Here is a 72,089-nt window from a genome sequence, read left to right on the forward strand (position 1 = left end):
TTTCCACTTGAGGGCCCTATTGCTCGACATTTCTGCAAACTTGACATACTTGACAGAACAAAGGCTTCAAAAAAATTAATAAAAATATAAACATAAAGTAAAGTTTTACCAAGTAACGGGTTGAAGAAACTGATTAGAATCCAAATTCCTTATCAACAAAAATACTTTATGAGATGAATTGCATTCCAAGCCCTTGGAAGCATGTCACCTTCCATATTCAATAAACGATATGCCCCCTTTCTAGCCACAATCTCCTTCATGGAAATCCTTTAAAACTTCCTGGATCTCGGGTTCTTCGATGCATCTTAAGTATGGACCTGCAAGGGATTTCTTGTATAGCATATCATGTATGATAGTATATTTAGATACCTTGGCTTTGAAAGCTTTGGGGTTTTCACCTTTTGGGATTTCTCCACCTTGGATGTATTGTTGACAGCTGTAATATTTTTTGGTGACAACCCTAGCGTGATCCTAACGATTATCCTGATAGCTCGGATTCCCAGCTAGCTGCAGGATCCTGAACTAACCGATTATACATGTTTTATTTATGTTATGCTTGTAGGTTACTCAAAAGTATAACGACCTACAATGGCTAGATGATTCATTCCACCTGAAAGATCGGAGGACCAGTTGAAATGCGCATGGGATTGAAGAATAAGTCTTCAAACAATCATGGCAGCTAGGGTTCCCGGAATTATAAGACTTCTAGTTATTTTTCATTTCTATATAATGAGGCCGTTGAGAGCATTTTAGGAACGCATTCGTTGCACTCACAAAACACCTGCAATTGTACTTAGCTTTCGTTCTCATTCAGTTCTCGAGCTGTAACATATTTTTTATATTAATAAATCAAGGCAGTGGATAGTTTTCCCCTCCCGAGGTTTTTTCCGAAGATCCCCACCATGATCCTAGGCTTTTCCTCGCTATATCGCTGTGTCAACCCTTTACTTTTACTGCAATTAGTTAGCACATTGTTGAAGAACACTCTACCTCACTTGACGAATTTGTTCAATTATTGCTTTGATGATTTTTGACCAAAACAAGTATACCTTAGGTTACTGAAGTAAAAGAACTTTTGTTATTCAATGAAGAGTTTAGTGTTCCTTTTTATTTATAAATAACTGTGTACTTGTTATGTTATGAAATGAAATAAATATGATTATTGTCACTTTAATAGTGTTCCGAGCTTATTAGTAACATGTACGTTGCATTCGAGCGTATTCCGCTTAAAGCCGGGGTGTTACAATGAATACGCTCCAACTTTTACAACTCTTTAAACGGGTCATTTACAAAAGTTTGCATGGAACTAGGTATCCCTAAAACTATATAAACAAAGACTTCCTCTATGCAAACAACTTTGATATATATAAAAAACTGATATCAAGTATTAGTCACAAGGACTATGAAACGGGGTGAGACAATAATTATAGTGGTTAGAGTTAACTCTTTGTTGTCCATGTGGTCTAATTATTTTAACTAGTTCAATTTAAAACTAAAACTTTCAACCCTTTGACCTTTGAGTCAGGTATGTAGTTTCACCTTTTTAACCTTTTTCTTCCCGATGCTTTTTTTTTGAAAGGTAAATTTCATACAACCACAAAAACGGCACTTGCTAGTCCTCAAAGCAAGGACCGCAAAGGAAACCAAGTTACATCAAACCAATAGGACACGTACGCCAATCATTCCAATCTAAATGTTTATGTCTCGACCTATTTGTAATCCAAAAATAAGAATCCGATTTGATCTTGGTCACCACCTCGATAGCTTTGATAGTTTTCCTTTGAAAGATCCGCTCGTTTCTAGCAATCCATATGCACCAAAGGGTCGTTAAAATGATACCAGTCATCACCCGTTTCTCATACTTCCCCATTTTAAAGCCTTTAACAAGCATAAGAAGATCACGGATGTCGAAAGTGAATAGGATTCAACCAACACCAACCCGAAATCCTAGACCAAACCTCTGCTGCGAAAATACATCCAGTAAAGATGTGGCTCGAAGATTCTAGGTTCGACTCGCAAAATGGGCAAGAGTCATTCAAAAAAACCATCCCTCTTTTACTAAGAGCATCTTTCGTAGGAATCCAATCTTGCTCTGCGCGCCACGCCAAAATACCACACTCAAGAATGGGGAAGTTTTCTTCATTTAACCAAACAAACGTATACAAGCATACATGAACAAATGCCATCATCATTCATTTATGTTAGTTTGCTCATTTACGCTTGTTCATTTACATATTTATTAGAATTATAATTGGCTTATAATGCATTAACCCATTACCCAAATCAACGTTTAGAACCAAGCCTTGGACAATCGACTAACAAGTTACAAGAACGAAAAGAAGATGTTCATTTTCCTTTTTCACACATATTCACTAACGAGTTACAAACATAAATTAACATAAACACGAACACATTTATTTTCTTAGCAAATGAACACGAACAAGAAAGTTTGTTCATTCAAATGTTCTCATTGCTTAATTATTCAGTTTAAATTAACATGATCCTCTTAATTTGGGAAACAAATCGTCATTTGCAATCACACGAGAATTGAAATTATGAGAGAAGATAGAAAACTTAAACTCAAACTTGCAAATCTCGAACCTCCATTCTCAACATTCTCTACAATCACAAATACTTTTGTGATTCAGTTATTATATGCTCCTTTCCAGTATAGAGATATTGATACGGTTTATTCGATTTAACCGTAAATCTCCCAAGAATACAAGATAAAAAAGACCGATGACCAAATAATTTTTCTCCTCTTATTGTAAAAAGTTCAATGGTATTAGAGGAAACAAGAATTCAAGATAAACTAGGAAACATAATTAAACTAAGAAGCATATTTGTAATTTAATAACTTGTAGATAAAGATATAAAATTATTGATATATTTCAAAAGGATCCAACCATATCTTTTTATCTCTAAAATCTTGGCATCGAGTTGGCTTATGAGTCTCTTTTAGATCGGGCCCTTGTGGTATTTTGATCGTATCAACTCCCGACCCCTTGAAAACGTCCTTGTTCTCAAGGACAGAATGTCGTTGCCATTGCGGTCGCCACTTGAGTGGTATAACGGGCGGTCTCAACGTAGCACCACAGTGACCATAATTCGAGTCTTGTCGCCCGATATTTGCAGTAGGGTACAGTTATAAAACATGAAAAATTTATTTATTCCAAACTGAAAGCTTGATACACAAGATTAAAAGATAAGAAGAACAACTCATATGGGTTTGAAACCCTAGACAAGACAATAGATAATCTGTTGAAGAAAGAAGACTCTTGCTATTCTGTTGTGTCTCTATGATGAAGAGGAGCACTCCATTTATATGAAGGCAGTAAAGTATTCGTCCATAATTAGAGACGGAGATTGTGGAAGTCTATTGCAGGGAACGCTCCTTTCCAAACTAGAGAGATGCCTCTTGTAATATTGGCAGTGAAGATACAGCAAGGAAGCCCAAAAACATAAGTTGGAAGTCAACCCATATGCAAAATAAATAAGAGAAAAGCCCATTAATTAAATGAGGATTATAAATTGAAAAAATAAATACTTAGATTTTAACACCGCCCCTCAATTTGATAATCCGAACATGTCATACATAAATAATTTATTAGTCAAAAAATCATGTTGAGTTGCCAACAAACCTTTGGTGAGCACGTCTGCCACTTGTTCATTGGAGTCGATAGGCATAGCCTTGAGAAGCCCAGTGGAGATTTTTTGACGGAGAAAGAACAAATCTATCTCAAAGTGTTTAGTTCTATCATGAAAAACTGGATTTACAGCTATGGAGATGGAAGCATTGTTGTCATAGAATAGCGAAATGGGAGGAGTAACTTGAATATGGAGCTCCTTCAAGACATTAGTCAGCCACACAATTTCACCTGCGGCAGCGCACATGGACCAGTATTCAGCCTCAGCCGAGGACCTGGATACGATCTCTTGCTTCTTACTTTTCCAAGAAACGAGTGACTGACCTAAAAAAATGCAATAACCAGTAACCGACCTTCTACTTTCAAGACATTTACCCCAGTCAGAATCAGCATAGGCTCGTATATTTAGACCAAAGCCTTTGCTAAGTAGAATACCTTTTCCCGGGGCCTTTTTTAAATATCGAAGTAAGCGAAGGGCAATTTGTAAGTGAGAATTGGTGGGTTTGTGCATTAATTGACTAAGGAATTGCACAACATAACATATATCTGGTCGTGTGTGAGATAAATAGATTAGTTTTCCGACCAATTTTTGAAAACTTGTAATGTTCGTTAAGATGGTTTCATCTTGTTTACAAAAATTCATAACAGAATGATGTTGTTCAATGGGTGTATTGACAGGTTTACACCCACTAAGACCAAATTCAGCAAGAAGATCAATACAATACTTTCTTTGAGACAAACAGATACCTTTTTCAGACCTTAGAACTTCTATTCCAAGAAAATATTTTAGTAATCCAAGATCATTGATTAAAAAGGTTGAGTTTAGCATTTGCTTTACTTTGTTTATTTCAGTTGGGTCATTACCAGTTATTACAATGTCGTCCATGTACACAAGTAAAATCACAATTGAGGATTTATCACTTTTAACAAAGAGCGAGTAATCACACATGCTTTGGACAAAACCCCATTTGGTTAAAGTGCCAACAAGTTTCTCATTCCACATTCTAGGAGCCTGCTTTAGACCATATAGAGATTTGTTTAATTTACAGACTTTGGTTTCATGTGGAGAGAAATAACCTTCTAGCAACCGCATATAGACTTCCTCATTTAAATTTCCATATAGAAAAGCATTGTTAATGTCAAGTTGAAAGAGAGGCCAATTTTTTTCAACAGCAAGGCTAAGCACACACCTAACGGCAACCATTTTAACAACAGGAGAGAATGTTTCATCAAAATCTACTCCTTCTTTTTAACTATATCCTTTGGCAACAAGTCTAGCCTTAAATCTTTCAATTTCACCTGTAGACTTATATTTGATTTTGTAGACCCATTTACAGCCTATTGGTTTTCTACCTTCAGGTAGATCAACAAGAGTCCATGTGTTATTTCTATGTAAAGCCTCCATCTCTTCATTCATGGCATTCACCCACTCAACATCATTTTTGGCTTGAAAACAATGTTTTGGTTCAACCGATTTGTTTAGGCAAGAAGCAAAGCATTTACTTTCAAAGGATAAGTTTGAGTAATTTACTACTTTTTCCATTCCATATTTTACTTTTCCTTCTATGATAAAATCATCTAGTTTTCTTGGTATAGAAGAATTTCTAGTAGATCTTCTAACCGAAACACTAGGAATATTAGATCCCTCAGGAGAGTCTGTGTTATCATCAGTAGTTCTAGAACCGCTAGCCTCACTCATACCTTCAGTCAACCCATGAGGCTGCTGTGGATGAGCCTCGCCATCAGGGTTTTGAGACTGGGCACAAGGCTGCTGGTCAGTACTAACTACTTCACTAGGATCCCTCTCCTCATCATCGGGTATTTCACTCTTAGAGTTGTTTGGCTGATCGGAATCAAATAAATCAAAAAAGTTTAAGGAATTTACCAAAGGGTCAACATTTGTAGAGTCATCATTTAAAAGTTTATTATCTTTAAAAGGAAATATAGTTTCATAGAATTTTACATCTCTCGAAAAAATTATTTTCTTTTGATCAAGACTCCAAAGTTTGTATCCCTTTTTAAAAGGAGAATACCCTAAGAAAACACATTTCTCTGCATGATTCCCAAATTTATCGGTGTTATTTAAAATGGTGCTAAAACAAAGGCAGCCAAACGTTCTAAGGTGATTTAGAGAGGGTTGAAAACCAAACATGAGTTCATACGGTGATTTGCCATTAAGAATTGAAGAGGGAGTCCTATTAATTAAATAAGCAGCGGTAAGCACACATTCAGACCAGAAACGAAGAGGGATACCCCCTTGATATAAAAGAGTTCTTGCAATGTTTAACAAACGCCTATGTTTTCTTTCAACAATTCCATTCTGTTGTGGAGTATGTGTGCATGTGGTTTGATGAATAATACCATTATTTCTTATAAAATTAGGCATGTGGCTGTTAACAAATTCCGAGCCATTATCGCTTCTAAAAATTTTTATAGTGGTATTAAATTGATTTTTTATAAGATTAAAAAAGCTTTGAATGTTGTAAAAGACCTCGTCTTTATTTTTTAACAGGTAAATCCACACACACCTTGAAAAATCATCCACAACAGTCAGAAAAAACAGATATCCATCATTACTTTTCACTTTATTGGACCCCAGACATCTAAGTGAACCAGCTCCCCCACATTTGATGATTTATGATCACTTAGAGGGAAGGGTTCTCTGTGTTGTTTGGCCTTGTGACAAATATCACAAGAAGGATTTCGTCTAATGTTTTGATTTTTAATTCATTTTTTAAAACATTTAGAACATGATGAGAAGGGTGTCCTAACCTAGAGTGCCACAAATTTAAGACATCATGACTATTAAAGCACACCTTAACAGGTTTAGAAGCATCACCACAGAAATATAACCTATCAAATTGACTACCAGTCACTAGAATTTTCATTGTGCGTAAATCCTGAAGATAACAAGTATGTTCATCAAATGAGACACGCAATTTATTCTCACTAGCAAGCCTATAGACAGACATTAAATTCACATAGTATTCAGGAATAACAAAAACATCTGATAAAATGACCTTTTTAGTTAATTTTAAACGTCCAATTTTAGTAACTTTAGCACTTGTACCATTTGGATGTTTAACAGGGATATTAAAATCAGATACATCAATAAGATCTATTAGACCTTTCTCATAATTAACCATGTGTTGGTTTGCCCTAGAATCAACAACCCACCCAGAGGAAATATTACACGGGCAACACGCAAATCCAAAAACATATTTATTGAAAACATTAGAATTAAAAAAACCAATGAGTTACCTCCAAAGTTTGTATGTTGAGGACCTTCGTTATTCTTATCCTTTAGCAGCCCCAAAAGTTGAGTTATCTGTTTGGATGTGAGATCAGGGGTAGAGGAAGAACTAGCAGACATATCAGGTAAGGATTTATTTGACATAGAGTGATTAACACGATTACCTTGATTATTTCCTTGCCCAGACTTAGGTTTATACCCCTGAGGATACCCGACAAGTTCATAACACCTATCTACAGTGTGGCCCAGTTTGTGACAATGGGTGCATTTAAGGTTTGGATTAGGCCCTTTGTTAAACTTCTTTTTATTATCGGTAAAATTATTAAATTTTGACACAGAACCAACATTTACCCCTTTGGTGGGGTTATTGCATGTTCTATGGATTCTTCCCTAGAAGTGATTGAAAAGACAGTTTTGATCGTGGGAAGCGGATCACGCGTTAAAAGACCAGTTCTAACGGGTTGATAAATGTCATCAAGACCCATTAAAAATTGCATTAATTTTATTAATTGAGTAAAGTCATTAAATTCTTTTGAGGCCTTACACGTACATGATGGTAATTGCACCATAGCATCAAACTGCTTCCACATTGTATTTAGTTTGGAAACAGAAGTACCATTTTGAGCCATAGAATTAATTTTTTCATATAAGCTAAACACCACAGACCCGTCAACTTTATCATACGTTTCCTTTAAATCATCCCAAACTTCAGAAGCAAGTTTGGAATATATTTGACCCACAGATAATTCTTCACACACAGAATTGAGAATCCAAGTCAAGACAACCGAATTACACATTTCCCATTGTGAGGCCAAAATTTCATTTTCAATGGGTTTTTTACAAGACCTGTCAATAAAACCGATTTTGTTTTTTGCTTTCAAAGCTAATGAAAAAGAGTTTGCCCAAACAGTGTAATTTTCAGTGCCTTTTAACTTTATATTCACAACAGTCAAACAACTTGAGTCACTAGCATGGAGAAACAAAGGACCACTAACATCAAGTTTGCTAATTAGAGTTTCGGAAGTTCCCATGAAGAATAATTATAGCAAGAAAGAAAAAAAAAAAAAAAAATAATAATAATAATAATAATAATAATAATAAAATGGCAAGCTCAAGTTATGCACGAATATGAAACAAAAAAAACACACAACTAATATGTCTAATGCCTAGCAACAATAATTTATGAGACAAGAAAATAAAGTAGAGATAGAACGATCTAACCCGGGGGCGCCCAAGTTAGGGTATTCAAACAAGGTGTGAGTGTTAGTAGCCTTCACTTAGAGTTACCCAACAAGTCACAAGCAAGAAAAAAAGGTCAAAGTATTCCGGTCTTCAACAATACAACCTGTCACTTTAATCTTAAAGACAAGCACATATGAGGCTGAACAACAGTTGCATAAAATTATTGACCTATTTCAAACAAATTGCTCACTAGATTTTAAAAAAAAGTGATCTGTGTTATTACTATTTTCAATCACTAATACTATTTAATTGCAACAATTGATTTGATTTAAGAAATCAATCAGTAACTATTTTTTCTTTTTAATTATTTTTTTTATAGAAATTAACAACCGGATAAATAGTAGCAGAGACCAAAATCAATCAGTAGCTTTCTAAAAGTGGTTCCTTAACTATTTTTTCTTTTTAATCTTTTTATTTTATAGAAATTAACAACCGGCCGATCAATAGTAGCATAAACCAAATTCAATACAATAGCCAATATTTAATTGTATGGTTACCTAGATGTAATCTGGTAAAAAAATCAGTAAAATTGATAACGAGATAAACAGCTCTAACAGATACAGATACGAATAAGAAGATAAAAGTAATAAAACCCGGTTACGAGAACGATAGAAACGGTAATGAACAACTTACAGATATGAATCTGAATAACGATTACCAGGTTTCGGCAGCGGAAGACGCATAAAGCAAGTCCAGAATTTGATTTTTGCCAAAATTCGACTAGGGCAGAAAACGAACAGAACTTAAGCCAAATACCGATTAGGCGGCTCTGATACCAAGTTATAAAACATGAAAATTTTGATTTATTCCAAACTGAAAGCTTGATACACAAGATTAAAAGATAAGAAGAACAACTCTTATGGGTTTGAAACCCTAGACAAGACAATAGATAATCTGTTGAAGAAAGAAGACTCTTGCTATTCTGTTGTGTCTCTATGATGAAGAGGAGCACTCCATTTATATGAAGGCAGTAAAGTATTCGTCCATAATTAGAGCCGGAGATTGTGGAAGTCTATTGCAGGGAACGCTCCTTTCCAAACTAGAGAGATGCCTCTTGTAATATAGGCAGTGAAGATAAAGCAAGGAAGCCCAAAAACATAAGTTGGAAGTCAGCCCATATGCAAAATAAATAAGAGAAAAGCCCATTAATTAAATGAGGATTATAAATTGAAAAAATAAATACTTAGATATTAACAGGTACGGCTTCGCGGAAGCATTATGTGTTGGGTTCCTTCTCATCGGAAGTTTGCAACAAATTTTGGCTTATGGGACAAAAGTTGGAGTTGATGATGTGATTTCCTTTTGATGATAATCAAATTGACATCCTTTAATAATTTCTTTATAGTCTTCAGTCCACCGGCTGGGGTGGGAACATAGGTTTTTGGGCACCGATTTGGTTGTATGAATTGATGAAAGTGGTTGAGTTGGAGTTGATGATGTGCTTTCCTTTTGATGATAATCAAATTGACATCCTTTAATAATTTCTTTATAGTCTTCAGTCCACCGGCAGGGATGGGAACATAGGTTTTTGGCACCGATTTGGTTGTATGAGTTGATGAAAGTGGTTGAGGTGGAATTGGGGGTGGCGGGGCCGGTGGCGGTGTGGTTGAAGACGTTGTAATATTACTAAGTTCAATCAAATAAGGGTTATGTAGGGCACCAATAGGAAATTGATTAAGCATTGCACTGGTAAAAATATCCCATGTGATGATGTTTGAATTCCGATGTCAACCATTGAACCACCAGAATGGTTTATCAGCGAAGGATTCAATAGCATAGGGAAATCGCTCGTCGCCATAGATCGTGTAAAAGAGAAAATACCGTTCGGCTTGAGAGATCAATAGGGCAAGATTAGATCCAGTAAAACGAGGTACTTGTGAATGTTCCCACAAGAGTTCTTCCAAAGCCATCTAGACTAAGGCTCAACGAAAGCACCAATTGATACGGTTTATTCGAGACAACCACAAATATCCCAAGAATACAAGATAAAGAAGACAAATGACCAAATAAATTTTCTCTTCTTATTATTAAAAAGTTCAAGGGCATTTAAAGGAAACATGAATTCAAGATAAACTAGAAAACATAATTAAACTAAGAAACATATTTGTAATTTAAATAGCTTGTAGATAAAAATATAAGGTTATTGATATCTTTCAATAATATCCAACCATATCTTTTAATCTTTGAAATATTGGCATCAAGCCGGCTTAGGGTCCCTCTTCTAGATAGGGCCCTTGTTGTATTTGGATCGTATCAGATATGTAATAATATTGACAACATTGATCTCAATTACCATTAAAATATGAGAGCACCTAGTTTCAGTTATACTAGCAATGAACTGAGCATTAGAAAACTGAATTGAGCAGAATGCTTCAAGGAATTAGTTTCAATTAATAAGTTGAAGGATAATATTGTATAACTTTATAATAAGAATTGCACTCTGATCAAACTAGGTAGTTTACATAGAATAAAAAATGCTGAAATATGTGATTTACAATATGTTTTGAGTTAAACCGTCACTGAGATGCTTTTCATTGACAATCTATCTCCATCTCCTTACCACAGCTGGTTCACTCTTACTGCTTTGCCATTCAGTCACAGAGAGTGGCGAAGGTGAAAAATCTTTCAAGAAAACCACTGAATCATTGATTTCAGACGGAGGTGGAGGATTCACGGTTTCCAAATATTCATTACTGTAACCGGAATCTAATCTTCTCTCAGCTTGAATTTCCTTTAACACATCCAGCACCTCGTTCATTGTAGGCCTCATCTCTGAATGACCGAAAAGCCAACTCTGCTACTGATGTGATCATGTCCTTAATTTTAGGATTCGAAGTGGATCCCAACACCGGGTCAACTAATTGATCAATTGCACGTGTTTGGATCCTTTTTAAAGCAAGGGTAGCCAAACTAGTCTCGTCTTGGGATCTACTTAAATCAACAGCTGGCATTGATGATATTAGTTCAATCAAGACTACTCCAAAGCTATAGACATCACTCTTATCTGTTAACTGATAGCGTTCATGATATCGAGGATCCAAGTATCCTGGGGTCCCTTGAGGAGTGGTTGACGTGTGAGTGACATTATTAGGTATGAGTCTGGAGAGACCAAAATCTGCTACTTTGACACTGAAATTGTGATCAAGAAGAATGTTGTTTGTCTTTACATCTCGGTGTATGATTTCAGAAGCATGGAGGTACACTAGTGCACTGGCGGTTTCAATGGCAATTTTCATACGGATTGGCCATGTTAGCAGGCCTTGATTTGCTTGTTCCCCGTGGAGGTGATCAGCAACAGTGCCATTGGGAATGTACTCATAAACAATGAGAAGCTCTCGGCTTTGTCTTGAGGTGCAACCGTAAAGCAAGACTAAGTGTGAATGCCGTAACTTGGTCAATATTTCAACCGCGTTCATGAAATGTTCGACTCTCTTGTAGTTGTGGTCATAAAGTCTCTTCACCGCAACTTCTCGTCCATCTTGGAGTTTACCTTGTTTATAAGATAAGTCGTGAGCATTTGAAGTAGAAATGACCAATTGTTTGCAAGTTGAGCATTTATAGTTATTAGTGATAATTGAGTTCTCACCATAATAAACAGCTCCAAATCCACCATCTCCTAGTTCATGAGAAGGGTCAAAATTTTTGGTGGCGTTTTCGAGCTCTGTGATGGAGAAAACCGAAACACCAAAAAAGAGGCTTCCATCTTCAGGGTTTGAAGATTTATCCTTTGATAAAAAGTATGAAAAAGGATTGTTCTTGTAGCGACGGTAGATTATGAAAATGGCAGTAAAGAGGATGAGGATGAAAGCAGATCCAGTGATAGCTAGAGTAAAAAAAATGCAACAACTTTAGGTATAGATTCTTTCATGCATCATGCATGTGTGCAATAAAATGATTGTAGAAGAGGTAAGTTACCTAGGATGACTTTCAGTTCTTCATCTTGTTTTCCTGCAGTAATTATACAACGAAAGATAAGTCATACTCATACATAGGAATAAGGAGACACAAAGAGGAAAAGGGAAGACGATACCGTAAATACTATTCATGGCATCTGAACACTCAAATTCATGTGAATGACAGTTGCCTTTTTGAGACACTTATTACAGGAAGGTGACCAAAAGGAAATAGGAAACTCAAAAGTGAGAAGAGAAAATATATCTGTGCAATTAGGTCTTGGGCCAATTAGTCTCTTTGGCAGCCGTATTAATTACTTGACAACTAGGTGGGAGATCACCTGGAACTGATGTATTGCTGACGGGATAATTGTAGTAGATATTGTGATGTTTGCATAAGCTGTAGTTTTTATAATTCAGCTGCTCAAAATAAACATGAGTTCTTGCATCATAAACAGGATCTTTTGGGCATTTGAATAGAGTCATGAAGTGTTCGACTGAAACGGAAAACAAATCAGGAGTTGGAGAGGTGAAATTATGCATTAGAGCCTTGCAGCTTTTATTTTCTATAAATTCTTGAAATGTGTTGTTTCGGATGATGACCCAAGCGCCAGGTGAATCTTTGCCAGTAATCAGATATGACTGTCCTCCAAATTGAATTCTCTCGTTACCCAGAGTACAGTTGACCTTGATCAAACCACATCGTGTATCAGTAGTGTTGTAAAAAGGGAACTTGAATGGACCAAAATCTGGGAACTGAAACTTTCCGGGCAGATAGGCTTAGAAGTATTGGCATATGTAGCTGAGTGTAGAAGAGATGGGCACGATAGGAAAACGATGACAAAAGTGATGATGATATTGAGAATCATTTCAAAAGCCCAATACAAGAGGTTTGACAGCTTATAACGTGTGTTAAGACGGGAGTGTATACAATATACACTATATATCAACCTATTTGTTTTTGGAAGGATTGGCTAAAAGAGGGAGCCTGTGAATACCATTACAAAAGTTGTTTAATTATTTAGGCCAAAGAAATTAATATCCTATCACTTACATAATATTTTCCATGATTCATGACTTTGACTCACTCCTCTCCATTCATTCCACATTCACTAATTAACACGCTCAAGACTTTGACTCCCTACCATCATATCTTTTGCCTCTTTTCAAACGCCAAAAAGTTTTATTTATTTATTTACTTATTTATTTCTCCTCGTTGGATAAAACTAGAAGGCTTTCATCATTTGAAGGTATAAACTTTAAAGAAGCTTTGGCAATTGTTTCACCAAGTAATTAGTTGTCGCAAAAAGCAATTTCAACTTGGTATAAACTTTAATAAGTTTTGGAAATACGTCTAGAATACAAACAGACGAACATAAAATAATATGAACACGAACACATTTAGTTTCTTAACAAACTGATTGTCAAGAAAATTTGTTCATTTAAATGTTTTTGTTTGGTTTAAATTAAACGAACTAAGATGAATAAGTTACGTTTGTGTTCGTTTTTAGGCCTAGAAAATACAACATTACCCTCTAAATTTTGGAAACAAATCGTAATTTGTTATCAGGTGAGAATTAAATTATGAGAAAAGGTAGAAAAACTAAACTCTGAAGTCCAAACTTGCAACTTTCACTTTGCTTCCGTCATTCAACGACTTTTATGAGAAAACCTGATTTGCATTAATTTATCAAATATCTTTAATATTTATATTCTAAACCAATTTTTTATTTCCCAAACTCAACTTTGATTTGATACTTTGTGTTTTAATTGTGATTTGCTCCCATTGTTTAGATTCGTAAAACATTTTGACAATTAAAGGTCAAGTTTACATTATTTTGACTGTGATTAATCTGAATTATTGTTAACATATGAGAACTATATGTTTTATCAAGTTTGATTTGTTGGTATCTGTAGTGTGAGAACACTTAGTTTCAGTTTTACTAGTTATAAATGGAGCATTTGAATATTTAATTGAGCAGAATGCTTATACTTCTTCATAATGCTTCAATTAATTAGTTAGAATTGGTAAACTGATGGATGTGTATATAACTTTGTAATAAGATATTGGCATGAATTGCACTCTGGAGCCAACTTGTTTGTTAACATACAAAAAAAATTGAAATACATTATATTTAAAGTGATGCACTGTTACTGCTTTGCCAATCACCAGTGACAGAGACTGGCGAAGACGGGAAATCTTTCAACAAAATCACCGAATCACTGATATTGTCACCAGCATCTATTCTTTTCTCGGCTTGAATTTCCTTCAATGTGTCCAGCACCTCGTTCATTGTTGGCCTCATCTCTGAATGATATTGTAAACACCGAAAAGCCAACTCTGCTACTGATGTGATCATGTTCTTGATTTCAGGATTCGATTCAGATCCCAACACTGGGTCGATTAATTGATCAATTGCACGTGTTTGGATCCTGTTTAAAGCGAGGGTAGCCAAACTAATCTCGTCTTGGGGTCTACTTAAATCAACAGCTGGCATTGATGATATTAGTTCAATCAAAACTACTCCAAAGCTGTAAACATCACTTTTGTCTGTTAACTGATAACGCTGGTGATATTGAGGATCTAAGTATCCCGGGGTCCCCTGAGGAGCCGTTGACACATGAGTGGCATTATTAGGTATGAGTCTCGAGAGACCAAAATCTGCTACTTTGACACTGAAATTGTGATCAAGAAGAATGTTGTTTGTCTTCACATCTCGGTGTATGATTTCAGAGGCATGAAGGTACACTAATGCACTGGCGGTTTCAATAGCGATTTTCATACGAATTGGCCACGTTAGCAGGCCTGGATTTGCTTGTTCCCCGTGGAGGTGATCAGCAACCGTGCCATTGGGGATGTACTCGTAAACAAGGAGAAGCTCCCGGCTTTGTCTCGAGGTGCAACCATAAAGCAAGACTAAGTGTGAATGCCGTAGTTTGGTCAATATTTCAACTTCATTCAGGAAATGTTGGGCGCGCTTGTAGTTGTGGTCATATAGTCTCTTCACTGCAACCTCTCGCCCGTCATGGAGTTTACCTTGTTAAGAAAAATAAGGTATAAACAATTGAAATGGTAATAGGTTTTTCAAAAGACTTAGTTTTTCCATTAAAAAAGAACTAGCGGCACAACTTGTTGCTCGTTTGCCATTTATTTCAATGTAAAAGTTTATTTATATCAAATGAATAACTAAGATTTAAAAGAAAAAGTTGTAATTAGAATGATAATTAAGTTCTTACCATAATAAACAGCTCCAAAGCCACCATCTCCTAGTTCATGGGACGGGTCGAAATTTTTGGTGGCGTTTTCCAACTCCATGTGGGAGAAAACAGGAACGCCAAAGAAGAGACATCCGTCTTCAGGGTTTGGAGATTTGTCTTTTGATAGAAAGTACGAAAAAGGATTGTTCTTATAGCGACGCGAGATTATGAAAAAGGCAGTAATGAGGATGGAAGCAGATCCTGTGAGAGCTAGAATAAGAAAATGCAACAACTTCAGGTATTGTTTTTCATGTATTTGTGTACATAATAGTATGTGCAGTTTAAGAGGTATGTTACCTAGGATCAGTATCAGTTTTATGTCTGCAGTGATCAAACGACAAAAGATAAGCTATATATAATTCCACGGAATAACGAGACAAAGAGGAAAAGGGAAACAGAAGCCGTAAATACCTCTTTTGGTATTTGAACACTCAAAATTCTTGTACTTGTGACAGCTGTATGTTTTAAGACACTCATTACAGGAAGGTGACCAAAAATGAATTAAGTAGTTAGAAGTAAGAAGAGAAAATATATCGGGGTAATTAGGTACTTGGCCATTTGCGCTCCAAGGCAGTTGTATTACTTGACAACCACGTGGGAGATCACTCGGAACTGGTTTAGAGGTGATGGGATGCTTATAGTAGAAATTGTGATGTTTGCATCCGTTGTGGCTATTATAATCAGGTTGGTTAAATTTTGCACCAAAACGGGGATCTTTTGGGCATTTGAAGAGAGTCATGAGGTGTTTGATTGAAGTTAAAAATAAATGAGGAGTTGGAGAGGTGAAATTATGCAGTAGAGGCTTGCAGCTTTTATTATTTATAAGTTCTTGAAATGTGTTGTTTTGGATGCTAACAGAAGGACCGAGCCAATAATCTTTGCCAGTAATCTGATATGACTGTCCTCCGATTTGAACACTCTCATTACCTGAAGTACAGTTGACCTTGATCAAACCACATCCAGCATCATTATTACTGTAAAAAGGGAACTCAAACGGACCAAAATCCGGACAAGTGAAACTTTTCGGGCACGTAGTATTGCCATATTTGGCAGAGCATAAAAGAGGTGAAAACGATAGGAAAACGGACGCAAAAGTGATGAAGTGAATCATTCAAATGCCCTATAGAAGAGAATTGACAACTAGCAACTAATTATAAGACGAGTGTGTATGTATTTGCATGAGGTTTCTGGAAGGGTTGGCTAAAAGAAGTTATGGGAATGCTATTTATAAGCCTTTGACATTCATAAGCTCAACTTAACCCGTCTTTTATGTCATACAAATGATCCCATCACTTTCTCAATGTTTTCCACATTCACTAACGTTCATCATCAAGATTCAAGGTTTTGACTATTTCCACTCATTCCACGTTCTCTAACACCGTCAAGACTTTTGACTCTCCTCCATTAATATTTTACCCCTTTTGAAACGGCATTTGAATATTTGTAGACGTTAGATATATACCATTTTTTTTGAGATACCTAGTAAACCTTTTAACTTTTAAGAGTGTTTTCTTTAAAAGATATGCTAGATAGAAAATATTAAACCGGGTTTTCATAAAAATTATGAGAGAAGTATAAATATATAGAGTCACTAGTTGAGCCCCGCGTGTCATGCGGGTTATTTTTTGTTTTTTTTTATATATTATTGGTGTCAAAATTGAAAAAAAACTGACATGTATATATTATTGACCTTGAAGCCTCCATGGTTTTTCCACAAAACCATCAATATCTACTTCAAATATAGTCTTGAGTAGAGAAAGGATAAAAAATTGACTAAGATATTTAACAAATTTCAATAATATGCAAATTGTAAAAGCATAAAACTAAATATACACACATATATACACATTCGATCGTTACTTATGTGAAGGAAGTGTGTAATCAAGTCCACTGCCAAATGCACGACCATTATTTCCCCAACCCAGTAACCCGTAACCCAGATGAAAACTTTCTTTTGCATATTGAGAGGAACGTTTTCATTAATGCCAGCTGGACGTCATTCACCTCTACCTCAACCAGCAAAAGATGACTGATCAGCCAGTAGATGAACTTGACCCGGAGCTCCACCAACTGCAGGACATGTTCTAGGAATATATGCAGCAGCAGGTCTCACATATACTACACATTTGCAATTACATACAAGAATTATTATATAAGCTCGATGTCAAATCAAAAGACAAATGAAAGTATGAAACAATTCATTTCATAAAAGAAAAATATTTCATTGATCAATAAATTGAGTCAGTACAACAAAATAATATGTAAAAAGTAAATTAACTTACCATCTTTACTAACTGAATAATAAAATACCAATCTATGGTACAACAATTTACATGTCAACAACTCAAGATCATCCTTGTATTACAATTATCAATTACCTTGACTTGAGAATGAAACAGATGATAACCATGACCATCAAATCCCATCTTCTGTGCACATGTAGCTCCACTATCACCTTATCCGTCACCGCCCAATTCGCACCTTTCACCACCACCATTGCCCACTTGATTAACATTTCACCCCAATCTTTCATCTTCTCCATTGGTCAATGATTATCATTAACCAAAACGTCTTTGTCTTCATAATTGTCCTCATCTTCGCTCCAATCTTTCATCACCTCCATCGGTTAATGATTAACAATAACCAAGCCACCATTATTTAGAGCAGACACACTTTTCTTGGTCAAATATATTAGAAAAACTATATTATTATACTAACATAAGTTTTCAAATATAATGAAGGTTTAATGTACCTTTGACCACCACACGATGAACCGCATGATTCACTAATTGGATCTCTTCAAATATCGGCGAACAAACGGTAATAGAAACAACAATGTAGAAAGCATATTTGGAGACAAATAAACAATTGCTAATTAGAATAAAAGTGGTGATCTTCGTTTTAGTCAAAATCGGTTTAAGGATCAAGTAACCAAATTAGTTTGTGAGGTTTGATGCTTGTATGAATGAAATGAACAAAGTAACAATTGTAAAGGATGAACAATGAGATTTATACGAGGAAAGCCCTTGGCAACTAGTAAACCTCCGGCACAAAAACCTCGGGTAGTGAAGACTATCACTACCAATTATATTAAGCTCAAAAATGATTACAAAGGTTGGAATTAAGGCTGAGTGTGAGTACAAAGTGTTCTTGCTAAGAATTATAAGTATGCTAAATGTTGTGTGTGATCAGTCATAATTCAATGTTTATATATACAAAAGTTTACAACTGATACTAACTAATTTCCTATAAACTCGGCCACGTTTGTTTACCACTTCTTCATGACCGTTCGTGAGGGAGGAAGAGCTGAGACGACTTAGTAAACTATATCTTCCGTGAAAATAGGATTGATGGTAAACACGCTTCAATACATGCAAAAATAGATTAAAACATATTTGAAGTCAACTGTTGAGGATACTCGGACCATACAAGATCCTTAGTCCTGGTAGCGGATATTTGCGAACGCCAAGGATAGTTGATCCTCAAGGATCAAAGATCTTGGTCCCAACAATTTCCCCCAAACATGATAGGTGTGAATCGAAAACAGTTGTCATGCTTATCCCGAGAATTTTGAATCATAACCGTTGGCGATAATATGACGTGACCGTCGCCTGCCATCGCATCATTATCCCTATTTAATAGGCTCAATACCCTTATAATTTCCCTTTCATCGGATCAAAAGAGATATTCCGACGATCATAATCAGGTATCCTTCTTTTTCTCTCTTGATAATTTCCTTCATTTTCTCAAATCTTTTCTCGCAATCTTCAACAATGCCCAAAAAGAAACTCGAAAGCCTCCTTTAGCTCGAGTCCGAGGGAGGTTGTTCCTGAACTCCAAACCAAAATCTTCTTAAAGATCCAGCCTCCAAGATCTGTAAGTTTACTGACGAAGAAATCGAGAGTATTTCCCATTGCTTTCATGATGGAACCATGTTCAGAACATACGATCCCCAAATCAAAAATGACCATATTTCTAGTGTGTGGGTTTGCTTTCCGGCACTTCCGTTTTTACTTGGTTTTTCTTATCCCTTCCCTGACATAACAGAGACCTTGTTCTCATTCACTGGCATGAGCTACATTCAGGCTATGCCAATGATGTGGAGAACCCTACACACCATTGAGAGACTGATCGAAGAACAGAACCTTGATTTCACCCTTTCAGCTCTGTCTTGTTTGTACAGCCTCGTAACCCATGGTTCCAATAGATTCGTCTTCAAGAGCAAACCTTTTCAGCCCCTTCCAATCAATAAAACCACTCATAATGACCAGAGTTGGAAGAAACAGTTTTTCTTCGTTCAGAGGGACTCCATCCCCAATGGGAATTCCCTACCGACTCGCTGGATCCTCAAGGGTAGGATAGCGGATCCAAAGAATATGTGATCCTTTGTTTATGGATTTACTAATTAGAAATTTATTATTGTTTATGCAGTCTCCAATTTCTCAAGTCTTGCTGCTGTCTTAGACAGGATCAAGAGAGAAAAGATATTCCTTGCTTTGGACCCCTTCGATAGGAATTTCAAGACCGTGGGTGAAGAGTCATCAGCCGAATCAAGCGAAAAAACCGCAAGCTCCTCCGAAACCATGTCAAGTAAGTTAGTCTTTTGTACTCAATAAAAGATATTACAAATAGGAAGGTAATAGATTAAGAAAAACTTATCTTTTTCTTCTATGTTTGTGTAGGTGCTCAGAAGTCAGGAAACAAGCCCTCCAAGAACCTCATGGGCCGGTTCCAGTTGGAAGACGTTGATAGCTTAATCTCCTCTTGATCCGCTGATAAGAAACCCATGAAGAGCTCTAGCCTTGCTCTGCCAAAGTCGGTGATGACTCGCTCCAAGGCCAATGGGAAGAGGAAGAGGGATCCTGAAACGGACGTCCATGGTGCCCAGTAGGTGTTTGATCAGCTCTCTGAGGTAAGGATCCTTTATCCATAGGTATAAATGGTTTGGTTATATCTTTAACTGATGGTCTCCTTGCAGGCGGAATATCCTTGAAGGACAAACTGATTGTTGAGCTTCAGACTGAGAAGCATGCTCTGGAAGATCAGTTGGACCTTGCAGATGTCCGAGCCCAGGAGCAGGTGGTGGAAGTCACGGAACAGGCTAAGGTTTGGGCCAACAAGGCGGTGCTTACAACCAGGATCAAAATTGCTGAGGAAGCTGAAGATGCCAGCTTTGACAAGCGAGGATGCTGGAGCTGAGAAGAGGAGCAAGGATGCTGGGACAATCGGGCCAAGGATGATGTTGTGGAGATCAAGGATGCTGGTGACGGTGACGGAGGCGTGGTGAAGGAGTAGGTGGGGGTAATGGGCGATGATGGATATCAAAGACAAGGCCAGAGCCCATTTTTATAAGGTTTAGGATGGTATTTGATGGTAGTTTGTTTGAACAATGGTGGTTGTAATTTTCAGGATCGATGATCCATAAGGCAATTAAGAAAGGTGGTTAGGGTGGAGGGATCCTCTATTTTGGGGATGAAGCCTTGGCCACCTTTCTCTCTTTACTTTCTGTATGAACATATGGTAATTAACCTTGACGTGGTTTGATCCAGATGGATGGTCCATATGTTGTTGGTGAAGCCCGGATCAATTTTATTTTGCTAGTAATAACATAACTCTTATGGTTTTCAACTTATCATCTGTGTTACCAGAATAGAGGATTCTTGATCCTTATAGCTTTTGTCTTGAATTGTTTACATGTTAGAATAGATGATCAAAAGAAAACTTAACAGTTAGAAAAGTTGGATTTAAGTCCAACTATCTTGGGGACAAGCCTAGTAAATACGTGGGGACAAGCCCAATAAAACGTGGGGACAAGCCCAATAAAACTTGGGGATAAGCCCAATAAATACGAGCGACGATCCGATCCTTGGCGTTGCCCAGTTAAACGCGGTGACGAGCCTAACCTGGCATTGACCTTAACTTGTGCATATGGTACGTCTACCATATAATTCGTAGGATCCAATATATGATTTTTAGCCATGAAATTGTTAGTCACGTATAGTGCACTGGTACCATAGCCTCCAACCATTCCCGGAGAATCATGCGCTCCAGGCGAGGGTGTCAAAACCCTAAATTCACACGATAAGGTGAAAACCTTGTAAACTTGGGGACAAGCCCAATTAAACTTAGGAGAGAGTTGGCCAACCTGTTTTTTCCACTTGAGGGCCCTATTGCTCGACATTTCTGCAAACTTGACATACTTGACAGAACAAAGGCTTCAAAAAAATTAATAAAAATATAAACATAAAGTAAAGTTTTACCAAGTAACGGGTTGAAGAAACTGATTAGAATCCAAATTCCTTATCAACAAAAATACTTTATGAGATGAATTGCATTCCAAGCCCTTGGAAGCATGTCACCTTCCATATTCAATAAACGATATGCCCCCTTTCTAGCCACAATCTCCTTCATGGAAATCCTTTAAAACTTCCTGGATCTCGGGTTCTTCGATGCATCTTAAGTATGGACCTGCAAGGGATTTCTTGTATAGCATATCATGTATGATAGTATATTTAGATACCTTGGCTTTGAAAGCTTTGGGGTTTTCACCTTTTGGGATTTCTCCACCTTGGATGTATTGTTGACAGCTGTAATATTTTTTGGTGACAACCCTAGCGTGATCCTAACGATTATCCTGATAGCTCGGATTCCCAGCTAGCTGCAGGATCCTGAACTAACCGATTATACATGTTTTATTTATGTTATGCTTGTAGGTTACTCAAAAGTATAACGACCTACAATGGCTAGATGATTCATTCCACCTGAAAGATCGGAGGACCAGTTGAAATGCGCATGGGATTGAAGAATAAGTCTTCAAACAATCATGGCAGCTAGGGTTCCCGGAATTATAAGACTTCTAGTTATTTTTCATTTCTATATAATGAGGCCGTTGAGAGCATTTTAGGAACGCATTCGTTGCACTCACAAAACACCTGCAATTGTACTTAGCTTTCGTTCTCATTCAGTTCTCGAGCTGTAACATATTTTTTATATTAATAAATCGAGGCAGTGGATAGTTTTCCCCTCCCGAGGTTTTTTCCGAAGATCCCCACCATGATCCTAGGCTTTTCCTCGCTATATCGCTGTGTCAACCCTTTACTTTTACCGCAATTAGTTAGCACATTGTTGAAGAACACTCTACCTCACTTGACGAATTTGTTCAATTATTGCTTTGATGATTTTTGACCAAAACAAGTATACCTTAGGTTACTGAAGTAAAAGAACTTTTGTTATTCAATGAAGTGTTTAGTGTTCCTTTTTATTTATAAATAACTGTGTACTTGTTATGTTATGAAATGAAATAAATATGATTATTGTCACTTTAATAGTGTTCCGAGCTTATTAGTAACATGTACGTTGCATTCGAGCGTATTCCGCTTAAAGCCGGGGTGTTACAATGAATACGCTCCAACTTTTACAACTCTTTAAACGGGTCATTTACAAAAGTTTGCATGGAACTAGGTATCCCTAAAACTATATAAACAAAGACTTCCTCTATGCAAACAACTTTGATATATATAAAAAACTGATATCAAGTATTAGTCGCAAGGACTATGAAACGGGGTGAGACAATAATTATAGTGGTTAGAGTTAACTCTTTGTTGTCCATGTGGTCTAATTATTTTAACTAGTTCAATTTAAAACTAAAACTTTCAACCCTTTGACCTTTGAGTCAGGTATGTAGTTTCACCTTTTTAACCTTTTTCTTCCCGATGCTTTTTTTTTGAAAGGTAAATTTCATACAACCACAAAAACGGCACTTGCTAGTCCTCAAAGCAAGGACCGCAAAGGAAACCAAGTTACATCAAACCAATAGGACACGTACGCCAATCATTCCAATCTAAATGTTTATGTCTCGACCTATTTGTAATCCAAAAATAAGAATCCGATTTGATCTTGGTCACCACCTCGATAGCTTTGATAGTTTTCCTTTGAAAGATCCGCTCGTTTCTAGCAATCCATATGCACCAAAGGGTCGTTAAAATGATACCAGTCATCACCCGTTTCTCATACTTCCCCATTTTAAAGCCTTTAACAAGCATAAGAAGATCACGGATGTCGAAAGTGAATAGGATTCAACCAACACCAACCCGAAATCCTAGACCAAACCTCTGCTGCGAAAATACATCCAGTAAAGATGTGGCTCGAAGATTCTAGGTTCGACTCGCAAAATGGGCAAGAGTCATTCAAAAAAACCATCCCTCTTTTACTAAGAGCATCTTTCGTAGGAATCCAATCTTGCTCTGCGCGCCACGCCAAAATACCACACTTAAACGGAATCCAGTGCTCCCACTTAAGTGTGGTATTTTGTCAATTTTATATCTCCATCCTCATTTAAGTAATAAGGCCTCATTGATGTCTTTTAAACGACTAATGCCCAACCCTTCTAACCTTTTAGGTCTCGTCACTTTCTCCCACACTACCCAGCTTATTTATTATCCTCCAAATAACCACCCCATAGAAACCGTCACATGATACCCTCTATTCTATCAATCACTGCCGTAGGCGCTTTATAAAGCGAGAAATAATAAATAGGGAGATTTTCGAGCACCGATTTTATGAGAGTAACTCTACCCCCAATAGATATCGTTTTCGATTTCCATGATGCTAGCCGAGATTCCACCATTTCCATTACCGAGTTCCAATTATTGATGCAGCTCATGTTCGCGCCCACTTTAAAACCCAAATATGTAAACGGAGTAATGCCTCTTCTACACCCCAAAACACCCAACATATCGTCAACTTCTTGATTACCCGTTTCAATTCCGAACAGGTTGGATTTGTGAAGATTAATTTTAAGACCCGAGCACAAGTAAAAAACTCTAAGAACTCGAGCCGTCTTCTCCAAATTCGCCCGAGACCATTCTCCCAAAATCAGAGCATCATCAGCATAAAGTAAGTGATTAATATTATGCTCGAGGTTTGGAATATGAATACCGTGCAGCTCACCAATCTCTTTAGCTCTGTTTAACATCCAAGATAAAGCCTCCATCACGATCAAAAAAGGAACGGAGAAAGAGGATCTCCTTGCCGAAGTCCCTTTTCGCACTTGAATTCGAACGTAAGAGAACCATTGATCAAAATCACCGACCTAGCTGACTCCAAAATCCCCTTGATCCACTCGCACAATTTCACTGGAAATCCCATCTGTAACAAAATAGAAATCAAGAAATTCCAGTTAACATTATCATATGCCTTCTCGAAGTCTATATTCAATAGAAAAGCCTTCTTGTGATGTTTTTTCAGCCAATCCATTAACTCGTTAACAATGAGGGGGCCATCCAAAATAAATCGGTCTTGAAGGAACGCTGGCTGGGTCTCGGTAATCACCAATCCCAAGATCTTTTTAGCCGATTAGCAAGGATTTTAGACACCACCTTGCTAATAATCCCTATGAGAGTAATCTGTCTATAGTCTTCGAGACCCAACGGGTTTTTAACCTTGGGAATCAAAGTAATAAACGACGAACCACAACCACGACTAATAACTCCTGAGTCATGAAAAGCTGTGAGAATGTTAAAAACAATCATCCTCCAAGAATCTCCAAAACCTCTTCACGAACAAGAAATTAAAAACCAATCCGGACCCGGGGCTTTGTTCATACCGCACTCAAAAACCGCTGCCTTAATTTCTTCTCTGGAGAAAGGGACAATCAACCATCTTTGACCACATCCGGAATAGATTTAATACCTTCATACTCACAGTCTGGACGAATTGAAATCTTATCTCTAAAATTCTCCCTGAAAAAGCACAAAACACGTTTCTTTACCTAAGTAGGTTTAGAAACCCACTCCCTTCCACCTCCAATCCTGGTATAGAATTCCTAGCCTTCCTCCCATTAACCACACTATAGAAGTATGCCGTGTTATCATCACCAAAAGTCGCCCATTTCACCCGGGATTTCTGCTTAATATCTTTAGACTTAAGAAGTTCAACCTCCTCAATCCCCTTTCTACATTCTGCCCACACCCAAGCCTCATCCTCCTTTAGCTCTCTTTCCTCCATAAGCAACTCATACTCCTCCCTTTCCCGCTTTCAATTTAGCCAATTCTTCACTTTCCTTAACTTTAGTATCCATTATCCACTTCTTGAGACTGTCTCGAAGTTTCTTGAGCTTCTTCAACAAAACCATATCTGAAGGTCCAGAAAACACACAATCCTCCAAAATTTTAGCAACCAAGTCCTCACACCCTTCCCTATCAAGCCAAGAATTAAACCAACGAAAGGGTTTAGGACCAAAATTAGTATCAATTAGCGATAACACCAAGGGAGAATGATCTTAAAGATTCCTCGGAAGTGCCCTCAAACAAGCATTCGGCCATTTATCTATGACATTAGAACAAACCAGCATCCTATCAATCTTGCTGAATTTAAACTGCCCCTTCTACTAACCATAAAAGTGTACTTAGAACCTTTCATATTAAACTCTTTAAGACCCGCTTAATTAATGAAATCATTAAAATCCTTCGAACATGCCGCATCAAAATTAGTATTCTTTCTTTCCTCCCTACATCTCACAGAGTTAAAGTCGCCCAAAACAACCCACCAACCTGAACCATTCTGAATAACATGAAGAATTTATATGTCATAACTCTTTTTTTTCACTATTAAGTTGTGGGGCATAGACATTTACAACATTAAGCTTGATATTCCCATCCACCAAGAAACCTGTGGTCACCAAAAAATTGTCACTAAAAATCGAGTTCTCTTTTTGAAATACTTTAGGATCCCACATGTTCACAATACCCCCGACCCCCCGTTAGAGTTAACCCAATCAACTTCAAAACCCTGACCACCCCAAAAATTATCCAACACGAACATTTGCGTGTTCACACACATCGACTCTTGCATACCCAAAAAAGACACCCAAAAATTCTCTTTTAAACTTTTGATCCAACCCGGTTCCCAACAACTCCAATCCCACGGATGTTTATAGACAACAGATTCATAGCTTACCTATTTGTAAACCTTCTTGAACGATTGATTCTTCCACCAAACCGTTAAAATTTGTAAGCCGAGCTCCAAGTATCTCCCCTAACAATATAGTAGCGGGAACCTCTTGACCAAATTCGGACCCTCGGAAAGACCAACAGCAGCTTTCATCACACCGACTTCTTCAGTAATATCTTCTGTGACAATACCACCGAATTGATCTTCTTCCAACATAACCGTGTTATCAGGATTCCTAACTGGATAATCGTTTAAGTTAAACATCCTTTCGTTATCAGAACATTCTACACCCTCTGACTCAGCGCCTATTCCCAAATTAGCAGACTCAAGATCTATAAAATTTACGTGTTGTTTGTCCACTTCATTTCCACCCCTCGTAGTTGTTATATTAGAGCCCAAAATAACAGGCTCAAGGCCAAAAGGATCATCTGTAGCAAAGCCCACACGTTTCTCCTTAATGGGTCTGTCGTTGGAACTATTACGCTGATTCGATCTAGTAACGTTTTTTGTTTTCTTTCTTTTGTTGTTTTTACCACCATCCCCATTACCCACATTATTTAAAAAAGGTGTAACTTCTTGAGAATGGAAAGAATCCATATTTTTTGGAGACCAACCCTCAGCATTAATAGCATAGCCGAGACTCACGCAATCATTATCATCCTCCATAATTATCATAGGTGAGTTTTCTCCGTTACCGGCGACGTTAGCAATCGGACTTCTATTCACTTCCTACGGCTCCTCCATTACAACCGGTTCCTCCTCTGCATGATGATTCTTTGGCATCTTATCGTCTGCATACAAAAATTCGGTAGTCCATTCGCCTAAAACTTCTGAAACCCATACCAAAAACATCTTGTCTCTCCACACCACCGTGACCCCGCCCTGCACTCGTCTCCCATCAATCATCACTATCCCGACATAATAATACGAGACATCCGCATCTTCAAATTCGAACTGAGCTTTGTAACATACTTCACCAAATAGCTTAGCCACCTCATGAATTGCATCATTCGACAAGGCTTGTAAAGGCATCCCTTGGATTGTGATCCAAGAAATTTTTTCAAAGGCTAATTCCTGACCCTCCTAGATCTCCACGGATGTGAAATAGTCGTGCCTTCCAAGCATCTCATCACAAGTCATTATGGCTTGTTCCTTTGATTTGAAGGAAATCAAGAAACGCATACCTCCCAAATACCGTGATACCCCGCTAGCCAAACCCATCTCTTTCAGAACCGATTTAAAGTTTTGAAAACTTCGAAAGATCTGACTCTAACCGTTAAGGTTCTAACATGAAGAGCCTCGAATCCGTTCGAACTATCAGCCAGGACCATTGTCTTTTATTTTCACAGTTTCCTTGTTCCTCTCTCCGGTTAGCACCTCCTGATATGAGAGAACTCCTTTCCTAACAAACTTCACATTTTGTTCCTCATAACCACTTGGCTTGGATGGTTTCTCCACAGATGGTTTCTTCGGATTCCGATCAATTATTTCTCCATCTTCAAGAATGTATCTCGTCATGTTGGTTGCCAACTTATAATCTCCCAATCGAATCTTTGACGTCAATCTAACCAACTCCGCTATGTCCTTGACATCTAGAAACGACACGAATCCAAACCTGTTGCCTCCTCGATCTCTTTTCTTTGCTATGTAAATGTCATTTATGGTTCCATAATCCCGTAGCACCCCGGCCAAGTCATTCCCGCTGCAGCGTTCCGGTAGATTAGAGATAAAAATCTTGGTGATCCTCCACTGAAACTCCACTGAAGGAGGTTTCCTCTGGTCACCCATGACGGCTAGGGTTTTTTACGTGATGTTGCCCAGTAATACGTATAAAAACTTCTTCCTGATGCTAACTCTATTAAATTGATTTGTTAAGAATAAGAGTATATCAATCTGTTTACACTGACTATTTATATTTGTGTAAATGGAACACTGCAAACGCCCACCATGGTTTCTTTATTGTTGCTCACCATGCCATTCGTGCATATGCAAACACTGTTTGAACAAGTTGCTCTGGTCATTGCCATTCTATCACTAAAATTGTGTTTTCCTTGGACCTATTCTTATCAGTTGTAACTTCAAGTAAACTATTGCCTGATCTAGCACCGAGGCCAAATACCTTTCTCTTGCTAATGCATCCACAAAATTTCGATGGGTTATGTAGATACTACGAGAGCATTGCAGTACATTGCATGGTTCACTAACCTTGTGATGCAACAACCTCGGTGTCACATATTTAGTAGCTAATTCAGTTTTACATAAAGCACACGAATCATCTAGAGATCGCTTTCAATTTCATTAATTATTGCATAGAGTCTTCATGTTCGCTATGTGCTCGCTAGTCGCTACCCTTCATAATGTTGATTTACTAACCAAAGGACTGTCAACCATTCGTTTAACACTCTTCGATCAAAGCTTCGTGTTACACCTTCTTATTGCATACAAATTACTTTTTATTATTCAAAAGCTTGGCAAATTTGAAATAAATAATCCCACATTTTGTGTATTGGTCGATAAATAATCTCACATTTATAAATCCTTGTCAATGGTCCAACCTTTCGACTATTTATCTCTCAATGGGCCCCCGTTAAAAAAATACTTAACGTCGTAATTTTTTTTAAAATTTCAAACCGATGCTTTAGGGTTTTTGATCGGAAAAAGGATACGGGTTGACTAATGTAAAACTTATCTCGAAACGGTGATCCAAAGACGAAAGTGTTTCAATTCAGATGTTTGAATTACCAATTAACAAAAACCAAGCCATTTGAATCGCTGTTTCGAAATACGTTTACATTAGTCGACTCGTATATTTCTTCCGATCAAAAGCCCTAAAATATCGATTTGAAATTCGGAAAAACAGTTAACGACATTAAGTATTTTTTAACGAAGGTCCATCGAGAGATAGATAGTCGAAAAGTTGGACCGTTGACAAAAAATTTTAAATATAAAATTATTATCGGTTAATACACAAAATGAAATTATTTATTTTCATCTCAACATATTCAAAAATAACTTCTTGATTCTCAGCCTTTTGTTAAAATCATTTAGATAAACCGAAACCCTAACAATATATTTTTTATCGGTTTTTTTAACTAAACCAAAAATGATCAAAAAGAAAAAGAGTAAAGTGTCATTTTCGTTCTTGTGGTTTGGCAAATAATGCGAATTTAGTCCAAATAGTTTTTTTTTTGCATAAGGACCCTTCACGTTTTCCAATTATTGCCAATTACATCCAAATCACTAACTCTGTTAAATTGAATCGTTAACTCAGGGATAGACATGTATTTTCACTCTTTCTTTATTACATGAGTACAGTGTCAAAATCGTCCCTGAAATTTGGTCACATTTGCTAATTTCGTCCAAAAATATTTTTCTTCGCAATTAGACCCTCGATGTTTCCCAACTGTTGCCAATTTCGTCCAATTTGTTAACTCGGTCTAAATTTAACGTTAACTTAGGGGTGTTACTGTCCTTTTACATATTTGTTTACATTGTTATTATTATTACTCTGAGCTAAACCCCTTATATGACTAAAAATAAAGAAGAATAAACAAACGGGTAATATATTGGAATCAAACATAGGAATCGTGAAATGTTATATATGTTAGGGATGAGCAAAATCGGTACCGATACCGATTGGTAATGGTACCGAAATCGGTACAGATTTGGTACTGTCGATACCAAGGTTTTGAGTTTTCGGAACCAGTATGGTACGGTACCGGTATTTCCCGAATTTTACCTCAAATACCGGTACCGTCCCAGTACTGGTACCAAACCGAACATTTCGGTACCGGTATCGGTACCAAACATTTGCGATTTTCGGGATCAGGATTTTCAGTACCGGTACGGTACCGAGCTCATCCCTAATATATGTCATCAAACAAACACATAATAACAATAATGTAAACAAACATGTAAAAGAACAATAACACCCATAAGCTAATTTGAATTTAGACCGAGTTAACAATTTGGACGAAATTGACAACGGTTGGGAAAAATCGAGGGTCTACTTGCGAAAAAAAAATTTTGGACGAAATTCACAAATATGACCAAACCTCAGGGACGATTTTGGCACTTTACTCATATAATAAATAAATAGTGAAAAGACATGTATACCCCTGACTTAACGATTAAATTTAACGAGGTTAGTGATTTGGATGTAATTGGTAAAAATTAAGAAATATGGAGGGTCCATATGCAAAAATTAAACTTTTTTAACTAAATTCATATTATTTGTCAAATCACAAGAACAAAAATAACACTTTACTCTAAGAAGGAGCGTACATGCTACATAGTTCCTGCCAGGAAGGCCACAACTATTCTCCACATCACAACCGTACACGTTCCACGTGCCTGCCAACTCCTTCATTCTCATCCTTTCTGCCTCCATCCACTTTATATTTTACTTATTATTATTATTATTATGTTTATGTTTATGTTTACACTTCTTTTAAGCCAATGGATATATTTTGTGTTATTTAGTGATCAAGAAATTCACATTATTACATAAATTAATCTAATTCTTCAACCAACATCACTAAATAAATGATTTATTAATTGTTTTAACAAAAGATTTATCATGTAATACCATAATAAAGGAACTTGAACAACGCTTAATTTTGATTGGCTCATATGTGTTTTATGGTTTCAATTTTACTCATCTATACTTTAAATAATATGGCTATTTAACTTATTTATTTTGATTTTTGTATGATTACTTATGTTCGTTAGCTTAATAAAAAAAACTTAACACGTGAACGTGTTTAACTTTTTTTGTTCTTTTAATAACTTGGTATACTTATTGAAAACAAAGTTATTTTCAAAATAGAGCACCCTAACAAACTCTATCAGATTAAAGTATTAAGAGTAAAGTGTTATTTTTGTTCTTGTGCTTTGGCAAATAATACGAATTTAGTCAAAAATTTTATTTTTTGTATATGGATCCTCCATGTTTCTCAATTCTTGCCAATTACATCCAAATCACTAACCTCGTTAAATTTAATCGTTAAATCAGGGGTAGATATGTCTTTTCACTATTTCTTTATTATATGAGTAAAGTGCCAAAATCGTCCCTGAGGTATGGTCATATTTGCGAATTTCGTCCAAATTTTTTTTTTTTCGCAAGTAGACCCTCGATTTTTTCCAACCGTTGTCAATTTCGTCCAAATTGTTAACTCGGTCTAAATTCAAATTAACTTATGGGTGTTACTGTCCTTTTAAATGTTTGTTTACATTATTGTTATTATGTGTTTGTTTGATGACATATATTAGGGATGAGTTCGGTACCGTACCAGTACCGAAAATCCCGATCACGAAAATTGCAAATGTTTGGTACCGATACCGGTACCGAAATGTTTGGTTCGGTACCAGTACCGGTAAGGTACTGGTATTTGAGGTAAAATTCGGGAAATACCGGTACCGTACCGTACCAGTTTCGAAAACTCAAAACCTTGGTACCGATTCGGTACCGACAGTACCAAATCTGTACCGATTTCGGTACCGGTACCAATCGGTAACGGTACCGATTTTGCTCATCCCTAACATATGTATCATTTCACGATTCCTATGTTTGAATCCAATATATTACCCGTTTGTTTATTCTTTTTTATTTTTAGTCATGCAAGGGATTTAGCTTAGAGTAATAATAATAACAATGTAAACAAATATGTAAAAGGACAGTAAAACCCCTGAGTTAACGTTAAATTTAGACCGAGTTAACAAATTGGACGAAATTGGCAACAGTTGGGAAACATCGAGGGTCTAATTGTGAAGAAAAATATTTTTGGACGAAATTAGCAAATGTGACCAAATTTCAGGGACGATTTTGGCACTGTACTCATGTAATAAAGAAAGAGTGAAAAGACATGTCTATCCCTGAGTTAACGATTCAATTTAACAGAGTTAGTGATTTGGACTAAATTCGCATTATTGGGAAACGTGAATGGTCCTTATGCAAAAAATAAACTATTTGAACTAAATTCGCATTATTTGCTAAACCACAAGAACTAGACACTTTACTCAAGTATTAAACAACATTGATATCGATCTCGGTATTATTAGAACCGATATCAGAATTTGTTTTCATTCGATGCAAAGCATATGTTGATATATCCTTTTAACAGCCGGTTGTTTCTCATTTGTTATAACTGAGTGTTGATATAGTAACGAAACAAACCGATCTCGATTGAATTCCGGTCGTAACCCGTGAGTGAGTCCAGCTAGTTTAGTACATGATTGTTATAATAAATAGCCGCCCATCCATTTTCGTCACATAGGGTGTTTTTGGTCTCTCTCATAAAATCAAACCACTAGTTCAATTACTATCCTCCTCCTTTCAACCATCACAGGCACAACAACAATAATAATAATCCCAATCAGCTGATTCCATCTTGTTTGTTTACACAACAACAACAACAATAATAATAATAATAATAATAATAATAATAATAATAAACAATAGTAGCCAGCGCGGTTTCATCTATCAGTTTAATATTATCTAACCAATCTACTCTACTACTCATTATTTCATTGACTGATTGGATATGTTGGGAGCTGGATTGCAGTTTGGGCGGAGTCGTGGCGGCGATGATGATAGGTTTTACAATCTTCTTCCTGTGAAAGGCAGAGGCAATCGTCATAGAGTTCAAAGTGACGTCAACGCGACGGAATCTTCTTCAGCGTTGTGTAACCTTGAACGGTTTCTGGAATCTGTTACGCCTTCTGTAACTGCTCAGCATCCCTCTAAGGTTACTCTCTCTCATTTGATATTAATATTAATATAATGTTTGATTCAGTTTACTTCTCTTGATTTTTCGATTAATGCTCATCGCTATATCTTTTAAGTAATCGGACTAACGCTAGCTCGAGCTCGCCTTGTTTTGACTTACTACGAGCTCACCTCAAGCTTTGCTTGCCTCGTTTTGACTTACAATTAGCTCAACCTCAAGCTTTGCTCTTTTTCTAAAGCTCGAGCTCGGCTTATGAGTCATTTTTTCCAGCTTGAGCTAAACTTCTGCTCGTTTAGAGCTCTTTTTATAAAGTTTGAGCTCAGCTCGTGAGTTTATTTTTTTTTTCAAATAGTTTAAGCTCGGCTTGTTTATTCTTTATTAGTTAATTTATATACAGTTGTATTGTTTTTAAGAAAACCTTAAGCGAGCCTAAGCTTGGCTAGAGCTTGTGTGCCATACCTTAAATTAAATAAGCCAAAGCTCAGCTCGAGCGCTATTGTGTAGTGTGAAATTAATGCATAGAAGTCCCTCATTTATTATTAATTAATTAATTTATAAACAGTGTTTATTATCAATCAATCATACCCGGTGGAAATTCCGCCAATAGCAAAGCTATAAGTAGGGTCTGGGGATGGTTGGATGTAGGCACACCGTACCTCTATCCAATAGAATAGAGAGTGGCTTCCAAAGAGACCCTCAGCTTTAAAAATCATATGTATGGGAGAATATAAAGGCAATCAAAGTTCAACAGTAATATAATTAATAATAACACTAATAATGATAATAATATATAGATATATTGAAATAATAAGAATAAAATACAAAAAAAAACCTACATAATATATGAAAAGAAAATAACATAATGGCGTGTGACAAAAAAATAAGGTAACGAGAAGCCCCTAAGGTATTACTTTCTCCCTAAAAGTCATTGACCTTAATTCTATGTCTCCAAGAATTTCTATCCTCAACCATGTCCCCAGAGAGGTTTAGGTGTAGCAAATCATGCATAATTCTCTCATCCCAAGTCAATTTAGGTCGGTCTATACCCCTCCTCCCCTCTGTAGTAATGTTTTCTACGGATATAACATGATTCGTTGTCTGTCTTCTCTTCACATGTCCAAACCGTCTCAATCTCCACTCTCTTATTTTGTCTGATATGTTAGCTACCCCTAATCTCTCATTGTTTCTTATTCGGTCAAACCTTGTTTGCCCACACATCTAGCGTACCATTCTCATCTCTGCTACCTCCATCTTCTGCTCTTCTGCCTTCTTGATGGCCAACAATCTGGTCCATATAACATTGCAGGTCTAATTGGGACTCTATAAAACTTTCCCTTTAGTTTAGTTGGGAATCTCCTGTCGTACAATACACTTGTAGCTGCTCTCAATCTACACCATCCTACCTGAACTCGATGGGCCACATCACTGAACTCCCCATTGCTCTGGACTAACGATCCTAGATACTTGAACTTTGTTACATGTGGAACCACTTGCCCTTCAATGGTGATCTGGACGTCCTCATTGTCATTTACTCCACCAAACTCACAGTGGAGGTACTCCATTTTAGAGCGACTAATCCTTAAGCCTTTTTTCTCTAAGGTTGTTCGCCACTCCTCTAGCCTCATGTTAAGATCTTGTTTTCTCTCAGCAACTAACACAATATCGTCTGCTAACATCATGCACCAGGGGAGTGTCTCTTGACTCGACTTTGACAACTCGTCCAAGACTACTACAAAAAGAAACGGGCTCAACGTTGACCCCCCGTGAAAGCCTACCTCCACAGGGAAGAGGTCAGTATCCCCCACGGGCGCACGAACACTTGTAGCACTCCTGGCATACATATCCATATTTATCTCTATATATTTCCTCGGGACCCCTCTACCCTCGAGGCAGTCCCAAAGCACTTGGTATACACACTGTCGTACGCATTTTCTAGGTCAATAAACATCATAATGAAGGTCGCACTTCTTCTCCCTATACTTTTCCATCAATCTTCTTATGATGTGTATTGCCTCCATGGTGGAACGCCCCGACATGAAGCCAAATTGCTTCACCTTAACCTGAGTTTCCCGTCTAAGTCTAACATCAATCACTCTTTCCCATAGCTCCATAGTATGGCTTAGTAGCTTGATTCCTCGGTAGTTACCATAACATTGGGCATCTCCTTTGTTCTTATAGATAGGGACTACGACGCTGCTCCTCCACTGGTTTGGCATCTTACCAGATTTGAGGATAATATTGAACAAAGTAGTTAATCACATGGCTCCTTCTTCTTTCTCCCAGACACTTCCACACCTCGATGGGTATGTTGTCTGGGCCGACCGCCTTAGCCCTTCCCATCCTCCTGAGTGCAGTCTGCACCTCTTCCCGTATGATCCGTCGGCGGTAACAATTATTCGGTTGTCGTTGAAAGGTTGTGTAGTCATATTCTTCTTGGTTGTGGAAGTATGTTTGCCATCTTAGCTTGATGTCTCCTTTATAAACTTCACAGGCCCTAGATCTTGCCTTCTACGCTCCCTGGCTTTGGCAATCTTAAACATAACATGTTCTCCCTCTTTTGTTTCTAAACATTCATACATCCGTTTATATGCCGTGTTCTTTGCTTCTGACACTGCCTTCTTCGCCCCTCTCTTGGCCGTTTTGTAAGTCTCCCTCAATCCCACTCGCTCCTCCCGTGCACCTCATAAGCTCCCTAAAACTTCCTTGTTTGTCCCTTATCTTCTTGTCTTGTACGACCTCATTTCACCACCAAGACTCTTTATGCTCACCTGTCTTTCCTGTTGTGTTTATTATAATGCATATATATCTTTCCTGTTGTGTTTATTATAATGCATATATATATATATAGGAGATTTTAAATGAGAACCACTTTTGAGTTTTAAGAACTCAAAAGAACTCAACATAACAAATTTTTTTTTGAATATTTTTTTACACATGCGTAATATATGTAGATTACATATACGTAAAAAAATTACAGAATTTTTTACACACCAAATCGACTTTTTACATATGTGTAACGGACGTAAAAGTTTGTGTGATCACTTACATGTTTATTCTCTCTCCTACTTTAATTTTTTAATCAGATTTAATCTCAACCACACAATCTTATCTATTTAATTAAATGTGTGGTCCAGAATGAATATATATATATATAGAAAACTCAAACGAGCCTAAGCACAGCTCAAGCTCGTGTGCAGTACCTTGTACGAGCCAAAACTCGGCTCGAGCTATGTTGTGTAGTGTGAAGTTAATAAATAGAGGCCCAAAGGAGCTAAAATATAAAAATACACAAGACTCGTTAAGGCCCGACGAGCCTAAACAATCTTCCCATACAAGGCTCGAGCTCACACTCGATAACTAAACAAGCTTTATTTGAGGCTCAGTTTGTTTCGAGCTTTTTATCGATCCTGTATTCAGTAGCTCGCAGTCAATGACGAACATATTTCATGAGACAGTCAGTTGACTGTGAGATAGTCAACTAATTTTGTTTTCTGATTTAAAGTTGCAGCTTTCTATTTGGTGACTGGTACTATACTTCTATAAAAGCTTATTAATGAACAGATTTCATGTTTTGTGTGATAATGTTATATTTATATTGTTTAATTTGAAATTAACTGAGTCATATTATTAGTTTAAGAACAATAACAATGTCAAATGTGAATTTGATTGAATTGTGTGACAACAGAGAGCTATGAAAGGATGGAGGACTATTGATATGGAAAGTCAACCATATTTTGTGCTAGGTGATTTATGGGAATCTTTTAAGGAATGGAGTGCATATGGTGCTGGATTCCCTTTAATGTTGGATGAAACTGATAGTGTGATCCAATATTATGTGCCTTATTTGTCTGGAATTCAAATATATGGACACCCTTTAAACTCTTCAAGTAGTGACTCTTTTAAGGATTCAAGTAGTGATGCAAGCAGTGATTATGAATATAGTGAATTATGTATGCAAATGAGTCAGTTGTCAATGAATGATGAAGAAGGCTTTTGTAGTGATGATAGTGATTCTCTTAACTCTCAAAGTTGCCTGTTATTTGAGTATATGGAGTGGAATCAGCCTTGGGGCCGAGAACCGTTAGCTGATAAGGTTAGTTGAAACTTGAAAGTAGGTTATTTTGTTAATTTCATTCCATTATTGAATTCTATTTTCTTTCTGTTAACAGATACTTGATCTTGCGCGGTGTTTTCCTGAATTAAAAAGTTTAAGAAGTTGTGACTTGATGCCATCCAGTTGGTTCTCAGTAGCTTGGTATGATTTAAATTTTGTTGTAATACTTATAATTAGTTTGTCATATGTATGTGACTTGATGGACCTTTGTGGTGCTATTATTATTAGGTACCTGATATATAGAATTCCCATGGGGTCCACCTTAAAAGATCTTGATGCTTGCTTTCTCACATTTCATTCTCTTCACACTCCCATTACAGGTCAGTCATAGATTTTTCCCGATAAATTATCCGAAAGTTGCATGTTTATAACTTTTATTCGTTGCAGGTGATCAATGTGATCATCCACCTGTTGTAAGGTACCCAAATGGGATAGATGGCATTCCAGTGGTTTCATTACCGGTGTTTGGTCTTGCTTCTTACAAGTTTAAGCCAGTACCACTATGGGTCCACAATGATCAGCGGTTGGTGACCGATTTGTTGCAGGCTGCTGACAGCTGGCTGACAATGCTACAGGTCAATCATCCAGATTATCTTTTCTTTTCGCGCAGATGATATCTTGTTAACCTTGTGGTAACCTGATGTTTTGTAAGTAACCTAAATGATATCCAGTGTACGTAACGTTGGTTGTTGAGGTGGTTAGTTTTGACATGTTGAATGAAAAGGAAGAGCGAATACTCCTGTTCGCATGCTTTGCTACATGTGGCGATCACATTTAAAACAAATTTACCTAGTGACTTGTGGTCGTCTATATTCCACCGACTTTCTACCGGCTGCAATTTAATTCATCTCGTTGGTTAGCAAAATATTGGAGGGCTCGCTCAATTTTTACTAAACTGTCTGTTTGGTCAAACTAGTAGGAACTGGAAGTTGAAATTGAAAACTGAAGCTATTGTTTATACGTGTGTAAAATGTAAATTTCACTCGCTTAGCCATCTTGTTAGTGTGTAAAGGTTGAGATTGTTATGGTAAAGATTGTTGATGAAAATGCATGAGAACCATGAAGTCAGAAAGCATGTATGTTTGAGATGCTGTGAAGATTAGAGTGCAGATTGGAGTAGTGATTGTGTGCCACATTGTTTTGACTTTCAAGTACCTCGCTGTTGTGATACAATCCTAACATTTTAATTAAATTTACCTATAATTATTTACTCTAGTTATAGGTTTTCTTATTGTTTATCTTTTTCCATTTTTATGCATCGGTTTTCATATAAATTGTAATCTTCGTTTAAGAAGAAGAATAAGAAAAAAATATCAAGACTGACCACATCGAAACAGTCTCTACCATGTTGTGTTATGTTCTGAGAAAGTATGGTGTAGCTGAGAGAAATCTTCAATTCCGTTAAGAGTACTCTGCCAACGATGGTAAAAGGAATTTGGACAACTTACTAGCACTGCAACCATAGACATGCAACTAAGAACACCGTTTATTCTCGCCACATAGAGAAGATTCTCCTGGTAACCCGACTTTGAGGTGAGAAAAAGACTTATGACTTGAGAGAGAACTATTTTATATAAGTGTGTATGGTGCTAATTGCTAACCCCTTTACTTGACTTTGTTTATGGTCCCTAATAGTCTTGTTATATGGTTGTTTATAATTAGTTAAAGTTATTATTGATGGCCCCAAGTTTGTTGCAAAGTGTCGAATAGCAGTTCGTAACACCTAGTCCTTCTGATTATAGAAAACCAAAATGGAATAAAGTTAATTACAATATCTAGTTGTTTCTTGGCATTACAAATGAATCTTGGCTATGATGATAATTGAAGCATCAAATTCGGTCAAAGTAACTTACATATTAACTAAAGTCCTTGAAATAAAAGACAACTGTAATTATTAATTTCGGTCAGCATAACCAACCGTTTAACCTTAGTTAAAGTAAATAATAAAAATCATAAATTTAAAGCGAAACCAAGTTATTGACCCGTTCCTTCTACTTTTTTTCTACATACTCATCGGTTTGTTTACAAATCTTCCATTTGAATAGTTGGTCCCTCATCAGTTACTGCTGTATATGGTCTTACAGCTGAATTTTTTAAGTTCAACAATAACCCTAAAATCCAATCTATTTGATTCTCAATTGGTTTTTTCACCCTCACCAAAATGGGTATCAGTCATTCAGTCAAAGTACTAATAATGCTTGACTTCATTATATTCAAAGGGGTTCCTTTTGAAGATTGGATGAGTGGATGACCATGTCCCATTTATTTTGCCTTAGTTTTAACTTTTAAGGATTGTTACAATTCATCATTTTAATTGAGATCATGATTGGGACAAAGGTAATTAACATAAGCTCCAATAGTAAGGGTGTTTGGATCTACATACAGTTTCAAAGTGATTAATCCCACATTCAAGAACAATATAGTTAGCTGTAACAATTAAAATGATAAATCTCAAACGATCGAACATTTACCATAAAAAAATATCCCTTCGTCAACTAGTTTTATGCTTCGGAAAATCCTTTTCAAAATAAATATAAACATTTTACCCTCTTTCCAGATTTTAAATCGTTCGTTACTGAAAAATGTGGTTATAAATAGTTTAACTGTAACTGAAGCACTTTTTACATGATACGGGATCATTTCACTTTCGATTAAGTTCGTTTGATTAAGCATAGGTTCTTAAAACTCAATATCTCCTTTATAAAACATACTACAAAATATCATCAACCTTAAAAAAAAGCATTACACTTCCATACATAGTACCATCCCAGATATATTACGTACTGCTAATATTAATAAGTGCCTTGTTTTTGAACTTAATAACTTTCAAACAAAATAAAAACACACGCAGAAAACTTAACAAAGATAACGAGTGTGTGACGGTTTGTTGATTAACAAGTGGGGAAAGGGGTGCCATAAGTAGCTGCAACCTTTCTAGCATTTGGAGTGTTGATAAACTTCTGCAATGTTGGGTTCTTGATGTACTTGCAAAGGCAAGACAACTGCTCTTTGATCTTTCCGCAGCAAGTTCGTGATGGGGCCATGGAAGATAGGATCGTGGTGGCACATGGACTTAGTTGGATCGGGTTACAGTCTGGGGCTGCTTCGGCTGCCAACCGACCATTAATGCAGACCACTACCACCACCAGAATGCACAAGAGGAACCTAAGCAATTTAATGTTTGTGACACTCAATAAACTTATTTGGAAGAAAAGGAATGTGATGGGGGACTCTGGACTTGTATAATGGCTTCAATTTATAGCAAGTGATTTTGAGATTTTTTGGTTTATTATTTTTTTTTTCAGGAAAAAGAAATTGGGGAGTGGGGTAAAGGATACTTTCATGTTGTTATACGTTGTGTTATTTAAATACTTAACAATTATGTTATAGGATGATGTAGTATCCCATGTCGAATCAACATTACGCTGGAATTGAGGTTTTTTTTTTTTACATAGTATGTGATTGTAACAAATTATTTAACATAAAATAAATTGTTTATTGGATCACATCAAAATAGAAGACAAATTATTTATGGTGGCCAGTCTAATTTTCCTGTTATCGGTGTTATCATAACTTTTACCGAGTCAGGTTATCCAATCAACTAAAATTTCAAAAATAATATATTAATGTACATTTTAGTATTAAAACATACACACAATGATAAGCAAATAAACAAATGTTCCAATTCAACTTATCCTAAAAAGCATAAAACAAATTCCAAGTCACCCTACTTCTTTTTCTTTTGGGCTTTGGTGCATTGCAGTCAAAATAAATATAAGTATCACTTCACAGTTCTTAAAAATATACAATCAATAGTTTTTTTATTTAGATTAATTCACCCATATGTATAGGTGTTTATTAATATTAGAGAATGTGGTGTCATTTGTGTGTCCATATATTCATTAATTTCATGTTGTTAAATGTGATGAGATATTTTTAACAGGGTTTTGTAGGTCATCTCTATCTTATTCTATTGGTAGGTGTAACAGTGAAAAATGATGATAAACGAGCCCATTGTATATTTAAAGTTCTTATTATAAACCGTAGGAAACCGTTCGCGTATAAAAATAAATCACTTTTAATAAAATGATTACAATACAAGAAATCAAACATATCTAGGAAAGCAAGTAAATTACAATACGAATTACACCGGAAAAAATCAAAATTACAATACAATTGAAATAAAATAATGCAAGAAAGGTGTAGAAGAAGAATGGTGTCGTAGTCTTTGTGGCCGAGGATCGTGTTTTACACGGGGCCCTTAAAACAAATTCCTAGTCTCTTCCCGTTTTGTTTCCCAGGGTACAACGGCCTAAGCAATATGTACTGCCGGGGTGGGCTCTAGCACCCGAATAGTACCTTAAAGAAAATGATGAAGATGATCAAGAATATTGAAATTTTTTAAGGAGAAAGTTGGAGAAAACACAAGAGAGAATGTTTTAATTTTGTGTTTTTTGTGTGTATCTACAACCAAGGAGCTCCCTTGGTATTTATACTAGTAGATAGTTGAAACCATTCAACCATCATTAACTAAAACTTTAATTTTTTTGACCAAATTAAAGGAACCATTAACCAAAACTTTAATTTTTTTAACCAAATTAAAGGACATTTTAATGGTTTTGACTAATTGACTAACAACCTTGAATAAAATAATTCAAAGTTTAAAAATATATATTTTTTTTTCACAAAAATTTTCCAACAATCCCCCATATGTGAAAACAAAACTTATCAATTTCCACATATTTTCCAACATCCCCCACATGTGAAAACAAAACCCATTCATTTTCACATTGAGATCAATCCATACATGCAAGTTTCTTAGATTCAATTCAATGGTTGAGCATTGCAGGATAGGTAGCTATTACCCTTTGAACCTTCCTTTGTGAAGCATGCTTAGTCTCCTAGAGGTGTGTAGACACGATGTCTTTGAACATACCCCCATTTATGTAGACGACAATACACTTCACACAACACTCTCCCTGGTCTGGCCAAGCCCTCACTGTCGTGTCCTATTATGGTCCTGGAACACTAGCCTGGTTCTGCGAGAGCTCTAGGATTATTGCCCCAAAATCCATTCGAACTGACCTTAGTTCTCTCTCACATAGGTGATTCTCGCTCGAATAATTAAAAGCAATAGGTTTGTTGATTTCCACAAATCATTAACCTTTATTATGCTTATCCTTACAACATGTGTCACTGATTGGAATGGACTAGGACGCGCGCGCACGCAACGCTCTTTAGTTTGGTTTAGGGTACTCCCCCACAGTGACCACCCTTGGTTTCATGATTAAGTTATCCTATTGAACCTAGATCTTGGGATCTCCAGTCAACTAAGTTAGGTTTCCCTCATGTCCCCTTTTCCCATGGGCTTTAGTCCTATTCCTTTTGACGACTTGTTAACTAATTCTTTGCTTAAGCCTTTTGTTAACGGGTTTGCAATGTTATCTTTTGACTTCACATAGTCTATCGTGATAACACCCGTTGTGAGTAGTTGTCGTACCGTGTTATGTCTACGTCGAATATGCCTTGATTTGCCGTTGTACATCACGCTATAGGCTCTACCAATCGCTGATTGACTGTCACAATGTATGCAAATAGACAACAAAGGCTTTGGCCATATTGGAATATCTTCCATAAATTGATGTAGCCATTCCGCCTCTTCACCACATTTATCCACGGTGATAAACTCCGATTCCATCGTGGATCTAGCTATAACTGTTTGCTTAGAAGACTTCCAAGCAATAGCTGCACCACCAAGTGTGAATACATATCCATTTGTTGATTTAGAATCTTTTATATCCGAAATCCAATTTGCATCACTGTATCCTTCGATCACAGCTGGATCTCGATTATAATGGAGTCCATAGTCTCTTGTGTGTATCTTAAGTACCTTAGAACCCGTGTTATACTTTTCCAATGTTCCATGCTCGGATTACTAGTATATCTACTTAGCCTACTCACGGCATACACTATATTGGGTCGAGTACATGTCATAAGATACATTAGACTACCAATAATTCTTGAGTACTCTAACTGAGCAACACCCTCTCCTCTATTTTTAAATAGATGGTGGGTCGTATCAATTGGAGTTGACGCGACACACGTGTCATCCTTATTGAATTTCTCAAGAATTTTATCCACATAGTGAGATTGACTCAAGATAAGACCATTTTGGGTTCTAGTAATTTGAACCCCAAGAATCACGTCCGCGAGACCCAAATCTTTCATGTCAAACCTCGCTTTCAACATATCTTTTGTAGATTTAATCATAGTATCATTACTCCCAATGATAAGCATATCATCTACATAAAGACATAAAATCATATAACCTCCTGGCGTGTCCTTCACATAGACATATTTGTCACACTCGTTTATTTTGAAACCATTGTCAAGCATGACATGATCAAACTTTAAGTGCCATTGTTTTGGAGCTTGCTTCAAACTATACAATGATTTGACTAGTTTACATACTTTGCTCTCTTTCCCTGGGGTGGAGAAACCCTCGGGTTGCTCCATGTAAATCTCTTCATCTAAATCGCCATTTAGAAATGCGGTTTTTACATCCATTTGGTGAATTTCCAAATTTCGTAAGGCTGCGATTGCAAGAACCAACCTTATTGAGGTTATTCGCGTGACTGGCGAGTAAGTATCAAAATAGTCTAGACCTTCTTTTTGTCTATACTCTTTGATCACTAACCTTGCCTTGTATTTATCAATACTTCCATCGGCTTTCATCTTCCTTTTGAATATCCAACGATATCCAAGGGGTTTACAACCCGGCAGAAGATCTACTAACTCCCAAGTATGATTTTGCAATATAGAATCTATCTTGTTCTTAATTGCTTCTTTCAATTGAGGTGATTCCGCGGAGGTAACCGCCTCGCGGTAGGTATTGGGCTCACCCTCAACCATGTACTCACAAGATCAGGACCGAAGGATTTTTCAATCCTTGGTCTTTTGCTTCCTCTAAGCTCACCTTCCTCAATTTCAGGTCGTTCATGTCTCTCATCATGAACAGTATCATCAATCGCTCTTGATGTACTTGCTTCATCAACCGCTCTTGATGAACTCGCATGTGTTTTCCTTAAACAGGGAAACACATTTTCGAAAAAATTTGTTTTAAGATTGTAGGAAACCGTTCGCGTATAAAAATAAAACACTTTTAATAAAATGATTACAATACAAGGAATCAAACCTATCTAGGAAAGCAAGTAAATTACATTACGCATTACACCGGAAAAAATCAAATTTACAATACAATTGAAATAAAATAATGCAAGAAAGGTGTAGAAAAAAAATGGTGTCGTAGTCTTTGTGGCCGAGGATCTTGTTTTACATGGGGCCCTTAAAACAAATTCCGGGTCTCTCCCCGTTTTGTTTCCCAGGGTACAACGGCCTAAGCAATATGTACTGCCGGGGTAGGCTCTAGCACCCGAATAGTACCTTAAAGGAAATGATGAAGATGATCAAGAATGTTGGAATTTTTAAAGAGAAAGTTGGAGAAAACACAAGAAAGAATGTGTTAATTTTGTGTTTTTTGTGTGTATCTACAACCAAAGAGCTCCCTTGGTATTTATACTAGTAGATAGTTGAAACCATTTAACCATCATTAACCAAAACTTTAATTTTTTGACCAAATTAAAGGAACTATTAACCAAAACTTTAATTTTTTTGACCAAATTAAAGAACATTTTAATGGCTTTGACAAATTAACTAATTCAAAGTTTAAACATTCCAACATATATGTTGTACATAGAATAAATTTAAAGAAAGCAAATTTTGGGTATGTTTAGTTTATCGTTGTAGGATAACCATGGGTTCTTGTTTGATAGTGGATATGAATGAATACTTTGTTTATAAGTTATTTTTTTTAAAGTTATCAGGGTTCATAAATTAAGGTTATGGACTTTTAAAGAAGCGTATATTTCAGTCGGAGATTGGTCTTATGATTATAGTTATGCTTTCACCTAGGTTCTTTCTATACTTTCAAGATCCTTGTCTTAGCTTTGACTAAGATCGATCTGTCTTGACATAGAGATTTTTTAGAAAAGCTTGTATATACTTTCAATGAGTTGTATTGTTTTTTTATTTTTTTTTTTATTTTATTTTACAACAAATTGAGGTTAGAAAGGTATCTTTAGTCATTCAAAATATATCAAATGGCATAGTTACAAAAAACACGAGCATCACATACTTGTTTTGGAGCTAATAAAACTTTGTATAATGTGACAAATATAACCTTGCATTTAAGATTAATAACCAAGGGATTGTAGCATGCAGATATAATTTGTGTTGATAGTCTACTCGTGTAAGATTGAGGGTTTAAGTTTCATAATAGACAAATGTGTAAACTCAGAAGTGGATTAGATTATGTGCGTTTCAATAAAAGTTAAGATTATTAACATATCCGAATCTTTGATCACGATATACTTGTATTATCTATTTATATAATAAATTATATATCTTCCTATTCCTAAATTTACATGATTTTCTTTTAGTGACACCTAAACCCTCACTACTTGAGGGATGCATCATTTCAACAACTTGATATCATTAAGCTATATTATTATGAAGCATTTCACAATTGTCCTGTTAAGTCTAAAATAATCATTATAACTCACATTTACTCAAGCAAGAGGAATAAAACGACTTACTTTATTGCTTGTGCTCCAAATGATGATTGGAGAGAGGGCTTATGCTGAAGGGGTATGCACCCGCCTTAACATCGAGCGGGGCGGGTCAACCCACAAGATATAGACAAGAGGCTTGAAATCAGGATGTCATGAAGACACAAAGCCAAAACCTATGCGCAAGCGCATGAAGCATCTACGCGTGGCGCATATCACATATGCACACAACACACATATTTAGTGTGAGAATAAAAAGAAGACCTGGCGCATCCCCGGGATAGGCGCATAAAGGCCGCGCGTAAGCGACACACAACAAATGAGACAATAGTCTAATCCAAATCAGGATAAGGACAACCATGATTGTACTCATCAGACAACTTTCCAGAAGGTATCTTTTAAGGAATAAAGAATGTGCTGATGTTGACGGCTGTCAATGAAGGGTGGACAACTCAGCAAAGCCCATGTGCCACCGAGTTATGGCACATGGGTCAGGTGAAATACCTTGGTCAGAGAATAATCAATGAAAAAGCACCAGGTGTCCTAAGTACACGTGGCGCGAAGCAATAGGAGGAGGCCAAAAAGGCCCTAATTGGGTCTGAGCCCAATCATTGGAAACCCTAATACTATAAATACCACACCACCTCCACAGTTGGAGGCAGGCAAGAAAATATATTCTAAGTCCTTTACTCATTTTCACATTCTGATTATCCTCCCCTACAATATCTGATTCTCACACCGGAGGGTTACCCCAAAGAGGACCCCTCTGTCCCTTTCTGAGGGGCAAGCTCACGGTGCTGTTCGTTTTGTAGGTGGAAGAACTCGTATCTCGGAAAACCATCGGTGATATAGCACACTCGTACCCAAGGAACGTTGATCGTATACAAGTAAGTCGATACACGCTTCTTCATATGCCTTGTTGAAATATCATATCATTTTTTCTCTAGCAATCATTAATGGCATGTGACTAATATTTAAAGGGTTTGAACATTAAAAAAACTGTTCGATATATATTTTTTAAACTCAAGTAATCGATTAACTTAAAATCATGTTATTGATCAGACCTAAGGCCGTGCATTGTACTATAGGTTGTTATGGGTTCAAGTGCTAACTCAGAACTAAAACCGAGATTTCGGTGTTTTTGCTTTTCGTTTTTACTTTTGGGTTAGATAGGTTATGAATCATTTTTGGTTTTGTATCCGAGCTTTGAAATATTTGAGTTCAAAAAGGAATATTGTCAAAAATAATAAATTTGGGCTCACAACTTTTGGCTTAAATATTTTGTTAACTAACTATTAATGAATGACCGAACGTTTTCTCTTAAACTTATTGTAAAACAGCTATTATTGAATGTAAACCTTTGGCTCAAAATAATAAATTTGTTCCATAGATCTGGTAATAAACATTAAACAAATTTGACGTGGTTCGGTTCCTAGGTTCGATGCGGTTTGTTGGATTCACTTCGAGTTTGGAGCAAAGTAAATCAATACCAAACTTCGATCAACCAAAAATAAAACAATAAATTATCAAGAGAACAAAAAATATATATTCCAAATATAACCCATTTGAAGAGAGAGATTGCAGAAATGACTCATCCAATTTCATCTTCACACTTAAGTTCTAAAGTCAACGATGAGATTCAGTGACAAATAAAATAATGAAATATCGTCTCAAATCTCATTGTCACGGTGAGATTGGTCTAAAATCTCATCGTGATGATGAGATTTCAGAGCTACTTGTCAGTTATTCAAGGGTCGTTGAATCTCATCATGAAGATGGAATTGGACAAGCCATTTTGGGAGTTTTTTAAAATGGTGGGTTTATTATTCTAGAAAAATCTCTCTTAAAAAAGGGTTACTTTTAGCATTATCCCAAAAAAATAATATAAATCGTTGTTTTTTATCAAGTGTTCTTTTAATATCAGGTATTCTGTTTTTTAAATTTTGTGTTTGTTATGTATGTGCATTTCTAGCATGCACATAAGTAAGTTGTGTACACATAAATCTATTAAGCTACCGTCAAAAGTAAACCATTCAGGTTAAAACTTCTAGTATCTTAGTTTATAAGGGGTGTTTTGAATAATCTAGAAGTGAGAGGACCTATTATGTTAACTATGATGTTAGCAAGTGTAGTAAATGATTATAAGAAAATCACGCTGATGATAATAATGGCATGTTTGTTGATTAGCAAGATGGAATATAATCATTAACTAATCCATGCCTAAGCTCCCTTTTTCTTTTTGATCAAATTTACTTGCTTTGACTCCATTTTCACATATTATGTTTATTTTTTATCAACTTTTATTACACCAACTACCCACGTGTCCTTGTGATGATTTTTCCTTAAATCTTTAATTAAACCATAGGAGTCAACGAGCCTTGATATCCTTCATAATTGATCTTGATTAGCTTCTTTGACTAAAAATTATGCATCGTTTCTAGCATTCCATATACACCAACACACTATTACTATGATACCACGTATAGCATTCTTTGACTAAAAATTATGCATCGTTTCTAGCATTCCATATACACCAACACACTATTACTATGATACCACGTATAGCATTCAACTGCAAGCCGTCCTTATGAACCGACTTATAGAATTCAAGCAGAAAAATCAAAAATTTGTGGGGTGTTACACCAAGTGCTAATGAGATGCCAAACTACCAAAGCTATGCAGCAAGAGGTAAACAAATGCTCCGAGATTTCCATAACATTTCCACATAGAGGACATGAAAGAGATCCAAGCTGAACATTTCGCACACTTAACGTCATCAACGTCGGAATGATATCCATCTCCAACCGCCAACCAAATATGTTGCACTTTATTGGGACCCAATTGCACTATTTAAACCTTTAATGGTCTATCGTAGCTTTGTTGTTGGACAACGAAAGCTTAACAGACTTGACCGAGAACCTCTTTGCTATGCCAGCTTCTCATTCCCAGTTATAGTAGTATAATATGATGGTCATATAATATTTATTGCATAAAGCCATAAACACCATACTAAGCTATTTTTAAATCTATTATTTATATCTTTTGGGGTTATTCTAGTTTTATGATTTAAGTTAGTTTACTTCAGTTAGTATTTTATAAAGTAGGGCTGGCAATTTATACATGAGACACGAATACATGACACGTACCTGCACGACCTTAACAGGTAACGGTAAGGCCTTAACAGGTTTCGTGTACTAAACAGGTAGACACGAATTTACCTGTTAATTTTCGTGTCTAAACAGGTAAAATACCTGTTTACCTGTAAGTACCTGGTTAAATTTTTATAATTAAATATATATATAATATTATACTTATAAACTATTATTATCCCCAAACCCTAACTCACGTTTCCACTTTCCACATTCAGATTTCAGATATCCACATTCACTCCATCGCAGCCATCACTTCTTTGGACAAACCCCTCTCCGCCCGCCGCCCCTCTTCGGTGATTCCCTCGCCGCCGCCGCCCCTCTCCGCCCGCCGGTGATTCCTCCGCTGCCACCACTTCCTCACTGGACTTTCTCCTCTCCGCTGTTAAAGCCGCGGCCGCCCGCCGGTGCTTCCTCTTACTTGGTAAGTTATTAATCTTTACCTACCTATTATTCCCTAAACAGGTTGTCAAATATGTGTTACTAAACAGCTCTTATCGTGTATTACAGGTATTTACAGGTTCGTGTTTAAGATACAGGTACACAAAAAGTTTTTCGTGTCGTGTACAGATATACCTATTTCGTGTTCGTGTCTTATCGTGTACGGGTCACGATATGCCAGCCCTATTATAAAGCTCTTAAACTTAATGAAGTTATAATCATTAAGATAAACTTATCTTTTATTCATCTAAAACTATTTAATTAATGATATAAACTAATAATAATTTTTTAGGAAAAAGGAAAATCGGTAGTAAACTTTATTGATAGAAAAAATTACGACTACGCAAATAATGCAACATTAAGTCATCAACTGACAAAGCCTAAGGCCCAAAGGGTAAAGGCAAAAACTTAAACTACAAACAAGCCCAAACTAGCAACATGTGAATCTGCATGGAAAAGTAGACCCCAAAAAATATGGTGGTTTAGTCTCCCAAGCCTAAGAAAGTTATGTCTTTGACATCGGATCATGACTTTATTAAATGACCACATGGCTCGAGCGTGGGCTCAAATTTGTTTAATCCTAGCTTGATTAGAACATTTACACCCACATACTCTTTCACAAAACTTAGTGTCTTAGGTAAATGAATAGATGTTTTCTATGTGAGTTGGCCCTCAAAGTAGTGGATCAAGTTTTTACAAATTGTTTGGTGGCTACAGTGTTTTTGAATGGGATTAGTTGGTGGTGTAAGGTTCCGAAATTTACTTATTCCTCGTTTAGAGAATTGATTGAAGGTTCGAATATGATGGAGCTAGGTGAGAAGAAAAATGTCACACCCTGGCCAAAAGCATCGGAACATGTCAAGGCGCGACATTTATTGCACATGAACACCTGACACTATTAAAGTGACAATAATTAAGCATTTCATTTTGAGAAAATTACCATTTGAGTCCCTGTGGTCTTTAAGCGGAGTCACGTTGAGTCCCTGTAAAATAAATGACCTGTTTGAATCCCTGACGTTTAAAACCTGAACTGTTGTCCCAACAACTTAACGGACGTTATTAATACTTTAAATTGAAGGGTATTTTTGTAAATTTCCTTATTCTATCCTTTTTACCCTAATTTACCCTAACATATTACAGCATGTCTTCACTCTTCACCCTCATGTTACCTGTCGTCAACTTGCAGGCCATGAACAGAACCGTCATCTTCTTCTTCGGTCTTCGTGCGTGATAGGTGAATAGCAATAAACGGTGGAGTGTGGAGGATGCGTGAGTCTGAACCGTCATCTTCATCTTCGCTGGTCTTCGTCCGCGCTCGACTCCTTCTTCGATGAACCGTGGAGTGTGGAGGATACGTTTTCCCGACGAGGAATTTTCTGTCGCCGCTTATCGTAAGTTCACTCTTTTGAACCAATAATAAAATCTACCGTCATAATATTTGGATTACATATGATATTTATAAAATTGACCGTAATAATAATGTAAGTTTGCTGTTTACATTTTATATTGGTATTATTAGTTCAAATTAGAGATCTCTTCAAATTTTAAACGAAGTTTGATTTATTTCTTTAATAATAATATAAGTTTAGCTGTTTAATGTCAACACCTATCCATTCTCAGTTCTCAACACCTATCCATTCAATTTAATGTCAATAGAAGTTCCTATTATAATCATCTCTTATGGTACCCGAAAATCAGTTAAGTTCAAATACGGTTAAGTGTTAGAAGTCGTTTTCTTTTAATTTAATGTCAATAGAAGTTCCTACTATAATCATCTCTTTTGATACCCGAAAATCATTTAATATTTGTACATTTAATATTTGTATTTTTAGTTCAAATTATAAACAAAGTTTGATTTTTTTCTTTTAATTACTGATGATAATAACATGTTTACATCTAATATTTACCATGGAGGCGAGTTTTCTCAATTTCCGGGTAAAGCTTACGGGTGTGCTAAGAACCTACCTTGAACAACTGGTAAAAGCCAACCCTGGTAGCCATGTCAAAATAGATGTGGAACCATGTCATGACCCTAGCAGCCCTACTAGGAATTCAAGAGGGTTTATATACGTTACGATACTACAAAGAAAGGTTTTCAAATGTTGGGAAGAGAATTTTTGGGGCTAGATGGATGTTTTATGAAAGGCCCATTTCCAGGTCAAATCTTAAATTCAGTAAGTATTGATGGTAACATGTGTATTTTTATCCGGTTGCTTTTGCACTCGTGGAAGCTGAAACTCTAAACTCATGGACATGGTTCTTAGAGTGCCTTAGAGATACTCTTGATTTGCCCACCGATGCTAACTTCACTTTTATTAGTGACCATCAAAAGGTATTCAGTTAATGCGGTTAATTGCTGTTTTTTAAGCTGTTTTGTTGCTGTTGATGCTGAAATGTTGTTAATTAATGTTTTTTAGACTGTTATTACCGTTTTTAAGCTGTTTTGTTGCTGTTGATGTTGAAATGCTGTTAATTACTATTTTTTTAGGTTGTTATTACTGTTTTTAAGCTGTTTTGTTGCTGTTGATGCTGTTAATTGTTGATAATTTTAGTGTTATCAAAAAGATTTTAGTGTTATTGGATTAACTTGATGATCTAGTAAATTTTATTATATATTAACGAGTTAGGAGATGCGGGAGTGCAAGCTCGTTTAATAATAATATTTGTGTTTGTCGGTTGGGCCATGTCTTGTAATTAATTGGGTTTTAATTCATATTTAATTAACTGGGCTTTTTAAATTAATTTACATGTAAGTTTTGGAATTAATTGGATATGGGCCCAATTTTGTTTTGTGATCAATATATATTATTGGTGAATGACAGTTATGAGCATAACTCAAAACAAAATATACAAAACTGCCGACACAACAAGGTTTCTATGATCATCGCAATATTGGTACAAGGTTTTCTCACAGGATTATCAACATCAAAATTCTGTCTCTCAAGTAAATCTTGGCCTAATCCGATTAAGCATTGAGTGCATCCTCAAATATTTTAATCTGATAGTGACATCACGATTCCAAGATTAATCCAAGTTGTTATATTCAATTCATCATTACGGTATACAATCACGCATCATATACGGGTACGTTAATTCTTTTTATACAACATTAATTGTTGTTTTTGTAGGCTGTGAATGTTGTTATTGTTGTTTTTAAGCTGTTAATGCTGCTGTTATTGCTATTTTTAGCCATGTTAATTGCTATTTTATTTGCTGTAAATTTTGTTTGTTGTTTTAGAGCTTAATTCCAGCATTAGAAATGGTGTTTCCTAGGGCTGAGCATCGGTTTTGCGTTAGACACATCCACAAGAACATGAAGAAGCAATGGCGAGAAGATGTGTTTAAAAACATGTTCTTGAAAAGCAGCCGGTGCTTTCTAAGGGAGGTAAAATGACAAGACAAGGAGGCACGGTAAAATGCGGCAAGTGTGGTGATTTTGGTCATAATTGTAGAAGATGCTCCGGTAAGGGTGGGACAACAACTTCAAGTGAACAATGCGAATGATGGTGTTGACTTTTTTGTATTTTGGTAATGACTTTTTAGTGTTTTGGTATTGTCTTTTGGGTGTTACAAATTGTGTAATGGTATGATAACTTTCTACCCAAATTGTGTAATGGTATGATAACCTTTTGTTGTTATCTTTTGGTGTGTTACTAAATTATATCTTGTCCGTGTGTTTAGGCTAAGAATATTATTTCCATTTTGCATAGAGTGATCAACATTAACAAGTGAAAAAGAAACATCAAGAACACAAGATCCACGACAATGCATAATAAATAACAAGAAAACCAAACAAGATCCGCGACAATGCATAATAATTGATTGGATTAATAAATTGCATTCAACCATTACATGTTTACACAATACAAATACAACATGTAAGTCCTGTGGAGGATCTTTCAATATGATATCAACTTATCTTGATGTTGGTGCGAAAATCCAACACAAGATGATTCAAGAATAAGTATAAAGAACACAAAGAATTGCTTCAAAACACACATTATAATTAACGCCGGATGCTTAAGCACTATGTTTACAATACTCGTCTAATGTATTCAAGATACTAGACGGCTAAAAACGCATACCAGTCGACCACGCTAACCTATACAAGAGATCTATATATATAAGGTAGCCAACATACTAGCCCAACAAAAGCCCAAAGCCCACTGAGATCTCTAAGGATCTCGGTTTACATAATACACCCCAAATTAAGCCCAAAGTACAAGCATAAACCACAAAATATAGCCCAACATTCTCCCCTTTGGTTTATTGCTTGATCACAACTGCTTCAGCTGTAGACGATCAGCGTGCTTCAATACCTTCATTTAGACATTTAGGCATATATACTGTGGCTCCTAAATAGACACTTGGAAGTTGAGTGTCTTATTTAGGGCCTTTATTAAAATCTGGCTAGTAATCTAGCACAGGTCATGCTACTCCCCATATGAAGTAGATGAACATAACTTTTGTCATCATGAATAGCAGCAAGTGTTAGGTTTGATTGACTCAGAAAAGTCAAATACAATATATCTTTGGTAGAACCAACAAGTCCTCGGTCAAGGTTTGACCGAGAATGCTTCACAGCCTTTCCAACACGAAGATCTCTCTGATTGATCAAAAAAATATGATCAGTCCATGCCGAGAACCTCATAGCACTACTCATCATCTTCATCATACCACCAATCACCATTTATGACCAAACCTGTAACTACAATCAATGACTAAACCGTTAATCAGTAACTTCAACAGGGAACAAACAAACCTTCTGAATAATTAAACGATCAAATCTAATAACCACCGAAAACCCTTCAACCATAATAGATTTACTTACCTTTTAAAGATGTCTACTTGAAAGAACAAGAAGACAGGAAATGATGTATGATGGCAAGAAGGTGAAAGATATGATGGTTATAATGAGAGAAGATTTTGGAAGATTATAGAAGTTGTGAGTTTCAAGAATAATCAATAAGTAGTAATGAGTGCCTATTAAACTACCTGGTCACATCAAACTTGACCGAGAACATTTAGTTACCCAGAACATATGGCCGAGAACCAAGTATTAAAAGTAAGGAACCCACAAAACCGAGAACACCATTAACACAAACAACTTGGGCCAAAGCTGACAGGACCGAGAACACAGAGATTATGGACACACTTTACCCAATTGAATGGCCCATGACATTTTGCAACCGTCAAATAAAAAACAAATCCCGATTCATGTGAAAACAATTTCTTAAGACATTTGTTTCGACACGAGTAAACATGAGGTAAAAATTTAAAGATTAAAAATTAAAATAAAATATAATTAGAATAAAAACTAAACAAAAACAAAAATGATTTACCTATCTGGCCTTCAGTAGAATTAACATATTTTGGGATCAAATTTCAGCTATTTTAAAACAAACAACACCTTTTTATGAAAAGATTCGAACATGAAATCATATTGATTAAGATACTTTCACAATGATTCATTTTCAGCATTATTGTGACGTAGTGAGAAGGTTGATAGCAGGTAATTTTCATGATTTTCATTGTGTCAGTGATATGATTAGATTCGATTAGGCATAAAGCTTACATGGACATCACTTATGGACCTCTGATGCCCCTTATATATATTCTCAAGGCGTATTTGGCTTTCCCCAGATCACCCCAATTTGACTCCAACCCCCTAGTACTTGATCAAAATACTTTTCTTTATATAAATGATTTTAAGCTTTAAGGTTGAACGTTGGACTTACATGTCATCCGGACTTACAAGCCTTACATTCAGGATGTTTAGGACTTATTTGAATGCCCCACCCGTGTAGTTCCCTGGGACCCCTTTAAGCTTTTAGAAAACAATTTTAATGATAAATTTTAAGAAGATTTTTTTTATGACACAAATGAAATGTAATCTTTTTGGCGATCAAGACACTAACGGCCTCGTGAATGACTGGGTAATTGCTTTTCTGCCTATTATTCGGAGAGATGTATCTAGGGACATGCAAATATCTTCAAAATGACTCTCCACAATAAGTTTAGCAGATTTAGTTTATATCACTTCAAACTTTTAATTATCATGAAAAGCTACCATACACATCAATGACTAATCAAAAGCCTTTTAGCCTAATAACTTCACACGTTAGGCACGCAAAATCAATTTTAAGGTTGGATCAATTTTCATTTGAAAATATTTTAATCTTCGAAAAAGCTTTTAGCTGAATAATAATATCACTTCCCAGATGATAATCCCGAAGACGATTTAAACTCAATCACCCCAGCTGCCTTCAGTTTTCAGGTGAATGGCTATCCTATGTGTCTACAGGTAGACGATAGGACCAAACACATAATAAAATGTGTCCTTCAAACTTTAGGCGACCGACATAACTTTCAGTGAGAGAACTCAAGGCGATAGTTGAACCAAAAACAATTAAAAATTTTTATGTATGTTCAGTCGCTCCGGTCACTTTCAGTCCTAAGGTTAATGGCTATCTTATGAGTCAAAAATTGATGACGGGACCAAACATATAAAATATGTCCGTTGAGCTTGAGTAGCTAGCATGATTTTAAGAAAAGGAACAAATTTTTTTTTAATAATTAGGCACACACACACTCTTTTGGTATTTTTTTTCTTTTTCTCCCCCTAAATTTGTACAGAAATTATGACACGAAGAAAAATTTATGTACACAATTTAAACCTCAAAAATACTCAGTCATCAAAACGCATCATCTTAAGAAATCCCATAAGCACATTAAATCTGGCTATTCCGACCGGTTTCGTAAATAGGTCCGCCACATTATTATCACTGTGGACCTATTCAAGATGAATCAGTTTCCGGTCGTAACAGTCACGAATAAAATGGACTTTGATGTCAATGTGCTTGGTTTTGGAGTGCCGAACGGGATTTTTAACAATTGCAATAGCAGCATCATTATCACAAAAGATGGGAGTGTTAAGAAATTCCAAACCGTAGTCCAGCAATTGATGTTGCATCCAAATAACCTGTGAACAGCAAGCTGACGCAGCAACATACTCCGCCTCGGCAGTCGAAGTGGACACCGTTTGTTGTTTCTTGCACTTCCATGAAATGAGATGATCCCCTAGAAACTGGCAGCCGGCAGATGTGGATTTCCTGTTAATGTCATCTCCACCATAATTGCTATCAGCAAAAGCATAAAGATCAAATTCTGAGTTTTTGGGATACCAAAGACCTAACTTCGGTTGTCCCTTCAGATATCTAAATATACGTTTAACAACAATTAAGTGAGAAAGTTTAGGATTAGCCTGGAAACTAGCACATTGACAGACTGCAAACATGATATCTGGACAACTGGCGGTGAGATACATCATAGACCCGATTATCGATCGATAGTACGTTTAATCTACGGTACTCCCTTCAGGATCCGACGTCAGAAGAGGCCTTTCTGCCATTGGAGTGGCGGTACTCTTGGAATCTTGAAATTCAAATTTTGCAAACATATCTTCAACATACTTTCCTTGATGCAGCAAAATTCCCGTCGAGCTCTGATGAACCTGCAATCCTAGAAATGTTATCATCTCCCCCAACGAGCTCATCTCGAACCTTTTCTTCATAACCTCTTCAAATTCTGAACACAGCGTAGCACTGGTAGACCCGAATCTAATGTCATCCACATAAATCTGCACCAGAATCAAATCTTTCCCGACTGTTTTAAGGAACAGAGTTTGATCGATGGTCCCCCTTTCATAGCCATGTCCTAGAAGATGTGCCGTCAACGTAGCATACCATGCCCGAGGAGCTTGGTGAAGACTATATAGTGCTTTATCCAACTTGTAGACATGATTCAGATTCTTAGAGTCTACAAAACCCGGTGGCTGATCCACGTAGATCTCTTCCTTAACTTCGCCATACAGAAACGCAGTCTTAACATCCATCTGATATTCCGTGAAACCCATGAGAGACGCATAAGCCAGAAAAATCCGAATGGCATATACTTCGGTGTAATCTAATCCTCCAACCTGATGAAAACCATGGACAACTAACCGTGCTTTATTTCTAACAATAACTCCGAGTCATCTTGCTTGTTTCTAAAACCCATCTCGTATCTAGTGCTTTCTTTCCCTATGGCAGTTCAACTAACCTCCACACTTTCAGTTTATCGAACTGATTCAACTCTTCGTGCATGGCATCTACCCAACTTGGTTCTTGAAGAGCCATATCCACCGACTTCGGCTCAATCTAAGAGATGAAGCAAGAAAACAATCAACTCTTTATGTGTCCTGTCTGACTTTTGGTGGACACACCTGCTTCAAGAGAGCCAATAACATTCTCAATAGGATGATTTCGCTGGGTTCTTGTTGGAATTGGCTGTTCGGGAACATCTCCAATAGGAGATAAGTTAGATAGATTTTCATCAACATCAGTGAGGGGATTCTTCCATCCAAAAGCCGCCGTACTGTGTGAGTACGAAGTGCTGGCAACATATTCATTTGGAATGACATCGGGAAACAAGGTGCTCACGAAGATTTGACGAATAGAACTCTCCCCCTCAACTGTTGAAGCATTTTCTGAAGAGTTTGGAAAATGCACAGTTTCCATAACTTCTTTCGATTGGCTGACGGACGCAGGAGGTTTGTCATCAAGTGGTTCTGTGACATCATCATCCAACAAAGAAGATATGTGGGATACTGCATGTGAATCTACTTTCTCAGTATCTACTATAGCACCACCTGAAGTTTCTGTGTTAATGACTGAGACCACATTAATCGAATAACCAGTCCGGACCAACACGAGCATCAGTCTCATTTTCTTCCAACCAACGAACATAATAGGATTCTAGAATCTGTTTAGTTGACTTATTGTAGACTCTGTAGGCGGTGTGACCAGCATACCCAACAAAATAACAATCATCAACTTTAGCACCAAACTTCAGAGTAGACTCAAGATTCAGAAGAGTACACGGACAACCAAAGGCGCTGAAGTGTGCATCAGTAGGCTTATGACCATAAACTATCTCATACGGAGTTTTCATTTGTGATTTGTTGATTATCACCCGATTCTGAACATAGCAGGCCGTGTTGATAGCTTCTGCCCAAAAGAACAAAGGCAGTTTAGAGTCACACAGCATGGTCCTTGCTGCCTCGATAAGAGTCCTGTTTCTCCTTTCAGCCACACCATTCTGTTGTGGTGTCTGAGCTGAACTGTACTGACGAAGCACCCATTTTTCTGAACAAAAATGATTCAATGATGCATTCTTGAATTCCTTACCATTGTCACAAAGAATTCCTTTCAGTTTCAGATTCAGCTGATTTTCCATAAGCACCACGAACCTCTTGATCAGCTCTCAGTTTCACTCTTATTTGACAAGAAAAACACTCAAGTAAAACATGAGTAATCATCAGTAATAACTAAACAATAAAAGCTGCGAGAGAGACTTAAAACATGATCTAGACCAAAAAGATCCATATGCAATAGCTGAAGAACTGATGAGATGGTATTAATCAGTTTTGGCTTGTGAGATTTTCGATGATGCTTGCCCAGAGCACAGGCCACACATTTTTCAATGGTAACAAAGTCTTTAACGGGTAATCCACGTACCAAATCATTTTTAGCAAGATGATTCAGATTTTTCATATTGGCATGACCAAGACGACGATGCCAAAGCATTGCATTATGTTCAGACACTTTTGAGAACAAACAGGTTATTTCATCAGGAACATTTTTGTTCATTTCGATTACGTAAGCATTATCTTTTCTTTGTGATCGAACAAGAATCCAGTCTTCTGGTATCATGATACCCGGTTTCAAAATCAAGCACTCTTTCTTAGTAAAATGAGTTGAAAAACCATTATCACAGATTTGTGACATGCTCAACAAACTGTGCTTCAGCTCTGGAACAAAGTTAACATTTTCGAATTTTAGAACACCGTTACTTACAGTACCATTCTTGTGATCTTCTCTTTTTCTCCACCCGCAAAGGACACATACCCACCATTAAAAGTTTGAATGTCGTGTAGCTGGGAAATGTCTCCTGTCATGTGCCTTGAAAAGCCACTATCAACATACCAAGGTCTGATGATATTCCTCCATAGCTGCTCCTACACAAAGCGCGGGATTAATTAGATGTTGGCACCCAGTCCATAGTGACACTGGGTACACCTGACTCATCTACACTAGTTACGGGTTGCCATGACATATCTTGCCGATTATCTAAAATGGAAGAAGAAACTTTCTTTACCGGAGACTTAGGCATCCATTTATATTTACCATTGTAAGATTTGCTGTTGTTTGTACGAATGGATGGTTCAGTCTCTGGTTTCCGTATAGAGGGAACAGACGAATTTGTTCTCCCGACAGACCGAGATTTAGAAATCAAGTTAATTTTTGAAGTAAGATCATGGTTTCTACCCCTTTTACTAGACATGTTAGGCTTGGTCTAATGAGGACTAAACCTACCAGATTTGTTTCTGTTCCAATCACCGTCAGAGGGATTTGCCTTATGATACCAAAAATTTCGTCGATAGGTATCACGAGGCATATTCCTTTGGTAAAATCCATAGTAAGGCACATATGGACGATGTGGACAGTTTCTAGCAATATGACCAGGAACCCCACAATTATAACAAGTTTGACGTTTTATATAAAAATCACTGTGGTGAACCTTTTCTCTTGACCTATTGTGTGGGTCAGGTCGCTTAGCTTGATATTTACCATTAGACATAATGTTCGGGTCAACCTCCTTTTTGTTCATTTGAGCATCCCTCTTTAATGAACTTGGTTGGTGAATGGTTTTTAGCAAAACTTTTATTTTTAATTTTCTTATTAAAAACCATATCATCAGATTTCACAGTTTTAACAGAATTAACCACACTATTGTCTTTGCTCTTAAAACCAGAGCCCACACAAACTGACGAAATAACAGAATTCAAAACAGGCAGTTTCAAAGAAACATCAGAATTAATGTCTTTATTAAACGAAACACAAGAATCATCATCCTCATCAGTCCAATCCTCAACAACTACTTTCTCTGCACATGAAGTAAACACGTAAGAATCGTTCACTCCTGAAGTGGATACATTTGTATTCACAGGATCAGACTTGTCAGTCTTATCTTGTTTACTGTACTTCATGCCCTGTACCTTTTCATCCTGTTCTTTGGTGACAGGAAGTTGAACATAGTTATCATTGTAAGGTGGGGGCACCTGATTATAACCTATACCCCTACCTTCGTTTTCCTTCCACCATAGCTGATTATCAATCATTGAACTAACTATTTTACTGGAACCCTCGAATTTTTTGAAATCAAGTTCAGCTCTTACAAATTTAGCATTTAAATTCAAAATTTCTATTTTGGAGGCTTCCAGTTTAGCGGTTAATTCAACAATTTCCTACTTGGCATCTAGGTGGTGACAACATTTTATGTTGAATTCAGACTTAAGCTTAGAAAAATCCTTTTAATCTGAAGGCTTTTTCATTTTTCTTAAGTTTAAAATTTTCGGATTTCACTCTTTCCATATCTCTAAGCAAGTTATCATTGTGGAGTTTATATAGATTAATTTTATCCACACAATCTTGAGAACATGGTTGAAAATTTACCTCAAATGAGCTGGGAGGAGTGAAAGCCATGAATGCGAATTGAAGTTCCTTGATTAGCTTCTCAGCAACATTTTCTTCCTCAGCATTCTCAACGTGAGCATAATTGGCGGTCTGATTGCCAATGTTGAGAGCAGCCATCTGATCATCCCAGGAGAATTGTTGAGCAACCAAACCTTTTTCACCATTCCCCGAGCTCCCCCCCAATTTCTCCTCTAGCATTTCCCACTGGAACCAGCGCCCTCTCCGTGTTTCCTTCCTTTGCTGGGTTAGTACATTCACAAGCAAAGTGACCCGGCTCGTGACAGTTTTTGCATCTCAGAGTGTCCTTATTAAAACCCACTTTCTGATTGTTTGGCATATTCCAATTGTTCCTTCCCGTTCTCTTAGTGAATTTCTTGGCCCGAAACACTGCCATGGCGATTTGCCAAGAGATATCCATTTCTTCAACATCATCTGGATAGATTTGATCAAGCTCAACAGCAACTACAGGTTGAACCAGATCACCAACTAGAAATGCATTGTAGCAGTTCATGAATCTCGCTATTAAAGCTATGTTCTCTTGAGTTTCCTTTGGGATAGAGGGAATCTGACTGGAGTTCTGACTAGGAGCAACACCAAATGATTGAGGCTGAACATTAGCAGCAGGAGATTGAGCAGACTTAGTGAAAAATACTGGAGCTGGTTGAGGTGGGATGGAAGAAGATTTGCCTTGAGTGGACGTAAACATTTGGAAGTTTCCTTGAGGTGAGTGGCCTTAAACAATGAGAAGCTATCTTGTGAGATGAGGGCATTGTTGGAAGCAACGTTGTAACCAGCTGCACTGTAGGAGTTTGCATGGTTTATTGCACGTTGCTTGTCATCCATGTCACAAGCCTTAATGGTGGCCATCATCTCAGAATTAGACATTCTGTTGAGATCTTTTGTCTTCTTGATAACAGCAACATTCATATCCCAGCTTTTGGGCAGTGAGTTCACCAACTTGTTGTTTATCTCAGACGTTGCCGGATAGATGCTTGCGGATCTCATCTCAGTCACAAGAGCTATGAACCTTTGAAGTTGCGTTTCCAACGACTCTCCCAAAACATGATTGAACATATTAAATTTCTGTAGCAGCAAGTCCTTGCGACTTCTCTTCATGTCTTCATTTCCTTCGTACACTTCAATTAATGCCTCCCACAACTCCTTAGCAAATTGAAGTTCTCTAAAACTTAGAGCAATATTAGGTGAGAGTGCCATAGTTAAGGTTGAAAGGGCCTTTTCATCCTCTTCAACTTTAGCAAGATCATCATCATCATACATTGCAACAGTCTTCACAACAACTTCAGTTGAATTCTCACGTTGATACGTGATGATTTGAGGTCCCCTAACTATGCTTCTCCAGATCTTTGCATCTTTCATTTTAACATACTTCTCGAATCGAAATTTCCACTCGCTGAACCCCTCATGAGACAGTAGACGAGGCACACGAGTAGTTGTCCCCATAATGGAGTCCAGTTCTTGATGGAGTAGAGCATTTGATGACACATTGCTGTTGGTTAGCTGTTCCATTTTATTTTTTATTTAAAAGATTGATTAATTAGGTCCAACTAAGTTCATGGTTCGGTTGTGACCGAAAACAAGCTTTAACCGAATATTGCAAGTGTTGACCGAAAACTGCAAGAGTTGACCGATAATCACCAAGAACACTATTTCTTGGCCGAAGGCACTGATGTTAAGCCGAAAGCCCTTGTCTAGAAGTCGAGAACTACCAAATTCACCCGAGAACTGAATTATAGATTAGGATTAGCGACCAACTGAATTCCATGAATTATGGAATTCAAATTTGTTTCCAGATTAGCCAAATCTCTATCCAAAAATAAAACCTCTTTTCTTCTCCGATTAATAAACTCGCCGGAGAATCACCAAAAACACCAAACGACTAAGTCTTGAATCCGTTGATATCACAATAACGATCCTGAATAGGTCTAAGGCTCTGATACCAATTGTAAGTCCCGTGGAGGATCTTTCAATATGATATCAACTGATCTTGATGTTGGTGCGGAAATCCAACACAAGATGATTCAAGAATAAGTATAAAGAACACAAAGAATTGCTTCAAAACACACGTTATAATTAACGTCGGGTGCTTAAGCACTATGTTTACAATACTCGTCTAATGTATTCAAGATACTAGACGGCTAAAAACGCATACCAGTCGACCATGCTAACCCTATACAAGAGATCTATATATATAAGGTAGCCAACATACTAGCCCAACAAAAGCCCAAAGCCCACCGAGATCTCTAAGGATCTCGGTTTACATAATACACCCCAAACTAAGCCCAAAGTACAAGCATAAACCACAAAATATAGCCCAACACAACACAAGAACTCTAAAAGTACAAACATAAGCAAGGAAAAACATCCAACTAATACCTAAAACAATCTTCAATTTTGTGACTTCCTTGGCTTTGGTTCTTGCATACACGTCTTTCTTCTTCATACTCTTGACCAATGCGGAGATCCTTTCACAACTGGGACAAGTAGGAGTGTCTGCCCATTTTAACCATCCACAAGAACCCTTTTCTCACGAACAACAATAATCAACCATGCTCGATAAAATGATATATTACAATATTAGCACCAAACCTAAGGGTATAATAGTATTAATGAAAATAGCCTAACAAACAATAATCTGTTTAGTCTAATATTAAAATGAGATGTGCACAACAAAGAAACCAATACCATTTGCATTCTCCTAAGTTTGAGTCAATATGGTTCACAGATTTGGCCCGTTTAATTCAAGGTTTTTATAATGTGTTTATGCCAAATTAAATTGGTTACATATCTAATTTTTATATAAAGTTGTAACTTTTTGGTTGTGAAATGTAGATTCAAAATATTAATAATAAGTGAAATAAATAAATAAATAACTTCCGGTCAAACGGGTCGTGTACGGATCAACTCACAAGTGGGCCAAGTTTAGATTTACATGTCTTACACTTACGGATTCAGGTCATGTTCATCAACCGACAAGTATGTGGGTCATGTTCGGTTACGTGTCTTAGACCGACAATCCACAAACACAACCCGTTTAACACCCCTACACCACCCCACCCTACCCTCCAATCACTTGTTCGATATCATATCACTAAAAGTTTGTTTATGTATATTATTAATGAACTTTAACACAATTTTTTGGCAAGTAGAAGAAGAGAAGAAAATAATAATACAATTTTTTGTGACACCTTAAAAGCTTCATGTTAAGTAGATTGAAGTCAAAAAGAAGAGGATTTTCCAACTTTGGTTAAAAAGGTCTGGAGTTTACTATCTTATTATTATTCTTATTCTTACTATATTTTTACCCAAACACTCTTAATTTTGATTGTAAATCTAGAATGGGATAAATTTTAACTTTTTGTTTATTCATTTGAATTACTACTGACATTGGTTTGTATGAGGAAAATCAACTTTTAAATGAATTTGCTTCTGTTTGTGTTCAGCTGTTTGTTTGAGTATAGTTAAACGAACAAACGGGGTTGAAACTGCAAATTCAATCAAACCATTTGTATATGTATATTATTAAATGGCTAGTTATATAGCATTAAAGGTTAAAGTAGCTGATTAATCGGGTTAACCCGAATAATAATTTTTGACCCTATTTAGCCCGGCCCTAATTAGCTTAATCGTGTTCGGGCTTTTTGGACACCCCTAATTCTAACGCTAACAAACTCATTTCATTCAAAATTAACCTCTATACAAACTGATATAACAACTAATTTCATTCAATCAAGCTAAAACAACTAATTTCATAGATTAGAGCATTAAAAATACTTACACAGCAAAGGAATCGACGACCGGGGTTAGCATCCGTCTGGGATATACGATAGCACGTATTTGCACCACAAGAGCAAAGCAAATCTGATGAACCAGCAGCATGTGACCTTGATTCACCGATGAAGAGGATGAGGATGTGAACTGCGACATTTTGACTCCAATCGAAGACGTTAACTACTTTGAAAACCTATCGAATTGAAGAAGAAGAAGAAGAAGAAGAAGAAGAAGAAACTAGTACTAGGCTCTAATTGAAGCAGCGTTGAAGAAGAAGAAACAACAAAGGATAGAAAGATGAATTAGGGTTCATATGTTTATTTATTCAGAACTTATATTAAGGAAGGGGTATAGTAGTAATTTAAAACATTTTTGGATGAAAAACTAACGGCATTCTAACGAAGGGACTCAAACAGTTCAGGTTTTAAATGTCAGGGATTCAAACAAGTCATTTTTTTATAGCGACTCAATGTGACTCCGCTTAAAGACCACAGGGACTCAAACGGTGAAATAAAATGAAAAAACGAAATAAATAATCAAGGCTTAGTCTTAGCGTTTTGGGATTTAAGTTTAGAAAGTGTAAAACCTAAGTGTTTGAAATAAGCGATTTGAAAAGTAAACTAAGATGAAAATTGAGTCCCGGTGTTTTATTTGTTGGTTTACTCAACCTTTTTGGAGTTAATATGAGAGGATTGGTTTAATGAAAAAGTGCACGACTTCTTGTAAGACAAAGACCAAAATAGGACTTAAGCGAGTGTTCAGTTTAATCGGTTTGGGTCTTGATATGTCATCAAGTTCGAACCCAACAATTCCAAATGGTTATTTATATGAAATAATTTATAAAAATCAGTAGCTTAGATAAGTTTGGAAGTTTATCAATTAAAACCACAAAACATAGTCTTGAGAGAGTGTTCGACTCGTGGGTTCGGCGCTTGATATAATATCATATCCGAACCCGAAAATCCTATAAGGTAAAATGTGTGAGATAACTCATATAAAATAGAAACTTAACTAAGTTAGAAGTTTTATTAAGAAAACTCCAAACGTTAACGTTAAGTGAGTGTTCAGTTTCATCGGTCCAAAGCTTGGTATGAGACCAAGTTGGATCCCGACATGCCAAGTATTTGAGAAATCATTTATAAATAAGTTTAAAACTGAAACTTAAAGGAAATATGTGAATCGATGGCTTGAAACAACAACTAGTTTGTTTAAGCGAATGATTTGGTTTCGTTTGGGTTACTTGGTTTGGTTGGGCCCGAGACTGCTATGAGACCAAGTTCTGTTCCAAAACGTCCATATTATAAAAGTAAGTATAAAAATACTAAAAAGACATATTTGAAACCGAACCAGAAAGTTATAAATGAGTAAAATAAAAAAAATTGATCAAAATAACCTTAATATACAAAGATATGTCATAGGATGGCATAAACACCTTAATCAACCAAGGTTGAAGAAGTGAAACAATGGAATAATGATTTATAATATAAGTAAACAGAAAACACAAGTTTTGATTACCTGAATAGGATTTTAAAGCAAGAATAGCTTTTGTTTGACTTTAAAAGTCAAACTATCCAGAGCAATGAAAGAAGCCTTGCAAATCCAAAATTTATAGGAAATGATAAAGTGAGAAGCATATAATGGGTGAGGAGGCTTTTATTTATAGGCCAAGAGTGTAGGTGAAGGCTCAAGAGTGCATTAACTTCTCAACCACTTTGTTTTGCATGTAAGATGGTTGGTTGGATTTGAATTGAAGTAAAAGAATCAATTTATAAAACAAATACAAGAAATATGGAGATATATTGTATTTTGTGGTTGGTAAAATGTTTATGGAATAAGTTTTGGTTAGTTTGGATGGAAATGACTTGAGTTAAAATGCGTAAACGATCGAAAACGAACCAAAAATCAACTTTTGCTGGTCTAGTGAGTGGACCATGCCACCTGGCCAGCTAGAGGTCGTGCCACGCATGCACGGTGTTGGCTTTGGCTGGTATTGAGTTTTTGGCAACTATGGTCCCTGTACTTTGTTTTAGGATGTTTTCGAGCATAAAATAAGTGAATCAAGCCCCGTTAAGGATGATAACAAGACAAGTATAAGATATGATTATAACATGAAATCCATTATTTTATTAATATCAAAGGATACGAATACAAACCCGAAACGGGTATACAATACAAATACGCATTGAAAATGACAAATGCCACAGAAAAAATGGTGGTCTAAGGTCTTGTTTATATTGGGTGTTGGTGTATTTGGAAACGAGGAATGAGAAAATTTTTGAAGCAAAAGAGATAAAGATTGAAGATATTTTGGGTAGCACTAAAGCTTTGGGTTATTTTTGGTTTATATATTGTTCAAAAGCTAGATCGTTAGAGTGGTCGAAGTGGTGTTCTTTTAATTTGATGTAATTAGTCGGTTGTGGCGGTCCTCTCTGGTCAAGAGATGGCTGTTTGTTTTTGTTCTTTGGTTTTTATGTTGGTTTGAGTTTATAAAAGTTTACTTTTTGAGGGGAAAAAAAGGACCTAATATGATACATCAAATTCAGATGACTTTTGTTTCGATAGCTTTGGTCAAGATGACATTCTGGTTCGCATAACTCATGATCGATCTGGGAGACTTCTGAGCTGGATGACTCGTGGATAGGGGTATTCTTCCGGTTGTTTATATGGTTTCGGGTTTATTGGGTCGGGTTCTTCAGGGTCCTAATGGTGGAAATATAACCTGATAACCGAACTATTTTAGATTAAGGTATTATGGTTCTTGGGTTTATTGACTCGGGTTATATCGAGTCGCTTTAATCCGGTTTCGGGGAAGTAACAAGTTGTGAAAGGGTTGCAATTTGGTGGGCTTTTATGGTTTGCAAATGTTGATACTTGATACAAGCTTTAATTTGGTTGGTTGTGTTAGCTTTAATTAATTCAGCCCACAAATGAGATTAGAGGAAAAAAAATGGTTATAAGTCTAGTACACTACATGCTATATTTACCAATCAAACTATCAAGTATTAACATTTTTAATCTATACTATATATAAAGCAGGAGTTAGAGACCTCTTAATTTTTAAGAGGCATTGAACTTATTGCTTTAAGTACCACACATACGACATCTAAAACATAAAATTTAGGGCTAACTAAGTCTTTTATTCACAATTTTTACGTAAACTTTCATTCTTTATCCCTCAACTACACTCATTTTTGTTAATTTAAATAATTTTACACGTTACCTGTTAATTCAAAACAAACTACCCCCATGACTTTTTAACGGCCATAACTTTTTTGCATGGTAATATTTAAAAAAAGAGTACGCTATGAAAGTGAGCATTTTATTCTCTTTAATTTGACTATGATATTGTTATATCTTTTTAGTTTTAAAAAGTTAATATTTTACGTGATTACCAGTTAGAACCGGTTACAAGTAGATTTGGATTAGGGTTGGAACAAGTCAATATAAAAAAGGGTTAATTGGTTCGGGTCGGCACATGTTCAAGTCGAAAGGGGTCAGGTCAGAATGGTGTTGAGTTGGAATAGGTTTTAGGCGAAAGCGGTCTAACGGGTTGCTTTAAAAAGTGATTTATTTGAAATTACTATATATTTCAGCTGTGCTTTGATTTTCGCCACCAGTTAAGCGGATGCCATTGTTTACTTGTACCTTGGTCGATAAACGTGTGCCCAACACCATGTAACTCGAGTAACCAATCTTGGTAAGCACTCAACCCAGCGCCCCGAACCAGTAAGCGGCATGAATTACGCATGCGGTGTCAGTTAAGCATGTTTAATGCCGGCAACGTGCATTTCGGTGCCGGTTGCATGCGTTCAATTTTGGTTACATGCGTACTGGCTTTGCATGATTTATGTGTCCAATTCCGAGTTACGTATGCGTTGTCAGTAGGTGATGAATGTATTGACACTGATTATGCATTCAATGTCGAGTTGTGCTCGCACCCCACTGTATCGCATGGTTACCCGGCTAATAGTACTTTAGAGAAAAAGTTAAAAACTATTAAACACTGAGAGTTAACCATCTAAATAAAATAAAATAGAACTTCAATATTCATTACCTTGAAAAAAATCAAGATTTTTATTTTCGAACTACATCGGGTTATCTGTAATTACCGAAAACACATCCAATTACGTAACCAATTAAGAGACCTTAGGTTTGGGATTTATAGTTTGTTGGGTCGGGTTATCGGGTCTACTAGTTATCGGGTCGGGCCTCTTTAGGTCAAAAGGATATGACAACGATTACTAATATGAGTTTTGGAAGAAATAATATATATATATATAGTAGATTCCAATGAATATAGTTAGCAGAGAAGAAACTTAATTTTGCAAAGATTAATTAATTAATAAACAATGGATCATAGAGGTATGCAATGACATAACCACAAGGCTTGAATCTTATTTAAGGCTAGGACTGTCGTGTAGTGGATAAAAGGACACGACGATACTGTCAGTGATTTTTTGTTTTATAACGTACGTGGAATTTACATGTGTGCCATTGTATTTTAATGAGTATTTAGGAGACAAAAGGTGCATAGTTAACACTTCGAAACTAAAGTCGAAGAAAATTGGATGTTTCAAGATAGGAAAAATGTTTTCATAATTGTACAAACCTTTAATTCTTTAACGAGTTAAGTGCAGAAATCACCCCGGTGATGAACATCATTTTGTAGGAGTCAACTCTGTGGTAAATTTTTCTCAGGTACCACCCCCCATGGTCAACAATTTTTTGCAATTGGTACCAATCGTTACTTAACGCTGGTTACCTCTGTTACATTCAGGGGCAAAATAGTGCTTTCCTCTTAACTAACCAAACCGGTCAATATAACTCCCACCCCCCTCGCAATTTACAACCCTAACTTACCGTCATCCTCCTCAATGCCGATCATCTTCTTCATCTTGGTCATCTTCAACCCGTAATCGTTAATGGTATGCTTAATCGACATATTCGCAGACACCACAACATTCACACGTATGAAAAAAACTTGAATTTTCATTTTTGATGAGTTCGAAAATGTTTAGAAATGGGAAATTGGCATCGTTAATAAAGTTTACTTACTTTACTAGTCACAATCTTCGTATTCGTTTTCATTGTAGCCGCGATGTGGGTCGATCTGTCCTGTACCCACCTGAGCTTGGATATGGTGGTTTTGGTAAAGACCTGGCCAAACCGGATCTTCACGATCATGTTTAATGCATGTGGAAAAGATTAGTTAAAGTTGTTTTTTTAGGTTTGCTCGGTTATATTAGTAGTTATATGATATAAGAAGTAGTGATTAGGCCTTTGTATGAACTAAGAAGTAGGTGTTTTGGTATTAAGTCATTACAAGGTGCTTAGTATAACTACTAATGTGTAATATATGTTTACTTATGTTAATGATAACCTACTAATGTGTTTTGGCATTAACTAAATAGTTATCTTTATAATTGCAATGTATAACAAATAATGAAATGGTATAAAATTGTGTGATTGATGATTTCAATATAGAGGATACAAAGCTTAATATAGAACATTTACAAAATGGAAAGAGATAAAATAAAGGCTTAACATATGGATCTAGCTAATATCAAGGTTGAATGCAATCACAAATATACATTCTAAATATATACTTGACCGAGATTTATTCACCAATATTATTATTCTTTATTATTCCTTATACGCCCCCGCAAGATGGAGGAACCGTCAGATACGCCGATCTTGGACCTATTGCGTAAAAAAGGTGCTCGCGTTAGCGGTTTAGTGAGCATGTCTGCAAGTTGATCTTGTGAACTGATGTGTAGGACTCGTAGTTGACCAGCTGAAACTTGTTCCCGGACAAAGTGATAATCAAGTGCAATATGTTTCATTCGTGAATGCTAGACCGGATTTGCGCAAAGATATGCTGCTTCTGTGTTGTCACAAAATAATGTCGGCGTGTGATTTGTAGGAATGCCTAGTTCAAACAGTAAGTTTTTAGTCCATAAGAGTTCAGTAGAGGCATTTGTTAAGGCCTTGTACTCCGTCTCTATAGAGGAACGAGAAACCGACTTTTAACGGGTGGACTTCCAAGAGACAATGTTTGTGCCAAGATATAGGATATAGGTAGTAGTAGACCGACCAGCATCATTTACACCGCCCCAAACAGAATCGGAAAAGGCCATGATGAATTGTGCCTTTAAGGTATCGGAGAACTCGTTTAAGAGCATGCCAATGAGTGATTATGCATGAATTGAGAATGTTTGTTGATGGCATAGGAATTGTCCGGGCGAGTGAACGCTAGGTATTGGAGATATCTAACGAGTTTTCGAAAGGGAGTGGCATCAACCGAAGGAGATGAGTCACTGAAAGACAAGGGTTCGGTGGCGCTAAGAGGTGTGGTGACATCTTTCGCACCGTCCATTTGAAATTGTTGGAGAATGTCATGAATGTAATGGTGTTGAGACAAGAAAGACCCGTTGGCGTGGGGATAACTTAAACACCTCGGAAATGATGAAGTATACCAAGGTTTTTGATGGAGAATTTGTTGCTTAATGCTTTGATGAAGTGGTCAAGGAACTGAGAATCATTTCCTGTGAGAACAATATCATCCACGTAAACTATGAAATAGCAAGTGACTTTTTGGTTTCGGTAGATGAAGAGAGAGGCATCGGCTAAGGATTTACGAAACCCAAAGTGTAGGAGAAAGTTTGTTAGCTCAATGTACCAAGGACGAGGAGCTTGTTTTAAACCGTACAATGACTTTTTGAGCTTACAATGTGATTGGGATATTAAGGATTAATGTAGCCAGGTGGTTGAGTCATAAAGACGTCTTCATGGAGAGTCCCGTGAAGAAAGGCATTGTTAACATCAAGTTGATGCAACGACCAATTTTTCGATAGAGCAATGGAGAGAATAGTACGAATGGTGATGGGTTTGGTAACTGGACTGAATGTATCAAAGTAATCTTTCCCGTATTGTTGTAGAAAGCCCTTGGCCACAAGACGGGCTTTATATTTTTCAATAGAACCATCAGGATTACGCTTAATTCAGAAGACCCATTTACAACTAATTGGTGTGTGGGAGTTGGTAGCTACAAGTTCCCATGTTTGATATTGAATGAGTGCATTAAACTCTGAGTCCATAGCCTTGCGCCACTATGGGTCTTTGGAGGCTTGATTGTGAGTGTGATTCAAGAGTAGGTGGTAGTGGGTGGAGAGTGGTTATATTCATAGTGTTCGGGTTATAATATTTGGGATTGGGTTTTCGGTTTCGTTTTGGACGAGTGGGTGAGGAAGGGGAGGTGGTGGACGAAGAGTTGGCGTTGGTTTCGGCTGTGGTAGTTAGAAAGGAAGAAGTTGTGGTGGAAGGTGGTGATTGCTCGTTGGTGTTTGAGGTAGTAAGAGAGGTATCGGTTAGAGGAGTCGTTGGAAAGGAGCAGTTTGGTAAGGATGGAGAGGGTGAGTGCAT

At 36.7% G+C, this 72,089-nt stretch overlaps 2 protein-coding genes and 1 pseudogene across 2 annotated transcripts; 1 reads left to right on the forward strand and 2 right to left on the reverse strand.

Moving 5' to 3' along the window:
* Positions 1-10,684: 10,684 nt before the first annotated feature.
* On the reverse strand, positions 10,685-12,942 carry LOC143546203 (LEAF RUST 10 DISEASE-RESISTANCE LOCUS RECEPTOR-LIKE PROTEIN KINASE-like 1.1; annotated as a pseudogene).
* Positions 12,943-14,170: 1,228 nt separating this feature from the next.
* On the reverse strand, positions 14,171-16,404 carry LOC143546204 (LEAF RUST 10 DISEASE-RESISTANCE LOCUS RECEPTOR-LIKE PROTEIN KINASE-like 1.1). The gene is made up of 4 exons (XM_077037913.1): positions 15,705-16,404; positions 15,591-15,614; positions 15,273-15,503; positions 14,171-15,072 (listed from the first exon to the last, which is right to left on the reverse strand). Exons 1-4 carry the CDS (start codon positions 16,402-16,404, stop codon positions 14,171-14,173), a joined length of 1,857 nt encoding a protein of 618 aa, XP_076894028.1.
* Positions 16,405-32,785: 16,381 nt separating this feature from the next.
* Positions 32,786-40,453, forward strand: LOC143546205 (uncharacterized). Its single transcript, XM_077037915.1, has 7 exons — positions 32,786-32,989; positions 36,657-37,064; positions 37,141-37,226; positions 37,314-37,405; positions 37,473-37,660; positions 40,110-40,325; positions 40,391-40,453. The coding sequence occupies exons 1-7, from the start codon at positions 32,786-32,788 to the stop codon at positions 40,451-40,453; spliced, it is 1,257 nt and encodes a 418-aa protein (XP_076894030.1).
* Positions 40,454-72,089: the final 31,636 nt, after the last annotated feature.

The sequence above is a fragment of the Bidens hawaiensis genome, unplaced genomic scaffold, assembly GCF_021521415.1.
Source record: "Bidens hawaiensis isolate Kalapana, Puna unplaced genomic scaffold, B.hawaiensis_p1.1 tig00014284_1, whole genome shotgun sequence".
Taxonomy (NCBI): domain Eukaryota; kingdom Viridiplantae; phylum Streptophyta; class Magnoliopsida; order Asterales; family Asteraceae; genus Bidens; species Bidens hawaiensis.

Excerpts from the sequence above, each read along its gene's own strand:
- LOC143546204 (XM_077037913.1), bottom strand. The coding sequence starts at position 16,404 with ATGATTCACTTCATCACTTTTGCGTCCGTTTTCCTATCGTTTTCACCT. Across the intron at positions 15,615-15,704 it reads GTGTTCAAATACCAAAAGAG|ACATAAAACTGATACTGATC; the intron begins GTATTTACGGCT and ends TGATCACTGCAG. Across the intron at positions 15,073-15,272 it reads CTTTGGAGCTGTTTATTATG|GTAAACTCCATGACGGGCGA; the intron begins GTAAGAACTTAA and ends TTTCTTAACAAG.
- LOC143546205 (XM_077037915.1), top strand. The coding sequence starts at position 32,786 with ATGTTGGGAGCTGGATTGCAGTTTGGGCGGAGTCGTGGCGGCGATGAT. Across the intron at positions 32,990-36,656 it reads CTGCTCAGCATCCCTCTAAG|AGAGCTATGAAAGGATGGAG; the intron begins GTTACTCTCTCT and ends GTGTGACAACAG. Across the intron at positions 37,227-37,313 it reads AGTTGGTTCTCAGTAGCTTG|GTACCTGATATATAGAATTC; the intron begins GTATGATTTAAA and ends TATTATTATTAG.